Raw genomic sequence first — 72,089 nt, 5'->3', positions numbered from 1 at the left:
AAGGTTTAAAAAAAGCAAACAATGTCCAAATCAGCTAACAAAGAGCAATAAGGCAAATATGACTTTTTCTGATAAGTCTTTCCTTGTAGGCAAATTTAACAGATCAAATGCAAACCACTCCTCTCAAATGGCTGTGTTAGGATTTACAGAGTTGATAAAATTTACCACTCCCACTCCTCCAGTTTTATCCATAAATGGAAGGCAATCTCCAGTCAACTTTTAGCTTATAGCTGTTTTCTAGGAGTTATTTTTAGGACCTATGGCATGCTTTCAGTACTGCATTTAAAACTGCATTTCTCCAATGATTAATTATCTGCTTCTTCCAAATATTTGGCTTCAATTGCACAGAGGAGTACCTCCTTTCCCTATGAATATACTTGCAATAGGTTATCTCTGAGAGCTTGTACAAAATGCTTTTTATCATACTTCCACATATTACAACATCATTAAACATTTTAGTGATTTCATTCAGGAAGGGAACTGCTGTTTTCTCCGTTATGGTTTTATCTGTGGTGTTCATTTTACTCATAATTCTAATTCAAGTTTCAGATAATCAGATCACTTTGACTCTGATACCCATAGAGCAAAACACCAAGGTTAACAGCCTGTTGTAATATTTGTTTAAGCTTGATAATGAAAGCAAGCAAAGCGAAGGGGAGAAAAACTGAGGGACAACAGGCCTTGAGGTCATGCTTTTAAAATCCATGCACAGTCTTCCCAACACAGATCCCATGGGTTACCTTTGGAATACTGAACTGCAGTTGTGGTTCAGTGCATCTGGGAGAGGCTGCTTTATGATGAAGAATGGAGCTGCTTCTGTCTTCACATAAGCCGGGATGACGGCTGAAAGCTGCACAGTTGACTTGGCATGTGCTAAACATAACAGCAGATGGGACTAGATTTATTTTTATCTAGACTGAAAATGAACAGAGTAATGAATGAGAACAAACGCCTACAATATTTTGATACTCCAGACTGTAGTATTTGTGGGCTGGAAGGATTTGTCTCTAGCAGTGATGATGGGAAAAAGTCTAAATTTATAAACTGTTCCAAATGACCATCTCTTCCCATTGCAAGCAATGCTATAGAAATTCCTACAGGGGAGGATGGAAAGACTTTATATGCCTTTATATGCTTGCATCCTTTATATGCCTGACGATCTGCAAGATCTTTTTCTCATTATGGCGTGGAAATAATCCATAATCCATAGTGCAGTCGTATTTCAAGAAAGTTCTACAAAGTTAGTCAATACTGTTATTTGTGCAGCATAATGGCAATTTTGAGTTCAAGGACCAGAAAATTTAAATTCCCCCTCCCCATACACATATATAATGAAGAAAAGAAATTGTGCTTCCACAGAGTCATTGAAAATTCAGTGGGATATATGTATAATAAATCACTATTATTTATAACATGCAAAGACGTTCTTCTAATGACATAATAGAGGAATTTGAATTAGAATGTGATTGTGATGGAATGGAGATAATGCATTGCACAGGAGCAATAGACAATGCAGTTTAAGTGGTGCCTAGGTACTCATTGTTAGTTAGTTAGTTAGTTGGGAGGCATGATGAGTACCAAAAATGATGATTATTAAACAAAATTTTCCCATAAAGAATAATGTAAATAAATTTAATGCATACCCCAACCAAAGACAATGCACATTTTAAGGCAATATATAAAAAGATAGGGTTGTATATCATTACTTTACATGACAAATAAACCTAAAAATTAATAAATACTTAGATTTTTAAAAAGTTTACTTTATCGGTACTGATAAGAAAAAAATGCAAAAATAGACAGAAATACCACAGAAGCTAGGATAAGATGCAAGGGGATATAGACAGGGGAAGAGCTATTGTGTGACTGACATGTCACACTTTGTTTCAGCTGGAAAGAGTAGTCAGTCACGAGGCAACCAACACCAATAAGTTCTAGCTTGTGCATTGAGTACCAAACAAACAAACAATACTGGAACAAAATTTTCTAGTCAAAATGCACTGAGTACCATATTCGATGAGTTTCAAAGCAGTTGAATACCAAGGTACCACTGTAGATAGTTTGTGGGAGAAAAAGAGGGTGAAGAAAGTGCCTTCCTAATAGCTTTCAGAGTATATATTTTATTTATAAGTAGGCTACTTCAGATTGGCAAGATCTCTGCCTAGCAATAAGGAATAATAAAGAAATTTGCTTAGAAGAATTGCAAAATATCTTTTTAAATTTTTGGAGCCTAATACTATTAATATACTACTATACTACTATTTCCATCTAGTTACACTGAACAAGAAACAATAAATTGAGGGAAAGGATATATTATCATGCGTCATCATCACAACTATCTCATTTATCTTTATCTTTTTTAACTTCATGTACTGTGCTAGGTTTATTGGCTCACATCCAAAATAAATCAAGGGTTTTATTAATATAAAAACTGTATATTACTTCTGATCTTTGAATGCAACATACTACAGAATTTGAAATTTATATTTTCTCAAAATAGATTTTAGGGTTTTTTTTAATTTTAAGCCTCACTTTTATTATTTTTGTAAATAGCTCAAGGCCAGTAACATATCTAATACTCCCTCTTCTTGCTGTTTTTCCCACAACAGACCTATGATGTGGGTTGGGCTGAGGGAGAACATCCAAAGTCACCCAGCTGCCTTTCATGCCTAAAGTAGGACTGGAACTCACAGTCTCCTGATTTCTAGCCTGGTATCTTAACCATCAGATCAAACTGGCTCTTATAAATAGAGACAAATATGGATTTCATGATTTACAAAAACTGTGGAAACAAATATTCCATAATTGTTTTTCTCAACAATTATAAAAATAAGTCTACATAATTCAATGCTTTTAATATGTAACTCTTCCATAGTACTGTTGATCTGTTGTCATAAATAAACCCAATTGAATTCAATATCACTTATTTAAGAATCATATATAGAGTTTGTCCTTCTGCTTGGTTGGTTTGTTTGCATTGGCAAAGGCACAGCTATACAATTTTGATGCCTGTGCAATATTGGATTGTGGTGTTAGAAAGCTCAGAGAGATCTATCAATAATTTAATATCATCAGATGTTGTTTGTCTAGAGTATTTAAAAGCAAGAAACATTTTGGAGAAAATGGGGTTATAATTTCCCTAACAAGAAAATGATATGAGTGCAGACAACATTATCTTTTTCTCAGGTATAGTTAGGAGGAAAGAATGTGGATCTCAGCATACATTTGCTGTATAAAAAACAATCTGGAACAACTTAAAACACAACATGGGGGAAATCAATTTATTTTTGAAAGCTAATATGTCTAAGCAATTGCAGAAAAGAGATACTGTACTATTTCATTGATACATTCTGAACATCACTCCAAGTACTGCTATAAAAATGAGATAAGATAAAATTCTGTTTGTATCACATAATTCTTTTAAAGGTTCTTCACCATGGGTTCCAGTACATCTTAACGTAATGCATTTGATAGATTTCTGAAATGAACTATTTAATCTGATTTATTTAATATCACAGTATGGTAAAGTTATTTATTGGGTTATAAACCATACTATGAACAGAAATTCAGAAATTCATTCTTCTGTCTGGAATTTTGTTGAAATAAAACAAAACCATTTCTTATTTCTTTCCCATAAATCTATTCTTCACTTCCCTCTTTTTGCCATATGAGAAGATCTAGATACTTATCTATTGTTTATTAATTAAATTTATATACCCTTCCAGTTCACATACATGACCGAGTAACTCATATAATCAAAACAATCACAACAAACAACAAACAAAATATGGATAACAAGAAAACAACAACCCCATTGAAACTGAATAAAAACTGCAAAACATAAGGACAGGTGTTGTGGCAGAAAAGTCTCCTCCAAATGGCCCTCCTTAACAGAAAGGACCTCTTACATGCCCTCTTCTGCCATCCTGAGGGACCAACTAGGGAAAACAGACCTCTTATTTCAACATCCAAGTAAATAAAATGGGATATGGTGTTTCCACTTAAATTTACTCTAATTTCTATGGGTGGTGTTGTTGTTGTTGTTAGTTGTGAAGTCGTGTCCGACCCATCACGACCCTATGGACAATGTTCCTCCAGGCCTTCCTGTCCTCTACCATCTTCTGGAGTCCATTTAAGCTCACGCCTACTGCTTCAGTGACTCCATCCAGCCACCTCATTCTCTGTCGTCCCCTTCTTCTCTTGCCCTCAGTCTTTCCCAGCATTAGGCTCTTCTCCAGTGAGTCCTTCCTTCTCATTAGGTGGCCAAAGTATTTGAGTTTCAACTTCAGGATCTGGCCTTCTAAAGAGCAGTCAGGCTTGATCTCCTCTAGGACTGACCGGTTTGATCGCCTTGCAGTTCAAGGGACTCGCAGGAGTCTTCTCCAGCACCATAGTTCAAAGGCTTCAATTCTTTGGCGCTCACAAAATGAATTTTAAGACTCTTGTATTGCCCAAATATTGAGTAGTATAATAGTGAAGGTGCCAACCTAGTTGAGAATTTCAAGTTCACTTTTAGTCACAATAAACTCATCAGAAATTATAGGTTATATATAAGAGTCTCATGAGGTATCTGTTAGCCTAAACAATTTCACCACTCTATTCTCTTATGACAGCTTTTTCTTTAAAAATGAAACCAACATTTTTCTTATGAGTGCTGATGGGAAGCAAGTTTGGGCTAAGATATGCAGTGAATTCCACATCAGCATTCATAAGAAAAATTCACATCACAATATTAGTGAATTTAGAACAGGCTTTTAATTTATTGCAGAAAATGTCAATAAGTACCTGAATACGTAAACTATAGGTAAAGGTTCCCCCACACGTGCATGCTAGTCGTTTCCGACTCTAGGGGCCGGTGCTCATCTCCGTTTCAAAGCCAAAGAGCCAGCGCTTGTCCGAGGACGTCTCCGTGGTCATGTGACCGGCATGACTAGACGGCAAAGGTGCATGGAACGCTGTTACCTTCCCACCGTAGTGGTCCCTATTTTTCTACTTGCATTTTTACGTGCTTTCGAACTGCTAGGTTGGCAGAAGCTGGGACGAGTAACAGGCGCTCACTCTGTTACGTGGCACTCGGGATTCGACCCGCCAAACTGCCAACCATTTGATCGACAAGCTCAGCGTCCTAACCCACTGAGCCACTGCGTCCCCAAACTATAGAGAGCAAATATCTTATTAAGGCAACAGGCTAGAAACCAGGACAATGTGAGTTCTAGTCCTGACTAAGACATAAAACCAACTGGATAATATTGAGCCAATCATTCTTTCTCAGTTCTAAGAAGTAGGCAATGGCAAAATATTTCAAAAATTTTGCCAAGAAAATTGCCAGGACTGGTTCAGGCAGTCACCAAGAATCAAGACTGGCTCAAACTCATCCCTTCAAAAAGTAAGTTACACATAAATAGAATGTGATGTTACATTCATGTGACACATAAGAGGAACAATCTCATGTTCCACATTGACTTTGCAGCATTGGTCAAAAACTGTCATTTGCTCTCCACAAACTACAACCTATAGGCCTTATGGAAAGATATCAGGATAACTAATTTTCAAAGTGAATAGCAGCTCTTGAAGAAAGTTTACATTACTTTGGGATGGAGATATTCAAATCAAGGCTAGCCAACATTTTTGTCCTAAGCAAATAGTATATGAAAGAGATTGGGGTCACAAGGAAGAAATGAAGTGAGAGAGGGAGGGAAGGAGGGCAGAACAAAAGAAGGAAGGAAGGAAGGAAGGAAGGAAGGAAGGAAGGAAGGAAGGAAGGAAGGAAGGAAGGAAGGAAGGAATGAATGAATCAAGGTAGAGAAGCCTGCTTAATAAGTTTGATCTCAGTGTATCTAAATGAATTTTAACTTGTGTTTATTTGGATGCAGCCTTTAACTTTCTACTTACTGTCTTTATCATTTCATTCTGTGTTGTTTTTAAAGTTTAAAATTCTTAACAGTGTAATTTTCTCAGTTATGTTACTAATTGTAAACAACCCTTAACAAACAAATTCTATCTATTCTCTAAATAGTCTAATGAGAAAAAGATGAAAAGGGACCATTGATTTTGTCCTCGTTTTTGCCATAAATAATTTCTAAATAATTGAAAACTCATTCATATTTGCCAATACAGTTCTTTTTCTTCCATAAACACCAACTTTTTAATGCCTTAAAATGAACTAATGGCTTGCTTGCTAATGTGTTTTCAGATATGATCTTGCAGCAACCACTATTCTTACAATGGAATCTATATCTTCTTGCTCCTTCATGATGTTTAAATTTTAGATTAAATCTCAATGCCAGAAATTGCCCTAGGAGATCAGTAGGAGTGTGCATAATAATTGTAAAAGCCATTATTTCTTGGGGGAAAAAACCCTGGCAGAGGAGTAGAGTGCATTAAGCATCACTCTGGTCCAAGTTATTTTTCAAATGTCTTTGAAAGGAAGGATGTTGGATAATTGGGCATCCAGACAGTGCAGCAAAGGTAAGTAATCAAGTGATGCATGAGGTACAATTACTACTTTCCTAATCTGTAGCATCTTAACAGTAGGAATTTTGAACTAATAGTACAGACAAATTTTGTTCAGATCTTTAAAAAAAGGGGAAGAGGCAAAAATTAATTACCAATGTTGATCCTTTCTTGTTCCGTTCTTTGAATTAAAAAAAAGAAAAGAAAATAGTTATTTTAAGGGTACCTCAAAGCAACAGCTGCTGCACTTAAGAAAATGTTATTAAGAGGATTATTAATATTACAATTGTGAAATTAAACTGAGCAAACAATGGGTCTGTCCAAGATATCAGCTGAGTTATGGATGAATCTGCTTCTTTTACATCAAAACAGAAAATTATGAATCAACTTAATTGCCTTTTTTAAACAACACATAATAAAAGAATATCTTTGCCCCAATTTTAAAATAAATGTATAGTTTCATCAAGTCATATTGCATGTAGTACAGCACACTTTAGACATAAAATTATATAAGTTGTTTGGTGGCTAAAATGATGGATTGTTTTCAGCATTGATAGCAATGCATTTTGCTCTTTTGAAATAGAACCCAAATTACATCCCTCCAGGGGCCAATGCTTTAAAAAAAAATCTTGCTACACAAATTGGTCATCAGTTTCTTTCTTTTTTTTTGTCCATTTCAAAATAGCCAACTAAATCCTCTTCTTGCTGCTCAGCAGGCCAAGCTATTTTTGTTTCTCAGCCTTGGTGGCTTTAAGATGTGTGGACTTCCAACTCCCAGAATTCCTCAGCTAGCAAATTCTAGGAGTAAGTCCATATTTCTTAAAGCCACCAAACTGAGGAATAGTATGTTAAACCATTTGTCAATACAGCATTCTGAGTGGCCAGATTATTGTATATTTTTGTGCCATCATTCAGAGCACAATTCAACTGCTTGAATTTAAGTCAGTTAAAATATTTAATTTTATCTTAATTGTTTGTTGGATGGTAGTTGCTACTTTGTCCTAGGGACACATCAAAATTAATTCAAGTGTTGTCTGAAAAATGTTAAACAATTGACCATAAATTATCTAAAAGCATACAAAGCTAACAATCTCAATTATCATCTTTGATAGTGGCCACTAAATTGCAAAAAAATTGGACTTCCGGTGGCTCCGCGGCGACGGAGACAGCCTTCCCGGGCTGCCCGCGGCTCAGCTGAGTTTTTTTTCGCCCGAAACAGCGCCGATCAGCTGTTCGGGCGAATTTGAAGCCCCCTCCTCGGGAGAAGAGGAGGGGGTGAGGCCCAGGTAGGGGTTGAGTTCTCCGGGGCCGCCTGAGCTTGCAGCTTGGGCGGCCGAAGGATCGAACTCCCCCGTAGCCTGGGTCGCTCCCAGCTGGCCAGCGCCTCTGCTCCTGACTTTATGGAGCAGAGCCAGGCGTCTGCGACCACCCCTGCCTGAAGGAAGGACTATGGAATAAAAAGAGCAGGCAGAGCGGTACAAGAGGAAAAGGTGAAGAGGACTATTTTATTCTACTCTCGAGCTTGATGGATTTTTTAAACTCTAAGTGAAAGTGCGTCACAATCGAAAGTAAAAGATGGCGGCTAAACCTCCCCCTAAAACTCTTAGGAGTGCTGGAACTTCCCCGGTGCAACAATCATCATTGCAGGCATTACATCCTCCTGATGTAGTGACATCGAAGGACTTACGAGATGCTCTGGATAAACTTTTGGAATCAATTAATCAATCAATGGATGATAAATTTGCAAAGATGGAGGAGAAATTGGAGAAATTGGAGGAGAGAATAGAAGAGAGGATGGAACAGAAGTTCAGCGTGATGAAGGTAGACATTTTGTCTTCAGTGTATAAAGTGGCTGAATGTGTGGAAGATTTGGATGAAAAAGTCAAAGATTTGACTCAAAAGAATGCTATATTAGAAGCAAAAGTATTGGAGAATGAAGATTTAAGAGACAAAATGGATAGAGAATTAAGTCTTGCTCAATATTTCCAGATGCAGTTTGCCATTAGAATTAGAGGTTTAAAGGAGAATATTAAGGAAGATTTAAAGCAGCTGGTTTCTGAGGCTCTCGAAGTGGTATTGAATCAGCCAGCATCTGAAATAAAAGGAGGCATGGATAAAGTGTATCGTGTGAACTCATGGATTGCTAGACAGAGAAAGCTGCCTAGAGATGTGGTGGTTTATTTTGCAAAAAGGGAAATTAGAGATGAAGTTATACAAGCTGCCTATGATACTAAAGTCGTGATTGCTGATCAAGAAGTTCTGGTTCTAAAAGAAATTCCTCCAAAGATTTTAAGGAGAAGGAAGGATTTTACATTTCTGGTGCAAGAGCTCAAGCAACGAGATATAAGGTTCAGATGGGAGATTCCAGCTGGGTTGATGGTGATGTATGAAGGTAAAAGGTACCGTTTGGTTACTGTGATGCAAGCGCGTGATTTTTACAATAATGTTTTAAAAGCAACCCCATTAACACTTCTGGAAGCTGCAAAGGGATCTGGAGAAGGAGAATATCAAGAGGCTGAAGATGGACAGATAGAGGAGAATGGTGCTGCAGGAGATCAAGTTATAACACTTTTGGATGATCCCAGAGAACAGAGGGTGACGCGTGCTGCTTTAAAACGATCAAAAATGATAAAAGAACAAGATCAGCAGAAGTCTATGGAACTTTCACAACGTACTTACAGCCAAGTAGTGGGAGGTGGGAAAAGATTTGGATGAGGAATGTAAAATTTATATAAGTTTGAAATCTAAGAGAGAATTTTTACAAAATGTTTTATAGATGGTATTTAGACTTTAAAAAGCTAAGCATGTATCTGAATTATTAGCCTAAATGTTGGAGGTGCGGTGATAAAGACGTAATATATTTTCATATTTTCATATATGGTAGACCTGCAAAAAGGTTAAGGCTTTTTGGATAAAAATTTGATGGAATATACTAAGTTGATGTTGAATTTAATTACGGCAGCAAGACTTTTGATAGGATAGTACTGGAAAGAGGAACTGCCGACCATAGAAGAGTGGATTTTAAAGGTTTCCGACTTGGTCGAAATGGTGAAGATTTCGGCCTATTTGAAAGATTACTCGCAGGAACGCTATATTATGGAAGGGAGAAAATGGCTTGAGTTTACTCAGAATAAGTATAGGGTTAAGAAGTTTTATATTTGAATAAGTCTTCTTTCTTCTTTCTTTATTTTTTTTTCTATATTGGGTTTTTTTTAATATATATTTATGTATATTTAATATTACTAAGGTTTGTTTTATCCTATATAAGCTAGAGAGTGATAGATTTTAGAGTTTATGGTTGTTAGTATATGGTTGTTTATGATTGTTTTTTTTATATATACCTTGTACTTAGCTCTGGGAAGTCGGGGGGGGAGGGGGGGAGGGGGGAGAGGAAGGGGGGGAGGGAGAAGGGGGGGAGGGGGGATTTTTTAAGGGAAAAATTGTATGTTAAAACTTTTTAATAAAAAAAAATTGCAAAAAAATTATCCTGCCCATAGAATTTTAAAGAAAAAAAAAATCAAAATCTCAACTCTCAAGGTGACATAAAAGGGTCAGTGTTAAAATAATGCAGAGATAACTAAACAAACATTTCTTCTGATGTCCTTTAAATATTCCCTTTGGAAGAAGCCAATCAATGTCAACTTAAAATGAATAACAGAATGAAATAGGTTCACTTCTGGTGGGCTAAGCATGAGCATACTGAAGAGACTTGAATAAGAAAAATAAACAGATTCTACATTTGTTTCATTGTGGTACAGGGCATAGTCGGAGCAGAAGAATTTTGTTCTGAACAGAATAACAGAATAATATTCCATATTATAAAATATATTCCAAAGGAATATATTTTCAATGGCACAATCCCTTCTGAGATTCTGGTCCACCAAAAGGTTAGTAATATTTAGCACATGGTTCAGCTCAGAAATACACAATAGAATGTCTGATGGAATTCATATGTGCAAGATCTCAATACTCTTGTCACATGCCATTCTCATCATTTAAAAGAACAATCTGACATCAACTTGTCCATATTTTTAGATTTTAGGAAAAAAAGCTTAAGTCATTTATCATTAGAGAAAGAATATTTAGGTTCTGCAAGATAGGAGCTCAGATTGAAATGTTCATTCCTTAGAAATGTAACTGGCACCCATTCTATTGGCTAAGACCCATCTGCTTTACAATTTATATGCAGCTAATATTTACTATAAAATGCTATGTGATCTGTATCTTTGTTTCTTTTGACTGATTTATGGTTCTATTGATATGTTCTTATTAACATTATTTCTACCATTTTTTATTGTTGTAAAGGGTGGTATTAATTGAGTAATAAAAGAAAGTGCATTAATGGAAAACATTCACAAGGATGGATAAACATTTAGGGTCATGATTATACAGTTTCAAAATAGAAAGTCAAAGAAAAACTCTTGACAAGACTGGAAGCTACAATTTGAAATGAATGTGCCTTGGAAAGAAACACAATGGGAAAAGTGATATTCATGATGCTGTAAAATGGAGTAAGGGAAGCTTACAATTACCTGTGAGACACCAATGTACAAAAAGGTGTTCTTAGACACCCTCAGAAGTAGGCAATATCTGATCCCCAAGATATTGTTGAATTCCAGCTTTCCATAAGCTTTTGTTAGCATGGCCACTAATGAGGGGTAATGGGAATTAAAGTGCAGTAATTTCTGAAGAGTCGTATAGAGCTAACTCTTGCTTTAGGAGTCCTCTGACTGCTCCAAGGTTTGATTGTCTCAGATTTCTGAAGGACGTTGGTTTTGCCTTGTAGACTTCCTCTATTTTATTTTTTTATTAATTAAAAATCTCAGCACATGGTGACCCTGAGTAGCTTACAACATTAAAATGAAATCATAAATATATGAATAAATATATAAAATTCCATTAAAATTACAATATTATAAAATTACAAGTTATAACAAGATGGGGAGGAAGGGAGAAGAATATGTGGGGATTAGGGGTGGTTGGGTGGGAGCTGCTATTAGTCAACCAACCACCTCCAGTGTGAAATTCCCCATCAAGGCCCCAAGCCAACTGACAGAGCCAAGTCTTCAGGCTTTTACAGATAGTCAGGAGGGTGGGAGCCAATCTCAGCTCAGGGGACAAGATATTCCAAAGGACCAGGGTCACAGCAGAGGAGGCTCTTCGTCTAGACCCTGCCATCCAGAATTCCTTGAGTGATTGGATTTGCAGTATGAGTCCTCTGCCAGCACAGGTGGAGGCCGTCCCATAGGGGTGAGACACTTCCTCAAGTAACCTGGAGCCATGCCACGCAGGTTTTTATAGGTAATAACCAACACTTTGAATTGCACCCAGAAGCAAACTATTAGCCAGGTCAGGTCTCTGAAAAGTAGTGAAACATGGGCCATTCTAGGGGTATGCTGTCCCACCCTCACACACACATGTAATATTCTCAAGCAATTCCCTTCACCAAAACCCCAGAACTGACCTGATCAAATCCAGCCATGAGCAAACCAAGGTTAGTTCACAGAGCAATAGTCCACAAGGCATTTGAAAGTTGCTCAAACAAAATATCTTCACTAGACAAACTTAAATCCATCAGGCAAAACTTAAATTCACACACAAGAGAGCTCATGGGGCAAAAAAGTTCAGAGTCTCCAAGGCACAATTCAATTCCAAACATGGTGTCAACCCAGAGCAAAACAAAAATCATGACAACGAAACACACAGCTAGAAAACAAACATGTTGTTCCCAGCAACGCCTCCATCTGCCTGCTGTGATAAATAGCCAGCTTCCAGTGCAGCCCATAAAGACGGGCAGCGCCCCTTCCTCTCAAGTAGTCTGGCTGACCTTCTCTGCTCCTGCCTTTTCTCTGCCCTATGTGTTCTCAGATCAGGTGCAGAAGACAGTTCCTCCTCCTCTTTGCTGGCCATCTGCCACTGCAAGGTTTCCCTAGCTGGAGCCTCAGCCAAATCCCTTCTGGCCAGCTATTCAGAGCCATCAATCAACTCAGTGCCTGATGTGCCAGGAATTGGCTCATCCTCCCCTGAGCTGACATCTGAGGAGATATCTGGGGAATAATTCAAGGGAGACATCACAAGGGGCTCCGGGGACTGCCTGCGCTACTATACTCTGCACCAGTTGAAGCTTTGAATGTTCTTCAAGAATAGCCTAATTGAAGTAATCTAAGAATGAGATGACCAGGGCTTGAATGACTGAGCACAAGGATTCCTGATCCAGGAGAGGCTGCAACTAGTCTACAACTCAGTTATTCAAAGGTTCTCCCAGCTGTGACTGCTATCTGCTCTTTGAGCAGGAGTTGCAAATCCAAGAAAATCCCTAAATTGCAGATTGGGTTTGTCTAGGCCTGCCCCTCTTCCAGAGCTAAAGGTGTCAGGGTCCTGAATCTTGAAGCTCTGTGTACCCAAAGCCATTCAGGCTTGCCAAGGTTCAGCCAAAGCCTGTTGTCGCCCACCTAGGCTCCAGACACTGTGAGAGGGCAGCAAAGGCAACACTTGGGTCATCAGGGATGGAGATATAAAGGGGAGTATAATTTGCATATTGATGATACCTCAACCCATTGTAATGGATGATCTCACCCATTGAATTCATGTAGATGTTAAAAAGGAGTGGAAGAGTATTGAGCCCTGTGGCTCACCATAGAAGAACAGCTTCTCTCACTCTCTATCAACATTGATTGGGATCAGACTTGGAGAAAGGAGCCAAACCAGTGCAAGGCTGTGCCATCCAGCCCCAGACCCTGTAGCTGGCCCAGTACCATGACTGATGGTATCAACGGCTGTTGAGAGAACAAGAAGGATGGTTGCTATATCAATTTCTATCTGCAATTTCCTCCTTTTTGCTTTCTTCCTTTCTGCTTTGTCTGTACTTTATTGACAAACTGGCCCTTGCAAGTAAACTAGAATCTCAGGTTTTGCACAACAGGAAGATCCAGAAAACATCTTTTAGGAATCCTTGAGTGACTGCTTCCTCTATTTTTGGTTGCATTTTTTTTCTGAAATTTATCCCATGGCATCATCATCATCTCCTTTAGCTTTTCTTGCTTTTATGGATTTTCTTTCAGTATCTGCAGCTTTGATGGTGAAAGCGCCTCATAAGTTCCTGAATAGCAAATAGAAATTTCTAACTTGGTAAATAATGAAGAATGACATCAGAGTAACAATATCTGAGAAAACTATATTAGAACCTTTTTCAATTCCCATGTTTTAGTAGAAAATATACTTTGTAAAAATTCTGCTAATTATCTCCAACAAAATTAAAGCTTAGGGACTTTTAATAGAAGATTGTGTATTTTCTAATTATATTAGAAGAAACTAAGCTGTGATATCATGAATATTTATCAAATATAATCTTCAAAATACCATTATTTTGATCACAACAGAAATAATAGTTTTAACCCTAGTGTGTTTTCCTTTTAAAGAAAAGCTTGCAAAACTATTTTCCTTCAAAATCTCTATATATAGATACAGTAACACTAAATTAAAAAACTGAGATTGCCCAGGATTGTCTGGCTTATCTGATCAATAGCAGTTAGTGACATCCTTATGTTCTTCTTATTTATTCATTTAATGAAATATTGATACATCATTAACTTTATTTTGTTCTCATCTGCTTCTCCCCTTTTAGCCCTGCTAGTTTTTCATGGCTGCACTCAATTAAAATAAAATAAAATAAACCAGAAAATTAATTAAAATAAAAATGTTGCTTTTATCTACCAACATAGGTAGCATTCTGGAACAATATTTTGGGAGCAAGATTACCTACTTTTTTCAAAGGTGCTTCATAGTGCATGTCGGAAAGAAGTTGGAGCCACTAATGTAGAGCTGAAAATACCATTGCACAAATAGCCCAGAGGTCTGCCAAGTAAAGTTCGTTTAAGTCCTGAAAGTTATGCTTTACAATAAAACTCTGGCAGTCATGCAAGCTAAGAACTCCAGAAAGGGAAGATATTGCTGATTCCCAAGCTTTCCTGATACCTAAGCTGTTGCTGTAGATAAGCTACAGCTGGCATGAATGGTATTGGCTGCTTAAACAACTATTCACAGAGGGCATGAACAAACTCATATAATACCTCCTGGAATCCAGAATAACACCAATCTGCAGTATGACCCTAAGCCTATTTATTCCAAAGTAAGTCCTGCTGAGTTCAGTGGGCTCCAGTTCATAAAAGCACGTTGACAGAATTGAATAGAAAAATAACTCTATCATTCATAACACCTTGCCAGCTGGAAGGAAAGGATCCATAGCAGGATTTGCTATATTTTTTTAAAAAAAGAAAGTCATTCAATTGTCAAAGAAATCAAACATTCTCAATCTATATTTTTATTTCTGTTGAAATTAAAAGGTTTTCAAAGATTAACAAATGGTATTCTGTAATATTTTTAAATTAGACAGCCTTTGTGTCTGGTACTATATTAAATCATAAATAATATAATGAACACAACTGTATGTATTTTTTTCTGACCTTTATATATTCACTGAAAAACTTGCTAATTGAAGATTTGATCAAAAAATACTAAAGAATTGCAAAATAGTTATTCTCCATCCTGAGATCTAGGAACAGTATATTAACCTAGAAATAGAGAAACTCTGGTTGACTAAATGGGATCTATTTAATTTCAAATATTTATGTAACATTCTTTATCAAAACTCCAAAATAGCCCATTTTAATATTACATAAATTATACATAAGCCTACAGAAAACATCACCCACCAACACTATAATGGATTACCTTTAAAACTTGAATCATTAAACCATTTTGTGCCAGACATCCAAAAGTGCAATCTTATATCTAATTCCTAAATTCTATTGAATAAAATGAATTATTTTAGGGTAATGTGATTGTGTACTGGTACAACCATTTGGAACCGCTTACCGGCTGAACTCCGGATGGTCCCCGACCTTCGCTCCTTCCGGCGTGATCTAAAAACTTATCTATTCGAACAAGCCGCCTGGCCTGATGGGCTTGGGTTTTAACATTATTTTAACTATCCTACAACATTGGGCACAACCATTTAACTTTAAATCTTGTATCCTGTATTCTTATTTTTATTGCCCTGTACACCGCCCTGAGTCCTTCAGGAGAAGGGCGGTATATAAATCAAATAAATCAAATAATAAATAAATAAATTTGTTTAGTGACCATTCAAAAAAAGAAAAAAGTGACTTATGACCATTTTTCACACTTATGACTGTTGCAGCATCCTCATGGTCACGTGATCAAAATTTGCATGATTTCAACTGCTTCATATTTATGACGGCTGCAGTGTCCTGGGATCATGTGATCCCCTTTTGTGACCTTCTGACAAGCAAAGTCAATGGGAAAGCCAGATTCATGTAATCATGTTACTAGCTTAACAATTACAATGGTTTACTTAACAACTGTGGCAAGAAATGTCATAAAATGGGACAAAATTCAACTATTGTCTCACTTAGCAACAGAAATTTCAGGCTCAAGTACGTGGAGGACTATCTGTATTAAAGAAAGTAAGATGTATTCCCAATACTGTATACACAGAATTGGGGGATTAATGAAAGAAAGAGAAGGAATATCTCTGTATGAGGAAATATTTTAAAAATGTATGGTTTTTTTCCCTATGGGTTCAGTATGTTTAAACCCCACATGAATAGAGTTACACTTACAGTAGGGTGAGTTGAAAACCAGCGAAAAAAAGAGACTGCAATCAAAATATTAATATTATTAAAACATTTTTTCCTCAATTCCTAGGATTCAGATGTAACTTGGTAGCCTAGTTCCACTGAAGCTAATGAACATGATGTTTTGAACTGTTGATGACCCTCCCAAACAAGAACCATAAGGGATTAGACTTATTTATCCCTTTTCAATTTATGGTAAAGCAGATGCTTCTAAGAAACCCATAAGCAGCATTTGAAGGTCAGTCTTTCTCCCATCAGTTTCCCAATAAACCAGTACTCTGAAATTGAACCTGATTTGTAACTATCGCTAGAAATCCTCTGTATGGATTTTTGATGTTATCTAGAGTTTGGGTAATGAAACATCTGCAAGAAAACAACCAAGCTCAGAGAGCAGTGAGGACTCCTTTCAACCCTGAGCTACAAATATTCTCCTTTAGTGATACATTTTTCAATGTGAAGCTATCTTTTGGTGATGATTTCTACAAGCTCTCTACAAACTCTGCCAAGTATACCTTTTTGATGGATGTTTGACTCTTCCTACACATCTGTCTCATTGGATATCCTTGGGTTCTATTAGTAATATCCTCACCAACAAAAAAGCTAATAGGGACTAACAAAGGACATTAAATCTACTTGGGGAAAAATTACTTAAAAACAACTGCTTAAAAATCACTGAATTTTAATCAGTGCTAATTTGCATTTAATGGCAAATAGTAATCTGTTCTTTTATCTGGATCTATGCCAGAAGCCAAAGGAGAAGCAGCAAGCATGATCTTCCAGCAGAAACCTCCAGTCATTAGTTCACTTACAAGGATGAAATAAACCCAAGTACTATACAACAAATCTGTGGTTTTTTTTAATTCTAAAATGGAACATGAAACTACGTTTCCAGTCTTACAATATAATTCCCAAATGGAATAGCGTATTGATATTTTTTGTTACCGGGATACCTTACTTTAATGGAAAAATAATCTGCTTTGTCTTTGAAGGACTGGGTTTTTCAATGTCTTTGCTCCCTCTTCTGGCTTTACTGAGCAATTTCATTATTTGAACAGGAAAAATATATAAGTGCCTATTATCCTGCATTTACAGAAAGCAATGTAGGGGTGAGTTTTGTTCTATTTTTTTTTGTCAAGACAATGCTATGCCAATCTTGTCAACAGAGATGTGTCTCTATAAAGGATCAAAAAGAGCCAAAGGGCAATTTGTATTGTATGAATTTAGTACGCACTTTCTTTCAAAACTGTAATCCATAACCCAGGAAAAAATATTTTAAGAAAAAATAAGTTTTGAAAAATTTTTTGCAGTTACATTCAGAAATGGGCCTATTTTGATCATTGTTATCAAGAGTTTTAAAGAACATTACTCCTATGAATTTTGGGACTCAGATATTTTTTATTTTCCTTTAAACAATATTTATTTATATAATAGAGGTAATCCTCAACTTACAACTGTTCATTTAGTGACTGTTTGACGTTACAACGACAATGACAAAAGTGACTTATGAGCATTTTTCAAACTTACAACCATTGCAAAATCTCCATGGTCATGTGATCAAAATCAAATACTTGCCAATTGACTTAAATTTGGCAAGTTGCTGTGTCCTGGGTTGTGTGGTCACCTTTTGCTATCTTCTGATAGAGTTAATGGGGAAACCAGATTCACTTACAACTGTATTACTTACTTAACGACTGCAGTGATTACTTAATAATAATGGCAAGGTCATAAAATGGGGCAAAACTCCCTTAACAACTGTCTTTCCTAGCAACAGAAATTTTGGGCTCAGTTGTGGTTATAAGTTGAGGACTAGTAAAGGTAAAGGTTCCCCCGCACATGCGTGGTAGTCGTTTCCGACTCTAGGGGCCGGTGCTCATCTCCGTTTCAAAGCCGAAGAGCCAGCGCTTGTCCAAGGACGTCTCCGTGGTCATGTGGCCAGCATGACTAGACGCCAAAGGCGCACGGAACGCTGTTACCTTCCCACCGGAGTGGTCCCTATTTTTCTACTTGCATTTTTACGTGCTTTCGAACTGCTAGGTTGGCAGAAGCTGGGACGAGTAACAGGCGCTCACTGTTACGCGGCACTTGGGATTCGACCCACCAAACTGCCGACCTTCTGATCGACAAGCTCAGCGTCCTAACCCACTAAGCCACCGCGTCCCCTCTAAGTTGAGGACTACTTGTATATATTTCCCAACTTCCAAAGATTCAAGACTCACACAGACTAAGCATTACAATAACCCAGGTCTGTCTGTGATCGGCACCCAATGCTATTTGGAATAAGCACAGAATGGGAACTCCCTCTAGTTTAGAAGGCAAGATGTTGCACAGTATGGAGGCACCTACTGCTTTCACTTTCCATGGGATAAGAATCCTTTCTGAGATAAATCCGAAGGTAATTGTTGTCAAGAAAGATAACCCTCAAGGTACAGGACTAAAGAAGAATTAGTAAGTAGATTGCATTTTGGACTAATTGTAAACTTCTAAGTTATTTTACAGGGTAACTCATGGAAAACACGTTGCAATAGCCTAACTATAGATGTTAAGTCACTTTTGTAAGAGACTTTCCTTCCAAGAAGAGTTGCAACTCACCATCTGAAACTGAGCGAAGCCCTCCTGGACACAATCTCCATCTGTTGCTCCATTGCAATTCTCTTTCTTTACTTTTAATTCATGAGATCTAATGTTCCATAGTGGTTAGTAGGTTTATGGAGAACTAATTGATTTGGAATGGAATGTTCTGCAGAATTTCAAAATGTTTTATTCTCCTCACAGACAATGCTGAACCTCCTCCATTCCATGCTATTCTGAAATTAGTTTGGCAATTTCCAGCAGAAAAACTACTGAACTACAAAGCGTCTATTATGTCTTGGTGGTCCTTCACCCCAAAACAAGTGTTTCATCAGCAACTCCATGTCAAAGACACTAGGGACACTTCTGAATTAGATGATTAAATTTCAGAAACCACCAACCAGACTGGAATGATATGATTTTGGGGAGACCTGACATAATCCAAAGAGTGAACAGAGAATATTGGGATGCTTCACATGTTCCATTCCAAATTGTTGGGTTCTGTACAATTCCAGTAATCAAATGTCAGACTAATTCTGGCCAGTGAGGTTGGAGAGTCAGGGTTCAAGGCTTTGGCAAGAGGGCCCAATTCAGACCCTTTCTATATTAACAAAAATAGCAGAACTGAACTTGAGACAGTTTTTGTTAAAAGTGAGAATATCACTTAAGTTGTCCAATTTTTTTCATGCAAATGGTTCTGAGGCAGAATTGGTTATTTCATCAAAATGCAATTATATCCTGGAAAATAGGAGGAAGGAATGTTAGGCATGTTTGCCACCTTATTCATAAAAATAATAAAGGTGAGATATAAATAAATAACAATCAAAAACAAATTTACTTCACATCAAACTTTTGGTCCAGTCAAATGGGGTCATTGATGGGATTAGACTGAAGATGTGTTGGATATTATAGGCTCAGCATTTTCCATATGCGGGACCCTGGCATAAGTGGCTCCTGCTTCGTGCCAAAGAGCTGAGTGTGACTCATATGGCAGGTAAAATCAATGCAGTGGGAAAAGGCTGACTTCATGACTGTAGATTATGTGCCCTATTGGATAGCAGATAGTTTTGTACAATAGAAAGTAGGTGTGGAGAGAACCACTATTATAAATAAATTTCTAACAAACCATGGGGTTGTCAGTTGTAGAAAAGAAGTTTTATTTAGGAAGTAACACAGTGACAGGAAAGCCTAAGTTACTCAAATTTGTCTATAGTTAAGGCTGCAATGCGCTGTCCTCCTTTATAGAGCAGATTGGTTACATGGGTCACCTGAATTGCACAGGGCAGAGTGTTTTCACTAAGAAAGTTATCGCCTTGGGAGTATCAATCTGGCCAATAGGAAACATGCTATGCAGAGATATGGAAAGACTTTGATAAGAAAATAAATTAAAATACAAAGTCCCTCTACTACAGTGCTTCTCCGAAAATACCCAACTGGAAAATAAGCCCTAGTCTAATTTTTAGCATGCTCCTAATATAAGCCTACCCCCAAAATAAGCCCCAGTTAAGATTGTCATCAGCCCTGGGGGTGGGGTGGACATGGCTAGCACAGGAGGCGGTGAGCACGCAGCAGCCATAGCCCATGTAACGCAGGTGCGTCCTAGCGCTGTGACAACTGGGCCAGCAGCGGAGGCAGGCAATCCTGACGTGCCGCACGGCTGCCTGCCCTATCACAGCTGCGGGCAAGCCAAAAGATGGAGTGGGCGACCGGCCACAGGTGGCTCCTCGTGCAGCAGCCCCATCAACGGGCAGAGGCATGGGGAGAGGCAGGCGCAGTCATTCCCTGCCTTCCCCCATGCCTCTGCTTCTACCTGCTGCTAAAACAGGTAATCAACTCACCTGCATTGCATGAGCTATATAGCCCGAGTGTGCTGGCCAAGGGGCCGATGGGCTGGGGCTGCTGCCAGACACCACTGGCCCCTGCATGCTTGCCACCTCTTATGTGCGCATCAGGGGGTGAGGCACCCGGCTGGGCTGATCAGCTTGATACCGTGTTTCCCCCAAAATAAGCCCTAATGTGTCTTTTGGAGCCAATTTTTTTTTAAGACCAAGTCTTATTTTTGGGGAAACATGGTATCTCTACATCTACTACTCCTAGTTGTCAATAGATGAATAGATGTCAAAGATGATGCATAAAAAGCAGAATTCTAACCAGTTCAACATGCATTATTTATTGGCATGGACTACACTATTCAGATTGAAATCTAATTGAATGGAATAGTTTTGGTTTGAAGGGGGCCAGCACTAGGATCATGTCAGCACACAATGGAAGTTGTGCTCTTAATTGACAAGTGCTAATTCTGACTCAATTGCAACAGAAAGGGAGGGGTGTAGATTCGTCTCAAGTTGAGTACCTTCTCCCGACACCTAATTTCTCAGAACGTTGCTACCCCATAGAACTCTTCTTGCCTCTAAGACAGCAATTCACACAAGTGAATGTGGCAATGCTTCATTTCTAGGAGCAGAAACTCATGGCTGAAATAGTTCTGCACTTGCATTTTTTGAATAAAATATGGGCAGTCATGCTGAGCTGCCTTTGTTGTTGGTTGAACTCCAAAGAGAAACTGAGCTCTGAGAATTAATCTTGGTGGCTTGATTTCACACTTGAATCATTCAACACTTACGCACTTGGGTCCTAACTGAGCATTTGTCAGTCCTATGATCAAAGATAAAGGGAACAATTTCCCACACTGACAATTGCCTCCAGTAGAGAAAACTCCTGATTGCAGAAGTCCAGGTGGAGATTAGGATAATAGTTGCTCAGCAACATCACTTGCCCACTAACTCACTTGACCATGGACAGATGATGTAATACAACAACATCATTCACACTTGGATGGTAACTTGGTGGTGCCTTGAAGATGAATCTTCCCTTGCCAGATAACCTGCCACTTAAGGAAGAATGAGGAAGTTTCTTCCACTTTCCAAACTTCTGGTAGCAGCAGGTGAGGACACCAAATCATCTGATCACAGAAAGCCAATCATTTAGTGGGAGGAAGCCATAGTGGTAAGAATCACAAAAGGCACCTTTAATGAAACTCACTTGGCTCATCTGGTGGTCCTTCAGTGAGCACTTGCACTGGATGCAAGTCCTTGTAATTCATGTTGGCTGTCCCTTTTGTCTCTGAATAAAGAATGGATGAAACTCACACTAGAAGAAAATTCCAAATGGGATGACCTAGATTTTGCATATCTGAGTTGCAGGGGGATTTATTCACCATCCCACCCCTGGCTCCCTACGTTTCCTCAGTTCCACTGAAATAGTCCACTTACCTTCACACTGGACAGTAAGGATATTTAGGGGTCCTAATTCCTGATCTATCAAGATTAAATAAGGTGCACAGATGTAAAGCCACATATAAAAATTCAAAGTATGCATACACAGCATGTATAATATGATGGTAATATTCTGTCCGACATATGATTTAGCCAAGACAAAAGAAAAAAAAGATCTTTCTTTTCCATTCAGCAGGCTATTACCCAACTGCCTAAAAGATAAGTCACTATTTATTTTTTTCCTAAAAGATTCCTGTAGAAAAACTACATGTTAAGGTGGGGTGACATCTGAGATAAAATTTGGGAAGTTATACCAAAGACGTGTATGTGTACATGAACATGCACTTCTGTTTAGGTTTCCATAAAAATGACTGAAATGCAAAAAATGATATATGCTAGATTAGTTGGTCCACTGCTTAGAGGGATCTGGGTATTCTGCAGTTGCTTTTAGTTTCTGCAAATGATGATACATCTTTGTCTATATAAGCCCTGCTTTTGTGAGCAGTTCTGCTTTGACACTGAAGTGTATTGTTTCGTAGAAGTCACCTCACTTGAGACTCAGTGACAACATGATTCGCATCTTGGTAACACTTAACATTGCTTTGAATCTCCCGTTCCCCTTCTCCCCTATGGCCAGAAGCACACACAGAAACTCTTCTAGTTACTAGACATGTTATTAGAGAAGACCTCAGAAGCCAGGTGAATATTTTACTTTGCTTTTTAGACTGTGGAGGCACCAATGCTTCACAAATCAATGTTAAAGGGTGTTTAAAGCATTACTGAAGATAAGTATTCCTTCAAAGCCCTTTTTTTCCTTCAAAAATAGTAAAACTCATTTATAAAAAAACCAAAAACAAAACAATGACATCGATAGGATTTTAATTACATGATTCAGGTTGCAATGTAGTTGTCCTGACAATATTCTTTGAAGCCTGATTGCACAATTCTATAACTTATGATAACAAATACATAGTTTTACAACCATCCATGATCAAAGTTCTCTGGTTGATGAGTAATATTTTAAGTGTTAGATACAATGCATGTAAAAATAGAAAGTTTAAGGTCTAATCTCATCCCAGAGAATGTTTCTGTTTGATAAAATAAATAAGGCAATAGACAGCCATTATTTAGCAGTGGCTTCCTTAAGATATGCTATCAAATCTGCCCTCTCTTTCTTACTCTTAAGGCCAGTAAAGACCATCTTAGTTCCTGGAATATATTTCTTCGGGTTTTCCAGATACTCCATCAATGTATCGTCTCCCCAGATTATACCTATGAGAGAACATTATTACAACAACATTGTAGAATTAAATTCAAAATAATTTATATCGTGTATCAGAATCTCTGTACTACTCTTTTCTAAGGTGTCCATATTTTAATTTTTTACAGCTGAATAAAAATAATTCAACAGTATGATATAATGGTTAAGGTGCTGAACTAAAGCTCAGAAGATCTGGAATATTCTATACCTCAAAACTGGCTGGGAGACACTGACCAGTCACATTCTTTTAGTTCAACTCCCTCATAGGGTTGCTTTGAGGAAAATAGGACACATTACATATTGTGCCTACAAAATAAACTGAAGATATGAATCCAATAAAAACCAAGAATGCTATATTAAAAGTTATACATAATAATGATTAAAATAAAGAAAAAAAGAAAAGGAACAAAAAGATCCATGTAATTCAAACTGAATCTAGCTCAATTATTAGCAAGTTATTAGGTGGGCTGTCTTGTACTGCCCAAATATCTTACCTTAAAATCTATAGATGGAGACAGAACACTAGAGTAGTTTAAAGAGATAAAAAGGAGCACAGAACTGTTTGCTTCCCACAAATTTAATTCCTTGCAAAATATACTACAGTTAGAAACAGATTTAAGAATTAGAAGAAAATTAAGAATGTTTTAGTATTATTTTAGAAGACTGACAGATATGCTGAAATGTTAGACCAATCATTGGTTATTGTTACAGTAGTTCAAGTGAATGTAATAAGGAAGTCCAAACATACTTAAAACTCTGAAGAAATGTTTTTTGAACCATCTATCAATGTAGATATAATATACTGGTTCACATATAGTTCACATTGTGCCAAAGCAAGCCAAATCAAGGAAGAAAAAATAAACTGTCCCACAGTAACCAATTATAGTTAGAACTAATAATTTAAGAACCCTGGTTAGAATTTGCTTTTAAAAAAAATTCTTATTCCAATCCCTTTTCTTTGCGTTTTGTGTCATTTTGAAGATGAGAATAATTTAGAATACTTTATCATTCTGAGTGAAACTAAAGGTTCTAAAACTTTGCAATGGGACTTTAGTATAATTCTGTTAAAATTTATTCTCCTAGTAAAATTCTACCAGCTATCTACATCAGTGATATTCCTGCACTAAAATTACCTTACTTAATAAGCAGGTTTTTGCTATCCACCTCCTTGTATCAATGCATAAAGTCAGGAAATACATTGATCTGGATTGCATCATGAACTAACAGAAGTCTAAATCTCCAATTTAGAAGGATCAGATTATGCAATTGTTACTAAAGAGGACTGCTCACTGGCTAAGGAAATATGGGAAGTGGGGCCCCTAAGGGGCAAGAATTAGGATTCATTACATTCCAAAAAGTGTATTAAATCTGAAGGGGATATCTAACGTATACTAAAATACCCCTAACGTATATTAAAATACTGTTATCCATTGGAGTGAGAATCCATTTTGTTTGAATGGATGTTTTTAAACATACAACAATCCTCTGGTAATATGTCCTCCCCTTCCCATTGTCATTGCATTTGCTTTGCAAGGTGAGTGTAACACTTCCATTTTACCTTTGTTTTTGTTGGCTGCTGTGTAAGAGTAGCCAACAGCTTGACCAGTCTTTCGACCAAACAGACCATGTAGATTGGGACCAGTCTTGTGTTTGCCTCCTTCCTCTACAGTATGGCAGGTTCCACATTTCATAGAAAAGATCTTCTTGCCCTTTTCAACATCTCCCATTGTAAATGCTGAAGAAAAGACATACACATGTCCGCTGGGTTCATTAAAAACGTATGCAAAAATGGATAGAAATGCAAAGCAGAAGGCATTCTGAAACATTAGTTCATGCACAAATATTAAAAATAGAAGTGAACTGCCAAAATGTATACTTTCCTAATGAATGATATGCTTTAGTACAATAAATTTCATACTTCATGTTGCCAATTGCATGACAGTGGCATGAAAATTGTAATGTTTACAAAAAAAATCACTATATGCCGAGTTCCAATTCCCATTTCCTGGTCCCAGACCCCTGTTCTAAATATAGCCTTTGGATAACAACCTAGCAGCATACTGTCATTCACCCTCAAAATAACATAATTGGAATCAATTTAATGATCAATAACTCTAATGCTGAAATTGTGCTTCTAGAAAAAAATGTATGATGCATTAATATGCACTTTCACTGAAAATTATTTTCAAGTAAACACATGCACTTAGGATATTCTGCAGAAGTGTGCCAAATATATAGTATCAATGCATACATTATTATGGAAAATACTAAGTTGATTACTACAAGTGAGCAGAATTAAGCACATTGATTTAACAACAAAACGAGGTCCTTATGCAGTACCATCTGCCAAAAGTCCTCATTCAATTTAATAAATTATTCAATGACCCTGACTATGACCTCTGATCGACACAGAAACCATTACTTCCGCAGGAAGCAGCGAAGGTTAAATCTGCTTATTCCGTCCTTCGTTGTGAATGGGTCTTATTTCCAAGGGAATCGAGCTTCCAAGGGAAACAACCCCAAAGAGGCGCTTCCTCTCTCCTTTAACCAAGTCCAAAATACGGGGCAACGGTTAAAAGACGGCAGAGATACCTTAGGACTCCCTCTGCCTAAAGTGTATCCATTGGGGACGTGTTAAAGCGGCGCTCTTTTTAAAATTTTAATCAGATTTAAAGTCACGTTGAGCCGCCGCCCTGACATCCTTCCTTCGTCCCATATAAGGTCAGATGGCGCAGCAGGCAGCGCCTGCTTCGTCTCTTTCGGGAAGAAGGACTGGCTCCTTCAGTAGTCCCAGCGGGGAGGGGGCCGCTTGAGATGGACCCGGCTTCCTCCATGGGTCACTTTCCTGATGTATTGTACTACAATTCCCATTATCCAGAACCGGGGTGATGGGATTGGTAATCCAACACGTCCACGGAGCGACCGATCGGAGAACAAGGCAGTTCCTCACGTCCAAGCGACGCAGGAAAGATCCAAAGGGGGGGGGGGAGAAGTTTCATTCCATAGCCACGTGGAGCCGCGAGCGGTCTCTTGAGGTTCTGCGCAAGCGTCGCCCGCGAGCCTGCTGCTCTGACCTCGCGAGCCCTCTTGTCCCCGACCCGCCAATCCGCATCAGCTCAGAGGCGTCTCCGGCTTTTCCCACCAAGTCTTTTTTTCCCAATTTCGGAAAGCTCCGCGCAATCTTAGGATGGGTTCTCTTTAATTACCAGGCTAAGTCGAGGATCACGTGTAAGAAATCTGCGGTACCGCGCTCGAGCCGATCTTCCTCTCTCAGCCGCACCTTCTCTACCCAAGGACACCCGGCTCGCAAGATTTTGTAACCGGTGCCTCTGCAACCAAACTCCCTGCTCGTCTATTGTACATCGACCAATCAGACGCTAGGTAGAAGCAAACTATTGGGCAACCTTGGTGCCTATCATCATCTAGCAAAGTAGATTGAGTTTCGAGGCACGTCTGATAAGCCGGTCTGGTTTTGCGCAATGGGAAAGGACGTAGGAAGGGGGGGGGAGCTACGCATGCGTATTGGGTCGTTGTAGCAAGGTCAAGACTACTAGAAGCCGCTGTGCCTTTCACGATTTTTTTTTCCCTCAAGGGTCATGTGAGTGAACTATCGCCGGCAAAGAATGACGTAAACGAGGATTCCACGTGTAAGGAGAGAAACTGGGTGTTCTTTTGGCGGCAAATAGGTGATAGTGCAGTGGGTGGGTGAGCGGATAATGATGCAGTTATCTAGCTCAGAAGGGACGCGGTGGCTCAGTGGGTTAGGACACTGAGCTTGTCGATCAGAAGGTCGGCAGTTTGGTGGGTTGAATCCCGAGTGCCACGTAACAGAGTGAGCGCCTGTTACTCGTCCCAGCTTCTGCCAACCTAGCAGTTCGAAAGCACGTAAAAATGCAAGTAGAAAAATAGGGACCACTACGGTGGGAAGGTAACAGCGTTCCGTGCGCCTTTGGCGTCTAGTCATGCTGTCCACATGACCACGGAGACGTCCTCGGACAAGTGCTGGCTCTTCGGCTTTGAAACGGACATGAACACCGGCCCCTAGAGTCAGAAACGACTAGCACGCATGTGCAGGGGAACCTTTACCTTTATCTAGCTCAGACATGTCAAACACAAGGCCCGGGGGCTGGATGTGGCCCGCGAAGTGGTTTCATGTGGCCCGCGAAGCCATCCTGCAGACAGTGAGGGAATGGCCCCCGCTGTCTTGGCCCTGGCCCAGGCTGGCCAGGAGCCAATGTACAATTTCGTGGTGGTCATCTATGCTGAAATACATTCAGTCTTTGCTCCACAAGGCCATCTGGAAACAGTGAGGGACCGGCCCGTGCCATGTCGGCACTGCCCCCTTGGTGCATGCTGGGGAGGTATCACCCTTTGTGAGGAATGAAGAAATGCACCATCACTTGGAAGTGGCTAGCACATGGCCCTGCCTACTTTGGGCAGGCTAGGGGTTGGGCAGCATTGTGCTTCTCTTCAGATTCATGCCACCTGGCTCAGCCTCTTGGCACTGTGAGTAGAGCACCCCACTACCTGCCAAAACCGGGCAGGCTAGGGACTGGGCAGCATTGTGCAGGTAACATCGACTCTCACGCTGCTCATGGCATCCCTTCCCATACAGCCCACCAAGCCGGATATGTGAAATAGGCGAGGGCCATGTGCTGGCCATTTCCAGGCGATGGTGCATTTCTTCATTCCTCACAAAGGATGACACTTCCCCAGCAGCGTTTCTTGCCTGTTTTTCTCCCTCCCTCATCTCAAATATTTTCCCACCACTCTGTTCTTTGGAAGGAAGGAAGGAGAGGGAGGGTCTGAGGGAAGTCCTACCTTAGTCCTGCCCTGCTGCCCTTTCACCATCCCCTTGCCCCCTCCTCCTGGCCTATCCTGAGGGGTCTCCCTATTGCTAAGGAAGCTTTGGATACAAAGCCAGGTCTCCTCACATGGAGAGGGAATGGGCCTCCCTCTTGATTTTACCCTCATACCCGTCATGAGCAATCTGGCTAAGGAGAGCAGGCACAGCAGCAGCAGCCTTGAGGAGGTGGTGAATGCAGCTGGGCACCCCCTTGGGGAAGTGGGGCTGGGCTTAGTGCTGTGGGTGCTTGAGGGCTGGGCTAGGCATTTGACCTCCGCGCCACCACCCAGCCCTCCTCCCCCGCATGGCCTGAGAGGAACAGTGAGGCTCCTCTGGTAGACCATGCCTTGGCACTTCCCTGGTCCCATCTCCTTCTGCCAGAGACCCTCAGATCTGTCCCACTCCTGCCCAGGCCCCCATAGGCACCCTTGACACAAATGATGTAGAGCTGGCCATGCCCACCGAGTAGGCCATATGCACTCCAGCCACGCCCACTCAGTAGGCCACGCCCACCCTGGCCACACCCAGCCGGCCCCCCAAGGGCAACCGCAATGCTGATGCGGCCCTCAATGAAATTGAGTTTGACACCCCTGCTACTGAGATAGAAAGCTTCTCTTGCACATTCAGAGTCAGTTATTAAGTTCGGTTTATTGGAAATACACATCTGGTTTGTAACAGTAGATTGTGGATAGTGTTTATATTTTTGTGTCCAAATTGCTGACAGACCTCAGAAGACCTTGGATGACTTCTAAAGCTAAGCAAAATTGAATATGTTTGTATTTGAATAGGAGACCATCAGGCGTACAAAGCAAAACAGACAGGAAAACATCTTGGTAGAAAGCAGTGACGAACCAAGAAAAGAATGTGGATGTTGTTATATACCATGACTACAAAAATTGAGCTTGACTCAGAGCAGACTTTCTCTTACTTTACATTTGGAGAGCCCATATTCATCCCCATGCCCCAGAGATCATCAGTCCTCCTGCCAAATAAAAAATGGGCACTGGGAAAGTTTCCAATCTTGAAGGGACAGGACACATCTAAAGTAGCCAATAAGAGTGGACAATCCTAGCCCTAGTATGTCACCACCACTACAGTCACTGTGAAACAACCACAAACAACCTTCAGATAGTACTTGCTTAATGATCACTTCTTCAAAAACTGTTCAAACTTACAATAGGGCTAAGTGAGTACTAGTTACAATCAACTCTCATATTTACATCAGTCACAGAGTTCCTGTAGTCATGTTGCAAGGCAGATACATGGTGCTGGGTTCACAATTATGATTTTACAGCAACCTGCTGTCATGTGATTGTCATTTGCGATCTTTGCTGGATTCCTACAAGCAAAGTCAATGGGGAAGCCAGCAGGAGGTTACAAATGATGTACAAATGACATCTTAATTATCTGCAGTGATTCATTTAACAATGGCAAAATGTGGAACAGCCTTTATTTAAACATTTATTGAAACCAATGTATTTTCTACTTAACTAGAAAAGCTTAATACAGCAGACCTAGTGCTTCCTCTTCATTATTTTTAATCTAATTTCACACACGCACACACGTGTGTGCACATGCACACACACACACACACACACACAGAGTGTAAGGGAGGCAAATACATAATTCTGCCTCCTGTGAGGTGAGCTATCCTTACAAGAACAACTCTGTGAGGGAGGTTAGACTAAAAAGAGAGAGAGCAACGCCCAAAGTCACCTGCGAGTTTGCATGGGTGAAGGTAGAATAGATTCTTGATTTCCCAACTCCTACTTTAATACCTTAATTCCAACACCACACTTGATCTCAGTTCTGATATTGTTTCTATTTCCTGCAATTTTGCCTTTCTGTAAAGTGAATATTTGTAAGATTCTCAGTAGGAAAAACATTCATATTCTGTGATAAACTGCCTTGTGAATACAATAAGTCATTCCCTTGGATTAAGTATATATAAAATTACTTTATTTGACATCATATTGCAAATAGTGAAGATAGGATGGTAATTATGAATACCACACTATCAGTGAGTTATAAAATCTAACCCATTGCCTTGTAATCATCATCATCATCATCATCTTTGTCATTTTTTGCTGTGGGCACACTGGCACATATTAAAAATGAAATTCTGTTGCCTGTTCTCAAAAGTGTACGCATACATAACACACATATAAACATGCTATATACAACATGTATATACCTACACCCTTACATGTAAGTACATATAAATATTAATCACTGTCCATCTTGAATACATAGCAGAAAGAGGAAGCTGACTCTGGATGTTCTGCTTCGGATACCACGAAGCCTCCTCCCAGAAGGTAACAGGGAAAACAGGTCGTGAAGAGGATGTGTATCATCCCAGACAATCCTGTGGACCCTGCTCAAGCATTGCTTATATGCTATGTCCTGTATAGAAGGGAGTGAACTGCCAATAATCTTTTCTGCCATCCTCACCACCTTCTGCACCACTAAAATCACTAAAAATCCATTTTAGAATACTCTGCAGAAAAAAGAATGTTTTCAGTTAAATGAGGAAGGGAGAGGACTACCCACAGTCTGCTGTGGAACGGTGTACCCTTTTGGGATTTCATCTAAAACACGGATTCTCCAATCTGATGACTGTCAGCTGTTTGAACTATACACAATAGCATTCCATATTGCAGTCCTCTGGCACATATGGCGTTTGCCAGATGCAATCTAATTCATTAGCAGTTTATGAACAAACCCGAAAGATTTTTTCTGGGGCTTTCAAATCAGAAGATGGACAATTAACAGTTTTAAAATCTTCTAATACCGGAGTGCTGTCAGTTCTGTAACTAAAATCCTTTATGCTAACCATACCAGCAAATTGATGTGACTTTAATGCAGAAAGTGGAAAATTTCTCTCCAAAGAGAGAACATACAGTTTATATTTGAAGCGGCCTGTTACTTTGAACTGGCAATTTCCTGTTCATGGATATGGTATCTCAAATTAAGTTTGCCACCTGCTGACAATGTGCAACTAGGGCAGGGATAGTTTAAAATGCTCACAATTGCAAGTCTTGACTAGTGTGTCATGTGATCAGGTGAGAGGGTTCCATTTCATATGGGTGTTGGAACAATCGTGTGTCTGGAAAATAAATTATATACTGTATTTGTCCATGTATTAGATGCTATTTTTCCCCTGCAAACACCCTGTTCAAAAATCAGGTGTATCTTATACAAGTGCAGCAACTTATACACGAAAAAATAATGGTAACCTCTGCAGCCCAGGGCATGCCTGTGTGGGTTCTTTTCGTGCCGATGCCATGCTGCCTGGTTCAGGTGTCAAGATCGTCAGATGGTGGCATCTGGAGGCAGTGGATGGGACCAGCAGCATGGATGGCAGCTGTTATGTATTAAGCTTTATTGCGACACCTAAAGCTGTGTATAAGAGTCACCACCAGGAGGCGTTGAACTGTAACTATTTTGGCAGGAAGCATTTCGGCAGGAAACAGAGGTTCAAACCGATTGGTTGGTGGAGTACCTGGCCAGGTGATGGCCAGGTATATGAAGAGCACAGGTAGCCCCTATTCCCCCAGTACAGTCCCTCCCACCTAATAAAGAGCTGCTATGCTGTACTCATCATCTCGGTGTCCTTCCTGCTCTCCAGAACCCACTACACAACAGCAGCGACAGCCCTTTCCCTCCCTCGTACCTGTATGCTGGCGGGGGACCCTGTGGAACGCAGCTGCAAGGCCATCCTGCTTGATAATAGCGGCCGGCCAAACTTCTGGATTTGCCGGCTCAGCTGTTCAGCTCTCCACCGAACAGCTGATCAGTGTGGAGAAACAGGGAGTTTAAAACCTGCCTTCACTTCCTTTGCCTTGCTGTCACGCTGGTGCTCATGCCAGTTTGTTTACCAGGGTCAGGAGGCTGCTGCTGTGAACTGACTATGCATGCTCATCATGCCGGATGCTGGTGGGATGGGGTGGGGCTGGGGGGAGGCATCTATTTAGAGTGCTGGGAGCAACAACTTCGTTTGTTGTAAACTTGGAACTCGCATGCCAGAGTGTCTTTTACAAGGGTCTTTTACAAACGCACATGGAAAAATACGGTACGGTTTATATTACAGAACAAAGATTCTGATGCAATATTTGAAAAGTAGATAGCATGGTTAAAAACAGCTAAGTGATATTCTATTTTACAGAATAGGAGCACTGAGGGTAAAAGACACAAACAGTTAAGCACAGCAATTTCTTTACTTGTAGTTTATAAAGTATCGGGAATATGCAATTTTGGCAGACTACTGCACATCACAGAGGCCTGCTAGTATATTCTTAACCATGCCTACATTAGAAGATATTGAAACAATTCCATAATAATAAATAATTAAACTAACAGAGAAAAATACCAAAAAATAAAAAGACCAATTCAGTAGTGGAGTCTGTGGTTGAGGTGTTTATAAGTTCTGCTGTTTGAGGAGTTATTACAAAAAGAAAGCATGAATGCCCTGGAATTTATGCTTTCTGCCGTGCCTGTCATGATCCCTCAGGTCTTTTAATCCCCGCTTTGTAAGATCATTTACATACTTGATGGCTTCTCCCTTTGTAAAAGAATCCTGGATATCAAGTAATTTTGTCTGAGGTCGAACCATCCCACAATTAGGAATCCAGTCTGTGGATGGATTGCAGCTTGTTACAACCTCTCCAACATTAGAAGTACATTCGGAATTTGGTTTAATAGCACACCTTTCACACTTCAGTTGTGTTGAAGATGGCTTACTAAGAATGGCAGGATTGTGCCACACAATGTATCTGTTTAAACGGGAGGGTTGCAAATCTTCATAGTAAATGGATTCTGCAGGTTTTAGAAGAGGCTCTGGTTCAGGTGGCACTGCAAGTTGCCTGCAGTACAATTGATCTGTTTTCCAGGTATCTGTAATTTTCCGAAATCTGTTTGAGAGCGGTTTCTTATCTTGACTGTTTTCTTCCTGGCAAGCTGCTTCAGGCTGAATCCAATCGCAGAACAGATATTTGTCCCTTTGACTTACTTTGTTTTGTGTATCCTGTTGAAGGGGAGTCAGGGATGCGTTCCCACTATTCTGCATTCCCTCTGAGTGCCATTTTACGCTGCAATGGTCTCTCAAATGAAGTGGTGACTCGTAGTTCTCTGTAGCATGCTGACGTTGATGATGTGAGATCCTGCCTTGAAGGGCACGGGCAATGCGTCCTTCCAAGGGCCTTACTTGAGACATTGCTGAATGAAAGGATTCTCTCTGAAGAACAGATGGAATAGAATTGATGCTCAGGACTTATATGTACAATGCTGTACATCTAAATATTAGATTTTCTAGAACCAAATAGATCTATATATTTATTTCATATGAGCAAACATCCCAGTTTAGTGATTCCTGGTGATTAGCAATACATAAAATATAAAGTAACACAATATAAAACAAATCAATAATACAATGCAACTGAGAGTTGTAATAAGTTATAGATCACTGAAATAAGACTAAGCTCACATCTTGGCACCAGTGCCTGAGGAAAAAACCAGATCTTCAAGGACTTCTGCAGATTAATAGGGTCACAGTCATCCAAACTTGGGTGATGCTGTTCCAAAGTTCAGATGCCGCAATAAAGAAGACAGGCCTCTTGAATCCCCACTATATGACAGTGTTTAACAGAAAGACCCAGAGCATGTTCATTTTGCCATGAACGGGTGATTTGGTAATGGAAGTGATTATTGCTGTCAGCCATGATATGCCCATGTAACATCACTGCCATCAAAGAAACTAGCCCTAATAGATTTCATCTTGAATTGCATGTGGAAATCTGTTGGGAGCTAATTCCTTTGATGGCAAAGTAGTGATGTTATATGGGGATATCATGGTGTGCTTAAAACAAGACATTGTTTCATGGTGGACCAGTTGCCATTACGGAATGCTCTTCAAGACTAGCTCCATATAGAGCATATTGCAACCGTCCAACCAAATAGCAACCAAACATGACTGATTCAGGAAAGAGCACAAAGGACAAAAAAGATGGATTTATGCAAAGGCCCTCCTAGCCACTCACATCAAGCACCAACTAAGCCCTCCTTGCAATAGAGCTTCAAAAACAAGCCCACATTCCCTCTGAAATCCAACCAGTCCATTAGGTCCTTGTGGTGGACCGTTCAAGTAAGTCCTTCCACCCTGCAAAGAGGAGTGGCTGCAGGAAGTTCCAAAGCTAACATGTGATTTTGCCATGACAAGAGATTAATGGTAACGTCTGCCACATCCAGATGCGTGATACCATTTTCCATACTTACCAGATCCACATTTTCGCCCAGTTCTCCTGTTGCTCTGCCAATTAATTTGGCATTATAGTCATCCAGCTGCAGTGGGTTCATAGGCCCTCTACCTAAAAAGAAGGAACTAAAATATTATTTTTTCTTCTTCTTTTTAAACAAGTATTATCTCGTTTGTCTACATTTTCTTTTTTTATCCCCTGTAGCTTTTTTAGGAAGATATAGAGCACCAGATGATTATCTGAAAGTGTTTGTGATTTGACTGCTAACTTGAATTATAATACTTTAGTTTGCTCAAAATGCATACCTGTGTAGTCTCGCTCGTATGTAGATAGCCAAAGAGCCTTCTTTACGTTTTCTAGTATATTGGCAGCTCGAGGTGAAAGATCAGGTTCTGGAAGCTGGAATGTTGATTTAGGAGTTTCATCTTGGTGACCAATTCCTTCAATAACCTGAGATTTGGCATAAAAATATAAATAAAACATGTAACTTGAAGCCATATTGGGAATGCATACTGCTTCCTCATTAGTTTGGGAAATAACAGTTTTTAAAATTAAAAATTAAAAATTAAATTTAGAACATTTCAAAACCTAACAGGATGCTGCATCTCAAATGTACCTCTCTTCCTTTTTATTCCAAAATAAGTTCAGTATAATTGAGATGTAATGTTTAATGAAAAATGTATTCATCCCCCCCCCCCCCGGCTGTTGTTTAGAATAAATAGGACTTACAAGTGTTAACATTTTAGAAAATGTCAGTTCCATACATACAGAAACTGATTTGGATTGAGACTACAGACCTAACCAAAGGTTAAAACATTCTGGCTTTCCTTCTAGTTCCTGATCCAATTCAAATCAGGAAATGAAAAGTGAAAGTGAAAGGGGGAAAAAAGGGAACTGTTCTAATAATGATATTGAAGGGTTCTGGAACAAAGGGAAATTGTTTAGTCTAACTGTTGCTTTCTTGCTTTTTGTAATCAGCTTTTGCACCAGAGAAATTTCATGCAAGAGTGGGAAACATGTACATTGATGGGATATATTGAGGGAGGGAATAAGAGAGTGTACAGGAATGATTGATGTCTTTCTTATGATGTAATGCCTCTGTTGTCTGATTTTCATTGGCTAACAAAGTTGATAAAGCAGTGCTACCAATTTTTTTAATGCGTGCCACTTCTGGATGTAGCTCTGCCAGCATTCCAGATTGTTGGCCACCCAGCTGTTTAATTTGATCAAATAAAATTGCTGCTTGATCAAGAAGTCTCCGCTTGGGTTATCTGATTAGATTGATATGGTATCTCAAGTTCAAGTAAGGGGCTGGGATCTTACAATATGAAAAGTTTGTTTACTGTAGAGTGAAATACCCATTAGATCAAAGGTAAATAACTTAGGGTTCTCCATGTCCTTTGGGCCACAACTTCTATAATTCCTTGTCACTACACTAGGTTGGCTGGGATTAATAGGAATTGGAGTACTCAATGCCTGTAATGTGCCAAGTTGAATGCTAGAAATGTATGCAGTGGGGGAAGTGCAGTTTAATGCTGAGCTTTGCATGGCAAGGGCCAGTGCTTTTTTTGTAAAAGAAAAAGGTGCCGGAACTCACACATGTCATACAACCCGCCTTGCCTACCCTACAAGGTTCCATCCAAAAAAGGTGCCGGAACTCCGTTCTGAGCGTTCTATGAGAAAAAAAGCCCTGGCAAGGGCAATATGTTCTGCCTCCCGCTCAAGTTTCTCCCATCAAGGCTGGCTTGAAATCAGTTAAACAGGCACAAAAACTTCTGATACTTTCTGTAAAAACGTTCTGTAGAAGAACTAAAAAGTCCCTACAAAAAGGATGGTTGTATATCAAAAGCGAGCCCTATTTACATTTAAATAAATATTCATATTTTTGCACCTCTTTCTTCTAACTGGACAAACTTCACTTCCCTGTCCCTATCTTTCTTTGATCACGAACAACACATTTAATATTAGACTGTTTTCCTCTGACTAACTCTCACATCTAAAAGTAATAACACCAGGCTAATTTCCTGGGAATCTTGTCCCAAAGGAATTGCCATCCATGAGTATTTAAATGCATAGAAGACATTTTTCCAGATGAAATGTGGCCACTGTTTACTGGACACCATAGCGTTTCCTGCACCGAATTTCAGTAGTGCTTTTCTTACATCTTTTTTCAGCCAAGTGTTCTTTAAAGCTCCTATTGACTATCTCTGGAGTGGCTTAAGATTTGGTCACTGCCATTGGTAATATTCCAAATGTTATAGAAATTAGGAGCTGGTGGTTGATTTTATTATGATTCATTGCATAGTCATCTAGATGTTCAGACTGTATTTGGCATTTTTATCCACCTACCGAGTCCTTCCCAAGGGATAGGCAGATATTGATATTTGATGGTGTTAGAAGTATCGTTGCAGGGTGTAAGTTGTTCTAACTAAAACTGAATTTTGCAGTTGACTGATGGTGAATTTGTCAATGCTAAGTGGTGCTCCAGTTGTTTTGGGATTGCACCCAAGGCATCTATTACTATTGGTATTACCTTTGCTATCTTCTGCTACAGTTCTATTTCTATTTGCAGCTATTTGTATTTTGTTATCTTCTCTAGTTCCTTCTGTTCCAATTTGCTGTCTCCAGTACTACTGAGTCCACTATTCAGATTTTTTTTCTTATCAACAATTGATAAGTCTGGCATGTTATGCGTTATGTGCCTGTCTGTTTGAATTCTAAACTCAGAGCATTTTAGCTTCTTCAGTTTCTATGATGTTCTCTATTTTATTGTCCTGCCAGTGGTAAATGGTTGCAGATTTTCTAATGCTCCATTGTTGTTTCTTTGTCATGCTATTGTTTGTAATTGATTTGTGCAATCTTTTTGCAGAGTTAGCCAGGTGATCCACCGTTTCTTCAGCTTCTTTGCAGAGATGGCACTTACCACCTGTTGCTGTCTTCTCAATTTATTTATTTTTATTTATTTTATTTTAATTCCATTTATATCCCGCCCTTCTCCGAAGACTCAGGGCGGCTTACAAGCTTAGCAGTAGCCTTCATTCTATGTATATGCCTGCTTATTAGTGCTTTCACACACACCCCCAAGCGGCATTATTACAAAGTCAGCTTATTGCCCCCAACAATCTGGGTCCTCATTTTACCTACCTCGGAAGGATGGAAGGCTGAGTCAACCTTGAGCCTGGTGGGATGCGAACCTGCACTAATTGCAGGCAGCTGGTGTTACTTAAGGAGGCATTAGCCCACTGCTCCACCAAGGCTCTTTCAATTCCGGTTTTGTATGCATTTGTTCTTAAACTCTGATATTGTGAAGCCGGAAATAGCCCCCACTTCTTTCTTCTTCAACTTTCCTGCTCTTAGCCATTGCTGGGTTTTGTTATTATCTGCTTTACCTGTTATTATTTTTTTTAATGTACTGAATTATTGTTGATCATCACACAGCCAGATGTTCAGATTGGGTTTGGCATTTTTGTCTACCTATCAAGTCCTTACCAAGGACCTGAGATAGGCAGATGATGATGATTGTTGTTGTTGTTATTTTGGTGTCTTTGGGTCAGTCCTGGTGACTGCATTAACAAGCCCATGCAATTTTCCTGGCAATATTTCAGAGGTGATTTTCTATTAATCTCTTTCCAGGACTAAGAAGGAGAAAAAGAGATTGCCCCAAATTACTCCGAGGACTTCTATGACTCCCAGAGATAGTAGCTTTTTGAGATTTCAGGTTAGGCTTACTGGGAGAACCAGATACGGAACCTGAGATCTGAAACATGCATGCCATAGGTTCTGTCACCAAGTTAATGCTATTTTTCAACTACTCGTAATAATTACTTACATGATTTGAACATGTCACAGCTTCTGTATAGATGGATTGATTGGCATCTGCTTTTTTATTGGGGCCAACTGCAATGTCAGATGAAAACATTGCATTATAATGTGAAATTCATTAAATTTATCTTAGAATCCCTATTAGTTCTACGCAGATTAACATAGAATTGACATTGCTTGTGATATTCTTCCATTGTATGTAGTTTTTAAAAGTACTATGAAAATTAAAACAAAGGCAGTTTTGTTTCTCTGGCTTTGCAGATAAAGATCTAGATCTCTGAATCTGATTCTATAGGACTATTAAAACAATTCCTTTTGCTGCAGACACAAGGAGGGAAGATACTGGAGTTGTGTTTGCATGCTGACATTGAAATACTGTTGTGAGTAGGAAAAGTAAGGGAATAACTACTATTAGGATATTCAATGAATGAAAAGTAGTCTCTACCACCATCCATTTAAAAGGAAAAAGTCTTTACATTTTAAACAATATAGCAATAGAGGTAGATTAGTTTTCTATCTAGTCTTCTTTTGGGGAGCAGGATACGGTAACTTAACTTTCAATAAAACAGGACATTTTGCTATAAACTAAATACAGGAAATGGTTCATGGCACCTTTTCTGGTCGGTGACCCTTGTACACAATTAGTTTTAGACTTTCCAGCATTATTAATAACAGTTAATTAACATGGATTGTAACAGTTACCAAACTAGTCTAATATTGATTTGCCTCTATAATACTCTTTTAAGCTACAATCAAAATATGGGAGAGGAGGTCTATGTTACAGCAAAATCAATGAACACTAAGTGTATAGGTTATTCAAAAGCATTTTGTAGGAAGAAATCCTCAAAGGCTAACCTGTAAATAGTGTTTTCTCTTAAGACATCATACACAGCCCTCAAAGCTTTGTTTTAAGTGAAATATGTTCACATTTCATGGATAGTAAAGATAACTGAAGTCAATGTGCCTTGAAGAATAATATATATTATTGTTGTTTACTTAGGGCTGTGCAAAGCATTTAAAAGAGCCACTTCTCCAAGTACATGGCTTAAACAAAGTATTTATTTATTTATTTTTATTTTATTGAATTTATATACCACCCTTTCCCGAAGGACTCAGGGCGGTTTACAGGGTACTTAAAAACATCAATACAAAAGTTAAAAACAATTTAAAAAGATTAAATTAAATCCCTGAAAAGTATAAAAACCCAATTAATACTCTCAGTCCAGGCCGGAAAGCTCGAAGAGACAGGTCTTCAGGTCCCGGCGAAATGAGCGAAGGTCGGGGGCAGTCCTAAGCTCCATGGGCAGCTGGTTCCAAAGGGCAGGCGCACCCACAGAGAAGGCCCTCCCCCTGGGTGTTATCCGCTGGCAATCTTTTACCGGTGGCACCGTGAGAAGGCCCTTCCTGTGGGAGCGCACAGGACGAAGGGAACTTGATGCTGGCAGCAGGTGTTCCCTCAGATATCCCGGACCCAAGCCATTTATAGGTCATCACCAGCACCTATCCCTCCATAAAGTACCAAAGCAATGATGCTTTCAGGAACATTTGCATAGCTGCTTTGAAAAAATTCCCCATTATCTATGCATGTGCATGAATGGATCTTCTACTGGAATTTCCATTGGAGCACTTTGCTTGTTCTCTACTGAATGTTGTTGTTGTTAGCTGCGAAGTCGTGTCCGACCCATCGCGACCCTATGGACAACATTCCTCCAGGCCTTCCTGTCCTCTACCATCTTCTGGAGTCCATCTAAGCTCATGCCTACTGCTTCAGTGACTACATCCAGCCACCTCATTCTCTGTCGTCCCCTTCTTCTATTGCCCTCGATCTTTCCCAGCATTAGGCTCTTCTCCAGTGAGTCCTTCTTTCTCATTAGGTGGCCAAAGTATTTGAGTTTTAGCTTCAGGATCTGGCCTTCTAAAGAGCAGTCAGGAGTGATCTCCTCTAGGACTGACTGGTTTGATCGCCTTGCACTCCAAGGGACTCGCAGGAGTCTTCTCCAGCACCATAGTTCAAAGGCCTCAATTCTTTGGCGCTCAGCCTTTCTTATGGTCCAACTTTCACTGCCATACATTGCAACTGGGAAGACCATAGCCTTGACTATACGCACTTTTGTTGACAGGGTGATGTCTCTGCTTTTTAGTGTGCTGTCTAGATTTGCCATGGCTTTCCTCCCGAGGAGCAAGCGTCTTTTAATTTCTTGGCTACAGTCCCCATCTGCAGTGATCTTGGATCCCAGGAAAATAAAATCTGTCACTACCTCCATTTCTTCCCCATCTATTTGCCAGGAATTGAGAGGGCCAGATGCCATGATCTTGGTTTTCTTAATGTTAAGTTTCAACCCAAGATTTGCACTCTCCTTCTTCACCCGCAACAAGAGGCTCTTTAGTTCTTCTTCACTTTCTGCCATTAGAGTGGTATCATCTGCATATCTAAAGTTGTTGATATTTCTTCCGGCAATCTTAATTCCAACTTTTGATTCATCTAGCCCTGCCTTTCTCATGATGTGCTCTGCATATAAGTTAAATAGGCAGGGCGACAGTATGCAGCTTTTCCGGACTCCTTTCCCAATTTTGAACCAATCAGTGGTTCCATGCCCAGTTCTCACTGTTGCTTCTTGACCCGCATATAGGTTTCTCAAGAGACAAATAAGATGGTCTGGTACTCCCATCTCTTTAAGAACTTGCCACAGTTTGTTATGATCCACACAATCAAAGGCTTTAGCATAGTCAATGAAGCAGAAGTAGATGTTTTTCTGGAACTCCCTAGCTTTCTCCATGATGCAGCGTATGTTGGCAATTTGATCTCTAGTTCCTCTGCCTCTTTGAAATCCTGCCTGTACTTCTGGTAGTTCTCGATCCACATACTGCTGAAGTCTAGCTTGTAGAATTTTAAGCATGACTTTACTAGCATGAGAAATGAGTGCAATGGTGCGATAGTTTGAACATTCTTTGGCACTGCCTTTCTTTGGGTGGAATATAAACTGATCTTTTCCAATCCTGTGGCCACTGTTGAGTTTTCCAAATTTGCTGGCAAAATGAGTGTAGCACTTTTACTGCATTGTCTTTTAAGATTTTGAATAGCTCAGCTGGAATACTGTCACCTCCACTAGCTTTGTTGTTGCTCAGCTTTTCTAAGGCCCACTTCACTTCACATTCTAGGATGTCTGGCTCGAGGTCAGTGACCACCTCATTGTGATTATCAGGGACATTAAGCTCATTCTTGTATAGTTCTTCTGTGTAATTTTGCCACCTCTTCTTAATCTCTTCTGCCTCTGTTAGGTCCCTGCCATTTTGGTCCTTTATCATGCCCATTTTTGCATGAAACGTTCCCTTCATCTCTCCAATTTTCTTGAAAAGATCTCTGGTCCTCCCTATTCTATTGTTTTCTTCTATTTCTTTGCACTGTTCATTTAAGAAGGCATTCTTATCTCTTCTAGCTATTCTCTGGAATTCTGCATTCAATTGGGCGTATCTTTCTTTTTCTCCCTTGCCTTTCGCTTCCCTCCTTTCCTCAGCTATTTGCAAAGCTTCCTCAGACAGCCATTTTACTTTCTTGCATTTCTTTTTCTTTGGGATGGTTTTGGTTGCTACCTGTTGTACAATGTCGCGAACCTCTGTCCATAGTTCTTCAGGCACTCTGTCTATCAGATCTAATTCCTTAAATCTATTTGTCACCTCTACTGTATATTCAACAGGGATATGATATAATTCATACCTCAGTGGCCTAGTGCTTTTCCCTACTTTCTTCAGTTTAAGCCTAAACTTTGCAAGGAGAAGCTCATGGTCTGAGCCACAGTCAGCTCCTGGTCTTGTTTTTACTGACTGTATAGAGCTTTTCCATCTTTGGCTGCAGAGTATATAGTCAATCTGATTTCTGTGTTGACCATCTGGTGATGTCCATGTGTAGAGCCGTCTCTTGGGTTGTTGGAAAAGAGTGTTTGCTATGACCATCGTATTCTCTTGACAGAATTCTATCAGCCTGTGCCCTGCTTCATTTTGCACTCCAAGGCCAAACCTACCTGTTATTCCGGTTATCTTTTGGCTTACTACTTTAGCATTCCAATCCCCCATGATGATAAGAACATCATTTTTTGGTGTTAGTTCTATAAGGTGCTGTAGGGCTTCATAGAACCGGTCAATTTCATCCTCTTGAGCACCGGTGGTTGGGGCATAGACTTGGACTACTGTGATATTGAATGGTTTGCCTTGGATTCGAACTGAGATCATTCTGTCATTTTGAGGATTGTATCCCAGTATTGCTTTTCCTACTCTTTTATTGACTATGAAGGCTACTCCATTTCTTCTGAGGGATTCTTGCCCGCAGTAGTATACCTGATGGTCATCTGAATTAAATTCACCCATTCCTGTCCATTTTAGTTCGCTGATACCTAAGATGTCGATGTTCAGTCGTGTCATCTCTTGTTTGACCACGTCTAGCTTTCCTTGATTCATGGATCTTACATTCCAGTTTCCTATGGAGAAAAAATCTTTACAGCATCGGACTTTCCTTTCACCACCAGACACATCCACAGCTGAGCGTCCTTTCGGCTTTGGCCCAGTCGCTTCATTCTTTCTGGCGCTACTAGTACTAGCCCTCTGCTCTTCCCCAGTAGCATATTGGACGCCTTCTGACCTGAGGGGCTCATCTTCCAGCGTCATATCGTTTTGCCTTTTGGTACTGTCCATAGGGTTTTCATGGCAAAGATACTGGAGTGGTTTGCCATTTCCTTCTCCAGTGGATCACGTTTTGTCAGAACTCTCGGCTATGACCTTTCCGTCTTGGGTGGCCCTGCACGGCATAGCTCATAGCTTCATTGAATTACGCAAGCCCCTTCGCCACGACAAGGCAGTAATCCATGAAGGGGCTCTACTGAATATTTAAATACTGAATATTGAAAACACTATCCTAGAAAAAGAGAAGCATGCTTTACCTTGGATGTCAGTGTTGCTATGGATATAAGGATGAAAAGGACGAAATCGTCCCTCTATGAGTAGAGCCCCTGGTGTCTTATATTTTAGATGCCTTGCACACCTAAAAAATAAAGCAAATTTTATAAATATTTGGCACGAAAATAAAACACATAATGTTACATAACAGCATATCTTATTAGTTTCTGTAAGTCTTGCGTGGATTCTCCTCCTCCTCCTCCTCCTCCTCCTCCTCCTCCTCCTCCTCCTCCTCCTCCTTTGTCTTTGTCATCCTAAATCCGTGTGATCAGCCTTGTTATTGACTATGAGTAGCAAAGAATATACACCTTTTTATAACATGTTTTTGCATCCTTCATAGGTCAATATATATACTTCCTATATAGTAGGCATTTGTACTGGTTTCTGCAAACCAGAAAAGTAATAACTCATATCTGGAAATACAGAGAATGCTAAACTCCTTCTTATGGCCTCTCCCTTGTTTACCCATTGTACAGTAAGCTTATTACTCATAGTACATAAACTAAGAATCAAGAATGGACAAGCAGGAATTTTGGTGTCTATTATGCTATGGATTATGAATCTGGTATTAAGTTCACATAGCAATAGCTGTATAAGTCTCCTCCTATTTGTTTTTACATAGCTGTGCCTGTCCTATGCCTATATTTCACCATATAACTTATATTATTATTGAGAGTTGAAGTCCAACTATAAATACATTGCTTTTTATTTTTTTTAAAAAATCAGATCTGACACATTCTGTTCACACAGATTCAGTTTTTAAGCAATACCCACAGGTATTGTATGCCTTTAAAGCAGGGAGGAGGAGGATGTCAATCTCCAGATGTTGCTGATCTATTACAGGTTCATCACTGGCCATGATGAAGGTAGCTGTTGGAAGGTAGAGTTTGATGGTTATAGATTCCTGTTGCTCATATGAAGGGATTAGTTTTCTGTGCAGCTTATATTTAAAGTGGATGTGAAGGGCTGAAACCAGTTCAGAAAGCCCAGATTACTGTTCCACCTGCCAGTACTCAGGTGGTACCAAGGAATATAATTTAAGAGAATGATCTACATGGGCAGAAAAAAATAGAAGATATATGCTTACTTGTTTGAACTGGAATTTTCTGGTAACTCAGGTAGTCTGTAATTAGAATAAAAAAAGTCTGCTTTTATTTATTTATGAATCTAATTTATAAAGCTGCTCATACACTGACACAATTCTAGGCACCACACAATAAAACAAACAATTTAATCTTATGTTATTAAGTTATATTAAAAACAATTAATATAAAACATAAATAGGATCACAGGAGAATGCATCAAAATTTCACCCAGAATTTACTTCTTATTTATTTGTACTCCACCTTTGTTATTTTAAAAATAGCTCAAGTTGTCAAACATATCCAACATAGTTTCCTCCTCCTTTTCCCCCCATAACAACAGCTGTGTGAGGTGGGTGATTGGCCCAAAGTCACTCAGCTGACTTTCATGACTAAGGCAGGACTTGAACTCAAGTCTCTCCCTTTTTTGCCTGGTGCCTACTTGCAATAGTCCTAACACTGAAATCTAGCACAAAATCAATATAAATGAATAGTACAGATAAGAAGGAATATGCTTTCTCTTGCTTTTTAGACTGGTGCCTGCTGCCTTAACCACTAGATCAAAATCTCACAAGCTTCCTATTATCATGGGGTTATCATATTTTAAGAGAGGACAATGCTTTATCAGACTATACAACCAGATGCATTCCAAATATTTTGGAAAAAACACCTTTCATTAAACAGAACCGTGTATAGCTAAATGATATATGTATTTACAGTTCATTGATCAAATAACAATTTGTTTGCATTAACTGCTACCGTTTTGAAACAGATGTGTTACAAAAATAATTGCATACATATATACTTTATATAGGTCTACATCTATCTCAATATCTCTATCACTATATCTAATATGTATCTATTAATATCTAATTTTACTCATTTCTCATTTTTTCTATATTTTCTGTTTCTGTTTAATAAAAACAGCCCCTCACCAGTTTGTGTTTGTGTGCACGTGTGCACATGTGCATGTCTGTTTACAGAAAATTAGAATTTGAATTGTCCACTAGGTCGCATAAAAGAATCTCTCTTTTTCTTGCTGTTCTATTTATCTGAGTTTTTAAAAATTCCATCTTTATTATTTTTATAAATAAGTTGGTGGTGAACATCATAATATTCCTTCCTATTTTTCCCCGCACCTAACACCCTGTGATGTGGTTGGGCTGAGAGAGAGGGACTGGGCCAAAGTCATTCAGGCAATTTTTCATGTGTATGGTAGGACAAGAAGTCACAATCTCCAGGTTTCTAGGCTGACACTTGAACACTACATCAAATTGTATCCCTACAATGGCAATTGCCATTTTTATAGCCCAAGATTTTGTATTTTATTAGACTTTTGGTAGCATGTGATTTTAGCCTGATACTTTAATCTACACCAAACTGGCTGTGTTTAATAGACTGCCCACTTTAAAGTTCATGCAATAGAATATATTCATGGCAATAATAATCAGATTAATAAAATATAGTAGGGAGAGCATTTGTATTTTAAAATAAGCAACCTACAAAATCTAACACTGAAGAAAGAACTGATGGTTTTGTTTTTATAAATATCACATCAACAATATTTCATGTTACTTTGAAGACTTTTAATTTGAACAAATAAAAAGTTGTTTTGATGCTATCAGGTGGTTAAATTCTAGAACACACTTTTAATCTTGCATTTTTTATAATAAACCATTCTCTCTCTCTCTCTCTCTCTGTATGTATGTATATGTATATGTATATGTATATGTGTATATGTATATGTATATGTATATGTATATGTATATGTATATGTATATGTATATGTATATGTATATGTATATGTATATGTATATGTATATGCAGTGCTTTTTTTGTAAAAGAAAAAGGTGCCGGAACTCACACATGTCATACCAACTGCCTTGCCTACCCTACAAGGTTCCATCCAAAAAAGGTGCCAGAACTCCGTTCTGAGCGTTCTATGAGAAAAAAAGCCCTGGGTATATGTATGTGTATGTGTATGTGTATGTGTATGTGTATATGTATATGTATATGTATATGTATATGTATATGTATATGTATATGTATATGTATATGTAAAGAGGGCAAAGAGTGGGAACCAGGTCCTATTATTTTTCTCTTAAATTTCCTTATTGTAGAAGTATGAAGCTGGTGGTGGGGTGAGGGAGTTGAAACTCCTTAAAATCACCTGCTACCTGGCATGTAGGTTTGAAATAAAGGGTAATAATAATAATAATATAAAGTTGGAAGGGACCTTGGAGGTCATCTAGTCCAACCCCCTGCTCAGGCAGGAAACCCTATACCATTTCAGGCAAATGGCTGTCCAGTCTCTTCTTAAAAACCTCCAGTGTTGGAGCATTCACCACCTCTGGAGGCAGGTTGTTCCACTGGTTAATTGTTCTAACTGTCAGGAAGTTTCTCCTTAGTTCTAGGTTGCTTCTCTCCTTGACTAGTTTCCATCCGTTGCTTCTTGTCATGCTTTCAGGTGCTTTGGAGAATAGCTTGACTCCCTCTTCTTTGTGGTAGCCCCTGAGATATTGGAACACTGCTATCATGTCACCCCTCACCCTTCTATTCATTAAACTACACATGCCCAATTCCCGCAACCGTTCCCTATATGTTTTAGCCTCCAGCCCCCTAATCATCTTGGTTGCTCTTCTCTGTACCCTTTCTAGAGTCTCAACATATGTATATGTTTATATGTATATGTTTATATAAAGAGGGCAAAGAGTGGGAACCAGGGCCTATTATTTTTCTCTTAAATTTCCTCATTGTAGAAGTATGAAGCTGGTGGGGTGAGGGAGTTAAAACTCCTTAAAATCACCTGCTACCTGGCATGTAGGTTTGAAATAAAGTGTAACAGAAGCCCAGAGCAGGCAGACAAAATCCTTCCTCTTCCCAAGGTTGGCAGGACATGATGCTAGAGTTAAAGGTTCCTTGATAAGATAAGCAGCTGAGAAATTTGGTATAATGGTTAAGGTGTGTTGGCTTAGAAAGAAGAAGATTGTAGTTCTAGTCTCACTTTAAGCATGAAAGCTAGTTGAGTGACTTTGATTCAGTGGCTCTTTCATAATCCAACTCACCTCACAGAGTTGTTGTTCTGGAGAAAATAGGAAAAATGATTATTAAGTATGTTCACAATCTTGATTTATTTGTAAAGTAAGAAAGGTGGGATAAAATCTAATAAATAAAAATAAATAAATTAGCTTCAATCAGGAATAGGAGGAAGGCTAAAGCAGATGATGCCGAAGAAAGAATCTTTAAAAAGAGTCAATCAAAAACCGAATGGAGTTCAACAACCTTAATGGAACGTTTTTGGTGTCCTCATCATAGCAGGGTGCATGAGTAAACTTGTAAGGTGGCTCATAAATTCTGTGAGATTCAGGTAGTATAGGCTCACTTCCTCTAGGTTCTTGATTTCCTCTTAAGATTGATTTGCATAGCTGAAATGTTTTCCTTAGCTCCTCATATCTAGAATGAGATCAAAGATTATGAAAAAACAACTCCAGTTATAACATACAAAGCCTGGTTGATAGCTTATGGTGATCCAAAATTGCTGAATTACACCCCAATTTTTATCACTAATTCTTGTAACAGATAGGATCTGAAGGTTGTGTTCACACATATCAAGCTATGGCTTGCTTAACCAGGGTTTATTGAATAAACCACAATTGGCAGGGTTTATACAACATACAGTTAGCCTGATACAACATACAAGTAGACTGATAAAACATACAAATAGCCTTCAGTTAACTTAACTCCACTGTAATTGACCTAGAAGGGTCAATGACAATTTCCCATGGCCAACTTGCCACGGCCAACTCATCATGGCTAATTTGCCACGACCAACTTGCTGCTGCCAACTCGCTGCAGAACAGGAGTTACATTAATATCAAAGAAATAGTGGAATAGAATCATTAAAGGATGCAAAATGAGGGGCAGAATGAAATGTGAATGGCAAAAATTAAAATAATTTTCTATTTATTATAAATAATTAAATAGAATTGTTAAACTGTCTTGCAGTGAGTTGTCCCACACCAAGTTGGCCACGGTGAGTTGTCCCGCAGTGAACTGGCTGTGGTGAGTTATCTAAACTCACTGCGGGACAACTTGCATGACCAACTTGCCATGTGACAACTCACTGCAAGACAGTTTAACAATTCTATTTAATTATTTACAATAATTTTCACAAAGAAATAATGCAGTCCGTATAAAGCTAAATATTTTTCCCCAATACAGGGAATTAAACAATAATTATCCCAAAGAAGCAAAACTAAGCCCTGATCTTAGCAATTGTGCAGATGCATCCCATTGTATAACAGTTATTTGAAAATCTAGATTGAAGCTATGGATGATAGAAATGAAAGCAGTTAAAAGGTGATTTTTTACCTTTCTGGAAATATAGGTGGGCCTGGAGGGATATGCAGTGGAGTAAAGTGATCAGTGGATTCCAAAGTTTTTGTTATTACAGCTGTTCCATCTTGTACATCATTGTAATAGGACATTCTTGGGTGTACCTCCATTTTTATCTGCTATGGAGAGGACCTGAAAACAGATAATTTCAATAGTCTTGTTCTGAAACCAACCAAACAAATACATTTGAATACATTTTCAAATTGTATTGGAACACTAAATATGTTTGAATGAATAAAATGGATAAGAACTTTTAGTATTTAACATAAATAAGAAGGGAGGGAACATTTCTAAAATAGAGGCACAGTGATTTTGCATTTTTAGTAGATCAAGGTTTCTAATTAAAACAAGAATTTGATTTGTCAGAAGTCACATAAATAATCAGAAAAAATGAATTTGGTGTAATGGTGGTTTCTTTTACTAGTCTGTTGGATTGAATAAAATATGCATATTATGACTTTAAATATAGAGATATAACATGAGGAATAAAAGATATTTTGATTCCCCTTAGTTCATGACAGAAAGGCACAATATATTCACACTTGTAAACTCTGTTTGTTCAAATGATCAAATGTGCAATTGTTAAATAATATATTTTGTAATTATAATTTCAGCTTAGATGTTCTTCAAATGTATTAAACATCAATTCCCATGATAATCAGCTACCATAGAAAAGAGAGATACTCTCTATAAATTATGTGAGTAGTTTGAATACAGTGAGAAGGTGTTCAATTGAGAAAACGTCTTTGAACTCTAGGGATAGTTAAATCTATAGTCTTCAACTACGACTAAATTAAATTCTCTTTGGCTACTGTTATGTATGCAGGCACCTGCATAGCAACAGCCACCAGGGGGCGTTGGCCTGGACGGTTTCGGCAGGAAACCCAGTTTCGGCGGGAAACCTAGGGCCAACCCCATTGGCTGTTAGCTTACCTGGCCAGGTATATAAGGAGGCCAGGTAGCCCTCATTCCCCAGTTCACTACCCCCTTCAATAAAGAGCTGAACTCACACACCGGCTGGCGTCTCTTCCTTGCGTCGGACCCACTACACAATAGCTACATTGGGAGGTATGATTCGGTTTATCATTTACTGTTCTCTTGCAGCCTCAAATCTACCTACCTTTCCATTTAAGTGTTGCACAGGATACTGAATTACTTTCTTAGCTAGACCCCCAAGTTTTTATCTGACATCACAATGACTTGGTCATCAGCTCCTTGTGAAATAGAGGAGACTATCCTCACTCTTGTTTCTATCCTAGAGTAAAAAGAAATGACTGAATTTTCACAATGTTTTTTAATCAAATGAGTCTGAAGAGTGAAACATATTTCTGATACTGTAGGGCAAAAATATCAGTGACTGATTTACTTAGGCAGGATTGAAAGTTAAGCTGATTAAGAGACAGAGAAACCTTCTGCAGACAAACTATAATCTTGTTGGAAATAATAAATTAGAAGGGTGGTTATCTTTTGGTAAAACTAGATTTTGATTCCATTCCTACACAAGAGAAAATAATCTGCTTTATCTAGCATTTTAAATATCAATTTTAAGCTTCAGTGGACAGCTTCTGCACTCTAGTGGCCACAGGATAATTCTGAAAAGATCCAACTTTAGTTTTTCAAATTCACTCATAACTTTGAAATTATTCAATATTAGAAAAGGAATAAAGAAACACACTTCTTTTGTTAATACATCTACTTTTTCATGTTGACAAGCTGAAAGTGTGACTTAGCTATAGTTATAAAGTCTTTGAGGCCATAAAATGATGGCAATATGTTGACTGTTTATAGCTCAGCTAAACTTGTCTGTTTGCTTAATTTCTGATAGGAGACTATGAGAAACAATTTTCACCAATCAAGTGAGCATTGAGAATTCTGCAGCATATAGGCTGCATGTGATTCTAACATTCCCAGATTTTACCATTAAAATTCAGAATTAAAACAGTCACATTTCAGAGGCACAGTTTCAGACTATTTGATGGGAAATCTGGGGTAAATAGGTCCTAAGGGTAGAATGGGTTCTCAGAACTGCTCTTTTCCTAGTGTAGCCTCCAAAAGAGAAAAGGGCCAATGCCTTTGGCCCTGCTTTCTCAGTGACATCATAGCATTAGAAGAAAGTACCTGTGCTTATCCAGAAGGTTGAGAGTTGGATTGCTGCTCTGAACCCACACACATTATTATTTATTATTTATTATTTTAATTCCATTTATATCCCGCCCTTCTCCGAAGACTCAGGGCGGCTTACAAGCTTAGCAGTAGCCTTCATTCTATGTATATGCCTGCTTATTAGGGCTTTCACACACACCCCAAGCGCCATTATTACAAAGTCAGCTTAATTGCCCCCAACAATCTCTGTCCTCATTTTACCTACCTCGGAAAGATGGAAGGCTGAGTCAACCTTGAGCCTGGTGGGATGCGAACCTGCACTAATTGCAGGCAGCTGGTGTTACTTAAGGAGGCATTAGCCCACTGCTCCACCAAGGCTGTCCATGCTTTAAATTAAAATATACCATGTCACCATAGCGAAAAGAGCTATCTGAATGTTATTTATGGATGATGAATCATTTCTATATACGGAGGGGACAATATGGCATAGCCCATTATGCATTAAACCACAATGTTGATTGTTTGGTTTGGTTCGGTTCTGAAGGCTGAACCCAGCTATTGTAGATTGAAAATGATGGTTTATGAATTAATGCTATATTGGAACCATGCTAGTTATTTGTTTACTTGTTTGTATCCTTCATTTTTTTTTACAATAACTCAAGGCAGCGACCATATCTGATAAACTTTCTTTCTCTAATTTTCCACACAACAACCCTGTGAGTGAATTGAGCTGAGAAGGAGTAATTGGCCCAAAGTCACCTAGTTGGCTTTCATGGCTAAGGTGGGCTGAAACTCACAATCTCCTGTTTCCTAGCCTGATATCTTAACCACTAGACCAAATTGGCTCTCTATTATACTATTATAATTACTATTACTATTATATTACTATAATGGTTTGTCAAGGCAGGGTTAAAATAAGCATGATTGCAATGAGAAACATTCAATCTTTAGCAGAGACTGGAAATCTGGACATATGAAGGCCAAATATGAAAGTACTGCATTGGAAAGCTGGATTGCGGTCCTTAACAACCCTGTGCCTGAGGTGCTTATCTATTCTATCTTTCATTTCAGAATTTTAGCATTAGACCCTGAAAAGGACACAAAATATTATCTTCTCCCATGCCTGGGCAGAAGCACCTTTGGAAGTACTTCTCATTCCTTGCTTGAATGAGGAAGGATCTGCTTCCTTTCATCTGGCCAGAGAAAACTTTTAACAGCAGAGATCCAGCTGAATCTATTCTTTAAGCCTTCTTTTTTTCCTTCTCCTTCTTGGGGGTGAAGCATTTTCCATAATTTCATATGTTCCCCTTGTCCCCTCTTTGCTTCTCCAGATGCTTCTGGGCGAACAAAAGCTTGCCAAGTTCTACCAGTCACTTGCAGCTTGTGGGTTAGTTGCTGTTGCTGCTTAACAACTGAATCTTGAAAACTGCACTGTCTGTACAACATAAGCAAAACTGGACGTGAGAAGGCAAATATGCTGCAGCAAAGTCTTGGCCTGCACAAAACGTTCCCTAAATTTTCAGTTCTCCCAAGGGGAGAACAAGTGGCAGAATTGTGCTAATCATAATATTTTCATTATTTTTGCATTGAAAATTTTTTGCATTGAGGTTGATATGAACAGGCTGTTTCTGGTAATATTTAATGTGTCTGCTCCAGTTGTGTATTGTATCTGCTGTTCAAAACAAGTTATTTGCGTGATCTCATCTCATCCTGTAGAGTATTTCGTACTAAACTTCCTGCTTTGTCAACCTCAGGTAGTGTTTCTGAGTTTACTTATTCGAAATATATTAGGAGGACTATAGTGGCAAAAAATCCCAGAAGCATTAGTTTATTAAATATTTGTTAGTCAGAAGATGTGCTGGAAAGACTCAAAATAACAGTTGCATCATCTCCTGCTCTTCAAAAATAATTAAAAAAATTAATAGCAATTCTTACCAGAGAGAGGGACTGCAATTTGTGGGAAAGACAGATATAGCTTCTTCTTCTTCCCTTCAGTACTTATGGCTCAAATGAAAAAAAAAACCTTTTTCTTTCTGAGTTGTATTGAGCAATTAGCATATCTATGTGTTTGCATGATTTTCATTTGGGCTGTGGCTGATTTAAAAATATATGTAGTCCTCAAGCTATGACCACAATTTCCATTGCTAAGCAAAACAGTTGTTAAGTGAGTTGAGCCCATTTTACAACCTTTTTGCCACAGTTGTTAAGTGAATCACTACAGCTGTTAAGTGAATCATAAGATTGTTAAGTGAATTTGGATTCCCCCATTGATTTTGCTTTTAGATCCAGCTATGGCCTCTGGACGGGGCAACTGGAAAAATACATGCCAGTTTCAAGCACCCAAATTTTGATCACATGACCATGGGGATGCTGCAATAAGAGTGAAAACTGGTCATAAGTCATTTTTTTCAGTGCCATTGTATCTTTGAGTGGTTGAAAGTCAAGAGCTACCGGTATTAGCTATTCCCCTTACCCTGTGCTGAACCCTGAATTTTACATAGAAAAATGCCATGAGATATTTTGCAAACGTTTTGACTCTCCACAAGCTTAGAGAACGAACTTTCACCTTCATCCTACACTCAAGTTGCGGATATTTGCCGCTATTGTTTTGACTCTCCTAACTATCCCTAGCAAGGAGTTGGCTCAGTCTAATTTCAGTGTACATTTTTTACATTTCAGTTCACAAACACTATTTTGGATTAAGAAGCAAAACAGAAACTCTTGAATATCATGATTATTATTTAGTTCCTACCTAATTCTGCCTTTTCCCAGCTCAATATATGTGCTCACATAATAAATTGCCAAATCTTCTTTGTCCATTCCATTTGGATTATCACATTTTTTACACATATTAGACAATTACACTATTATGATGAAAAGGAAAAAAAACACCACTCGTCTCCCTATGCAAAGCATCGTATCATTTCAACAAGTGGAATAAAGGGCCAGTCATATTTATTTGGGAGGCAAACAGAAAGAGCCACCTGTAAACATGTGTGGGACGGTCAGGATTCTGGCTGTGATTGTGTGATTGAAGCCCCACCCTCTTTGTGTTACCTCCCAAAGGAAAGAGAAGAGTTTCAATCCACCAGTTACAAATGCCATATTGACTTTTTCTGATCCCTCCCCCCTTGCCCACACCCCTACTTTTGGACTCTATATATGAGATAATCACCAAGTAGTTATTCATATTTATTTTGCTTATACAGACAATATTTTTCAAGTGACTGGATACTGGTTATATCAAGTACAGAATAATTAGTATTGACAGCATAGCTATGGGAATAAACTATTACTGAAGTTATCATTATAACTTATATATGTTTAGCTAAGGATAAATGCTCTGGATTGAATCATAATTTGACAGCAGACACTTTTCTTTTTCCATTTTTCTTTCTACCACCTTAGCATTTCAGAAAGAAAACCGATCCTGCATATTCTGATGGCTTGTCTCTTCATTTCCAGAATTCTTTTTCAAAAGTTTGCTCAAATGGCCAAGTCTGAAAGAAAGAAAAAAGAAGGAAGGAAGGAGAGAGAGAAAGAAAGAAAGAAAGAAAGAAAGAAAGAAAGAAAGAAAGAAAGAAAGAAAGAAAGAAAGAAAGAAAGAAAGTGACTATTAATGTTATTTTAGTCATTAACTAGTCTTCACTGTTTAATTCGCTATATAAATCACTTGGGCTTTTCAGTGTTCTAAACACAATCTAAAAATACCTCAGAAGTTTTTGTCCAACAGCTTGAACATTTAAGCTCAATTAATATTTAAATTACTGATGCATTTCCTACCCTTTGCTAATTTCCTCTTCCTCAGTAGCTTTCAGAGCCCCTCTAAATTTAGCCACTTATTTGTATTTTTTAATATGACAGGAGGGAAAAATTGATTAAATATGAGGGAATGATTATATGATAGCTAAAGCTAGCTTTACATTTAGCTGACGAATTTAGAAGTATATCTGTTGTGCCAATAATTGTAAAGTCATTCTTGCTGTTGGGCATTTGAATAACATTTAAAACCTGCAGCTACTGACTGAGGTGACAATTTCATCAAGCATGCTTTAACTATTCACCTATTTTTGATTTGGTCACAATCCTGGGTGCCTTGAATCAAACTGAAAAGAATGGATCTCCCAAATTTCTCTGGTAGGTTGGCTAGCGAATGCAAGAAACTTTGAACTGAAGGAGCATTTTCATAACTGTCTGAGAAATATCTAAAAGCCCTTCCAAACCTGAGGGGCAGATTGGCTGCAGGTTTGATATTTCTTCTTTCCAGGAAGTTCCGGCCAAATCTCAGTGGCAAATTAACCATTGAACTTGGCACTACCTTCCCAGCAGTTCCACTCATCTTAACTATGTTCTTCGGTTCCCAGTCTTTCAATTCTTCAAGATTGACACTTCTCTGTTTTTCTTCTATAAGGTCTTCACTAGACTGGAAGGGGAAAAAAATAACATGATTTAATGTTATTAAAAATATAGCAAAGAAACCAGACTAACACAAGTGGCATGGGAAGGCGCACCTAACTCCCTGAAGAGTTGCAAATGATCTTTGGCACCAATGCTTTCAGGAGATATGTGGAAGAAGAAAGGATTTGTGCTGTTTGATAAAATCTAATGCAAAAGCAAGTAAAATAGTTTCTCTACACTGTAGTTAATGCTGTACTGTTGCAATGTGAAAGGGTGACTTTCATGTGATTTTGATTAGACCTTGGGTGAAATCTTGTACAATTAGTTGCACAAGAAAAAGAATTCCTCTAAATTTTGGGAGAAAGGATAAGGAAGATAACTTTGTAGAGTTTAAAGTGAACCTATCCAAGTTGTATTTTCCCAATCAATATGTAAAATGAAATGCAGTTTACCGTAATCATTGCTTTTCTAAACAACAAAACATTCCTACAGTAATGTGCATAGAACAGAAAAGCAGACAATAGAAGGGAGCACCAAGAGTTATTATTACTATTACTTTGGGCAGGCAAGGGGATAAATATAACAAATAGATCTAATAGAGGTAGAAAACCTGTGGGAGAAACAAAAACCAGATCTATTTAGAAATGATTCCTGCTTGCCAAAAATGGCATGTAATGAAAAGTTCATTTTATTTTTTTATTGTTATTATTTACAAAAAATATATATTTGACTAAAATCAACATGGATGGCAGTAAAATTCTAGTCCTTCACTCTCAAATGAATTTGCCACAGGATATATGTAAAGTCCTTTAATTTCTTTGGTCAGTCTTTTCTTAATAGATGGAGTGTCCTTGACACAATATTTCTGTTACATCATAAAGGATCTCCTCCTAAAGCCTATACATTTTAGGGTTGATCCAAGCAACTTTGGATCCCCTATTCCATGAAGCAATGTAGAGCTTTGCTTCTGAGGGAGAAACAAGCACATTGTTTCACTTTGCTGTGATCTGGATGCCCTCTTGGCTACTTCCACAGATCTCATGCTATGAGACAAGCTGAGGAGACTTCTTCAATGAGCCTTGTACCAACAGCCGGGAGGAATCTTCTCTTTTGGACAATGGCGTTTGGCTTATGCTAAAGGTTGTCCAAGCTAGGTACCTGCCGCTCACATTGTGAACAATCCTGAAATACCACAGCACTTTGGCCAGCATTGTGAGAGAAGGCTGAAAGTGATTTGATGCCTCTCAAATTGTTTTTTGAAACCCTCTTCTCTTCAGCCCCCAAACCCTCCAATCTTATTGCTTCCATGGCCAACAATGTTTCACTGAGGTGAATTTTGTTGCTTTTCATGAACTAGAGGAATTTCAAAAGCAGTTAGAGGGGCTGCAGAGTGGATCAAGAGAACCAAAACCAGCAGCCTGTGGCATTGCAGAGGAATAACAAGGCTAAAACAGGAGGAAAACCAAAGTCCCCATTTCATGAGAAAGAAAACTTCCAGCAAATTAGGAACAGATTTCATACATTAATCATAATAATGATAATTCAACCTTCATGGGAAAAATAATGCTAGTTAAGATCTTACCTCAAAAGAGTTTTTCTCACTGTTTTCTTCTTTACTCCGCAAACTGGTCATTAATGATTCATTGTGGCAAATGGTTTTTGATGCTAAAAGCAGACATGTAGCTAAAGTAACTATGATCGCTCTGTTCATTTCTCTTAAATTGAACTTACATAAGAGATAAACATCTCAACACATAAGAAGTAGCATCTTTATACCAAGAGACAACAACAGAATCCTTTATCATGACGTCAATATCACATACCTTAATTTTAATATCAAAAGAAAGTGTTAATTATATATGGCAATAATGCAGAGAATTTGTTTTGATAACTTCTGTAAACAAAAGAGCTTATTTAAAAATGCAGATGACTTTCCAAAAATTTTCTTGCCTGTTAATTAGGGTTACTAATATTGACCAATTAGGTTTAATTACATTTTAAACAAAAGTCTCTTATTATATTGTTTGTATCAGGCTTAGTCATTAGTACCTAGAAACAAAATGTCAGTGTCTAGGTCATAACTAAATTCTGAAGTGTAACACTGCCCAAAATGTCAATGTATTTTCAGCATAAATATGTAATTATAGAAATTAACTGCCAAGGAATAGTTCCAGGTGACCATAGGGACAAATGCTTACCGTCATAGTTCTTCTGACATTTCTGAAATCTCTTCATCATCATTTAAGCAGTACTCATAATCTCTTACAGAACCTTTACTTTCCAGAGCCCTGTCAAATTTCTTTCTTTCTTTAATCCTTTCTTTTCTTTAATCCCATTTATATCCCGCCCTTCTCCAAAGACTGAGGGCGGCTTACAATCTAAGAAGCACAAATCAATGTGCTTAGCAATATAATTTCAACAGATGAGAATATAGTAATAGAAGAGAACATAATATTTATCTTAGTGTCCATCCTTCATTGACATCGCTTGCCTAAAATATGTGAGTTTCAACTTGCTGATCAAGTGAGCAATCAGTTTTCATCTGATTCAAGAATGATTGATATGTTTATTTGACTGTGTATAGTATTCTTAACAGCATAACCAAATCCAAAATCTGAAGATGACAAAAGAATTCTTTCTCAAAGTCAAGCCTCCATAGCAACATGTTATTGCTGGATACACTAGTGAGAAAATATAGAAAAATTATGAACAACTCACTCCTACCAGTGCATGCTGACCTTCTTCATTTATCAGCATGAAGATTCAAATCCAGGAAATCTGCTATTGACATTTACATAACATCTGCCCAACAACTTTAATATCAATTCCCATTGGAAAGCCAAATGGGTTGCTGAATGCCCAGTCATTGGAAAACATATAAGTGACCTCAAAAAAGGCCCCCAGGCTTTGCACTACCACATTAGCAATGGACCATCCTGAATAGGATTCGCACCTCATGGCTTCTGCCAGAATTCTCTGTATAAATGGGGTGTAGTATCCTCCCCTCAGTGTAACTGAGGGATCCCATGTCAAACTTTAGATCACATTGTGACCAGCTGTAAGCTGAGGGCATATACTGGTCCAGTATCAGATTTTTTTTAATATAAACAAAATTGGGCTTCAATGGTTAGATGGCTTAGACTTTGGTACTTGAACATAGATCTTTTTAATGTTTACATTTTATTGTGTTCTACTAATCTAGATGAAATGTTAATATATATTGATGATCCATGTATGATATGCTATACATTAAATGAATAAATAAATTATTGCTGGGAATATCCTTAATTAACTATTCTGATCTTTGTTGTTAATTTATTTTGAGTTAATTTACTAATGAACTCTTCTATGTCTTCTTTTAGTTTCAGCTAGTAAAAGAACATAATTTCAAGCAGAACTTGAAATTTTACTATTTTGACTGCCACTTCTAGTTTCAGCTTTATTAGAGGCTATATATAAAACACTATTTTATTCAAAGTACAATATATGTAAAATGTTGCTATAGTGGTAGAAAACTTTGTTTAATGTCAACCCTGTCACAGTACAAGGTCCAATGCAAATTCAATTGGAATGATCAGGTTCACACAGGCATCAGACAAGTTGCAGTAGTCTTGGATTTTTGCAGACAGCTGCTTTGATATTGGATGGTATGGAAATAGGATCAGGAGTAATGAAAAGAGCACCTTCATCTCCTAAGTGAATCAGCTGGTGGACTGTAAATCATTTGGTACCGGTAGAAGCAGAAGTTTTAATACTTTCTGTTGCATTTCCTATAATAAATATAATGATAAATCCTTATTTATTATTAACAACACATCATTCAAAAAAAATGCATTCTATGACTCATGTCACTGATAAGTATCAAAAGATTTCCATACAGATGAATAATTCATGGCATATTCATTTTGCCCAGCATATAATAACCTATTTTATGGCTCATTTTGAAATAGCATGATTTAAAAATGCATACATGTTTTTAGTTGAGAAATTGCCCAGTGATTTTTTAAAAAACATTCTGTGAATTATACGGCATTCTAGCTGAACTCTGTGATAGTTTAAAAATGTTATATATAAAATGGCCTTGGGTTTTTCCAGATCTACAACTCCCAGAATTTCTAGTGAGTTTAGCAAATCTAGTTTTTACTGATAATAAAAACTAGATTCGCAAGTCTGTGTTAACAATTCATGTAGTGTGTAATCTGTTTGTTTTCCTTCCAGTGAATGTCAACCTCATAGAGCATAGTATCAACCTGAAAGGAGACTTTTGCTAGAGAAGCTTAGTAATTATATTCACATTATCAGGGTTCATGCAAATCCCCTACTATCAGAATTTGTAGTTGAGGGTTATTATTATTATGTACACAATAATATGAAATCACAACTGCCATGTCTTTAGATGGTCTTTGCCTTCATTTACCAAGAGCTCTTCCCAAAAAATTAGGATGTTGTATTACCCAAACAATGTGGCCTTTTGCAATTGATAAATGGAAATTTTGTCAATATGCAGATTTTCTAAGTGCTGTCCAAGATATTTTGCTATTACTGATAACCACTGGGGCCACCAATTTATGCCATAATCTTTCAAATTTGATTTTCAGATTTTGATATTTTGTAATCTTCTCCAATTCTTTGTCTTCTATTTGACTATGTCCTGCTATTGCCATATCATAATCCACACTTTTTTCTTTTCAACTACAGATAAGTCTGATACGTTAGGAGCCAAGACCTCAAGTTCAAAATTTCCCAGCCAGCAAGAAGTCCATACATTTTAAACTTGCAAAGGTTGCAAAAACTGAATAATGTTCTAGAGGATTGGAGCTGATGCACCATAGTTAGAATATATAAAAAGGTAGGTCAGAGGGGGGGTCTTGAGGATAATTTTTATACTTGCTTTCTGGTTTTGATTTGATCCCCAGTCTTTGGCCATGACAGACAATTTCTTTCACTGATCATCAACAACTCCTTTTGTTGCTTAGGAAATTGTACAAAAATAATTAAGCGCAGATCTACTGACAGTGCTTTTTCAATATTCCTGTGTACCAATGATGCAGCTGTCTGTTATATAAGTGGAGCTTCTAAGCCTTTGGTGCCTGTTGTAGAAAGAAAAGATCAATCATCCACAACTAAAATGGTCCTTTCCCTCAAAAGGCATGTCATTTATTGTTATTCAAACTGAATTCTAATTCTTCCTTAGGTATGAAAGCTGAGTGGATGACTAAAATCTATAAAAACTGTTTAACATATATATAAGGGCAGAGTCAGACTAACATAAATTCTCTAAATAAGCTAAGAACTATTTTTTTGACATCTTTGACTAGTAGTAAAATTGTTGAGGAAAATATAAATGTTCTCTGACATTTTAGTTGTTTCAGTATTAGTTTTCATTGAATTTTTGGAGTTTCTGAAAAAAGTATAGTTTAAAAAAATATTTGCAAATTAAAAGTATTCAAAAATTTTCTTGAGTGAGTATGTTGGATGGATAACCTAGGCTATATAACAGCAGGTCTGTGATCTAATTTTATAGTCATTCCTTTTTGGATTACTGCACTTATCAATTTTCCCTATTAATTTTGCCCTGACCTGTGAGACTCATTGGATTGTTTTACAGCCTTGTCTTGTTTTGAATTATATATTAAGGCTTTGAAACTTGATAGTATGACGATATAAATCTATACTGCATGTTTTTTTATTGCAAACAAATTAATACAAAGATTATAGAACATGCATTCACAGATGGGCCATGTCTTTCTTCAGCAGGCATTTCATTGCCAGCAGACCTGACTTAGAGAAGTGATTAAAAATTTAGACTTTATAGGTAGTCCTCCGCTTAGGGCCACAATTTTCTGTTGCTAAGCGAGACAGTTGTTAAGAGGTTTGGCCCATTGTATGATCCTTCTTGCTACAGTTGTTAATCATTGCAGTTGTGAAGCTAGTAACATAGTTGTTCAGTGAATCTGGCCTCCCCAATGACTTTGCTTGTCAGGAGATTGTAAAAGGGGATCGCACAGTCCTGCGACATTGCAACTGCCATAAACGTGAGTCAATTGTTAAGCATCTGAATTTTGATCATGTAATCATGAGGATGCTGCAGTGGTTGTAAGTATGAAAAAGACTCATGTCATTTTTTTCAGTGCCGTTGTAACTTTGAATGGTCACTAAATGAACTTGTTGTACGTCAAGGACTACAGGTATTAATATATATGTTGCATTTCCAGTTTTCCCAATTATTAGGCAAACTGACTTAATTATAAAACATAAAATTTTACCAGAAAGAATTTGTGAAGTTTTGTTTTTCCTGTTTTGTCTTTCTTTTTATATAAAATAGCAAACCAAGTAAATAGTGTAGACAGAACTTAAACATTATAATGCTGTATATGATTATTTGTATTGCTATTATGTGGTAACTTCTGTTAAGTTTGGGAAAATTGATTTATGCAAAGAAGAATGCAAGAATGAATTTAGAGCATTGTGTCATTTGTAAGAATCTATCAATCTTTAATTTTTCCTTTAATGAAGTAAATATTTCAAATTATATATAAGAGTATTAAGTTCTTAAAGAGATGGGAGTACCAGAACATCTTATTTGTCTCTTGAGAAACCTATATGCGGGTCAAGAAGCAACAGTGAGAACTGGACATGGAACCACTGATTGGTTCCAAATTGGGAAAGGTGTCCGGCAAGGCTGTATACTGTCGCCTTGCCTATTTAACTTATATGCAGAGCACATCATGAGAAAGGCAGGGCTAGAGGAGTCAAAAGTTGGAATTAAGATTGCTGGAAGAAATATCAACAACCTAAGATATGCAGATGATACCACTCTAATGGCAGAAAGTGAAGAGGAAGTGAAGAGTCTCTTGTTGCGAGTGAAGAAGGAGAGTGCAAAAGTTGGGTTGAAACTAAACATTAAGAAAACCAAGATCATGGCATCCGGCCCTCTCAATTCCTGGCAAATAGATGGGGAAGAAATGGAGGTAGTGACAGATTTTATTTTCCTGGGCTCCAAGATCACTGCAGATGGGGACTGTAGTCAAGAAATTAAAAGACGCTTGCTCCTCGGGAGGAAAGCCATGGCAAATCTAGACAGCACACTAAAAAGCAGAGACATCACCCTGTCAACAAAAGTGCATATAGTCAAGGCTATGGTCTTCCCAGTTGCAATGTATGGCAGTGAAAGTTGGACCATAAGAAAGGCTGAGCGCCAAAGAATTGTGGCCTTTGAACTCTGGTGCTGGAGAAGACTCCTGCGAGTCCCTTGGACTGCAAGGCAATCAAACCGGTCAGTCCTAGAGGAGATCAACCCTGACTGCTCTTTAGAAGGCCAGATCCTGAAGCTAAAACTCAAATACTTTGGCCACCTAATGAGGAGGAAGGACTCACTGGAGAAGAGCCTAATGCTGGGAAAGATTGAGGGCAATAGAAGAAGGGGACGACAGAGAATGAGGTGGCTGGATGGAGTCACTGAAGCAGTAGGTGTGAGCTTAAATGGACTCCAGAAGATGGTAGAGGACAGGAAAGCCTGGAGGAACATTGTCCATAGGGTCGTGATGGGTCGGACACGACTTCGCAACTAACAACAACAACAACATAAGAGTATTGTTTATTAAGTCATTTTTCCCCTGCGGGTGAACATTGTAGAAGCAATACAGAAATCAGAAAACCATCAGGGGTTGGCAATATTACAGCAAGAGATCAAAGACAATTATATGTTCTTTTTAAGAAGAAATTAATAATTTTAAATTAGACATGTTCTTCAATTATGCATTTGATTTTTGGCAATAAAATAACAATGCCTGGTTTATAAATACAAACAAATGTTTTTACTAAATGTTCTGAAAAGAAATGTTCTTTTAGAAATGTACTAAAGCATGGCCTGTCTCGAAATTATTATTTTTCTATTAATAATTACAAATTATTAAAAAGGTTTGAATTGGCTACAAATCTACAGCCTTCATAACAACTAATAAGATCAAGGGAGAGTAAAATCTACATTCAGAGATAATAGTAATGAAGGACATGAAATAAAAAAATCTTCTATTAATTTATCTTTATAAAGACTTTCTAGAATGTTAAAAGAATATTAAACATTAATAAAAAAATCTTTCAGTGTAAATGCCCTTTTTAAAAAGGTTTTCTATTTAGGTTAGTAGAGATATTAATTTTTTGTTTTCTCTTTTTTATGATTTTTAATGTCTATTTTTATTGTAATTTTAATAATATAGACTAGTGTTTCTCAACCTTGGCAACTTTAAGATATGTGGACTTCAACTCCCAGAATTCCCCAGCCAGCTACAAACAGATAGTCCTCGATTTACAACAGTTCATTTAATGGAGCTGAAAAAAAGGACTTATAACTGTTTTTCACATGTAGGACCATTACAGCATTCCCATGGTTGCGTGATCAAAATTCAGATGCTTGGCAACTGACTCATATTTATGACTGTTCCAGTGTCCTGGGGTCATGCGATCCCTTTTGCGACTTTCTGACAAGCAAACTCAATGGGGAAGCCAGATTCAGTTAACAACCGTGTTACTTAATAACTTCTGTGATTCACTTAACAAATGTGGCAAGAAAGGTCATACAATGGGGCAAAATTCACTTAACAAATGTCTTACTTAGCAACAGAAATGTATGGCTCAATTGTGATTGCAAGTCGAGGACTACCTGTATTGAACTGTGTAATGGTGCATCTGCTTACTAGAGCTTTCCTGACAAATGCTTTAAAAATGAAATATATAAGTTTCCTTGTACCACTCTAGTAATTCTCTAAAATAATTCGTATTGTGCCCAACATCAAGAATACCAAAGGCTAAGGACACTTCCACATTGCCATCATTTTTCTCCCCAAATGCATTAATGCACTTTGAAGACAATCAGTGCTGATCTTTCCCTTTGTTGTCTTGAAATGCTAAGAATAAGAAAATGCACCTACAAAACCACAAAAAGAAAAAAAGGGGGGAATCCATACATTTGCTTCTTTCCATGCTGACTTGTGAAGTGCACAAACCAACAACTTTTGTGTTGGCTTCAGCAAAAAATTTTTAGACAAAGTATTATTCCTTGACTATATAGTAAATCTGAATTTTAGGACCAAGAAAAGGGGTAAGTTGCCTGAGACTCCTGTGGACTAGAGTTGAATTGTAGCTGGTTCCTCATCAATTCTAGGTCCTTATAGATTCCCAAAAGTGAGGGCAAGCATCTGAATAGCATCACCTGCCTAGCCTTGAATGGAGTTGTATAACTGAATATCAAGCTCATATTGATAATACAGAGGCATAAACCACCACTTAGACTCAACCAGAAACTACCTCCTGAAAGGTCTTAAGTAACCAGAAATGTAAGGGTCTAGAATGCAGGCAATCACTTCCTCAGCATTGATTAGCTAAAACTCATCCTGGATAATGAAGCTAAAACATGCCTCAATCACTTCCATAGTATCTTCTCAGCCAGACTATAATTCAAATTTGAGCACTTGTCTGGTGGATGCCTAACAGTGCTTATGTCAGCTTTGCAGCAGCTTCCCCAGCAAGGATTTGGGTACTTAAAACAGGGCTGCTATACACAGATGCAGTAAGAACACAAATTTCTATACACTTTTCCATTCTTATCACCAAAAGCTAACTCCTTAAAAGACCCTTACTCAGGCCTTGTCTGCTTTGTTCATTGTCTTTTCCTAGTGGTGCTCTACATGTCTTCTTTGTAGAGATGGCATTTGATGTCTATTGCTGTCTTCTCAAGTCTGGCTTTGTATGCATATGTTTTTAAGGCTTGGTCTTACAGTAGTGGTCAAAATTGTGGAAACCTTTTGGGAAAAGTATACAGTAGAAATGCCACCTTTGGTTAAGTTTCCACCAATTATTCTTCTAATTTCTTTATAACCGTAGCCTTATTCACTTAATAATACTATTTTACATCACTTTCTGGGCAACCAGTCAACTCTTTGCACCATTACTTTAATTTTATTACATTTTACAAGCTCACTAAATGAAAGAACACAAAAAAAACCCCAACCAACTTGATAGCGATCACATAACACATTGACAAATGTCCTCCTCTCAGCTTCAAAACATGAGATCAATTACTGAAACCTACTGTGATCTGAGTGGCTCATTGCCAAAACAAGATGACACCTGATTGGCTCTCTAAACACTCATGCTCATTGGCTACAATCAGATGAAGGAAAGCTACCTGATATCAACCTAAGCAAGTTGTGCTTCCTTTTTCTGGTTATTTGGCTATAACTTTTCATGGAATACAGTACAGATAATTGAGGAAACTTTGTTGCATTACATTCTTGATTAAATTAACTTTCCATTGATATATAATTTTATGGTACTACTCCAAAAAAAGTGGTGTTACTAGCCATCAAACCTCAAAAATACACTTTTCCCAAAAGGTTTCCACAATTTTGGCCACTACTGTGTGTAGTCAGAATTAGCTCCTCTGTCTCTTTTTTCAACTTTCCTGCTCTTAGTCATTGCCAGGTCTTTTTATTATCTGTTTTCCCTGCTATTTTTAATTATCTACTTTGCCTGCTATTACTGGCCATGGTGTCTGTTTTCTCTTCTCTACTTGGTCTTTCTTGTAGGCCAGTTTGGTCTTTCCATTACTCAGTAAGCTTTACTACCTTTAGTGCACCTTCTTCACTGTCCTTTAGATATTTTTCTAATGTCCATTTTCTTCTTTAACCATTTGATATATTTACAACATTTTATGCTCACCTATTTTCCTTGATAAGTAGACTGTCAATGTCTTTGCAAGTATGAAGGACATGATTCACTGTCATTATTTTTCTGGTCTTCCTACCAACTGCATTTAATTTTACTTGAGTCCAGTCTACTATTCCAGCTGTGTATCTAATGACTGGAACTGCCCAGTTGTTGATTGCCTTGGTGGTTTGGACTTTAAGATCTTTTACACTCTCTTGATGTATTCACTTCAAATCTTTTTTCTTCACTTCAGTGTACTTGTTGTTGTCAACTTGGATAGCTAGATATTTGTAGTGAACATTTTCATCCAGACTTTTGATGTTATTTACATAGGGCATCTTCAGCTGCTGGCCCCAGTTGCTCAAGTATCAGTCCTGGATCGTATAACCAGCAATCTCCAATCTTTCTGGCTCTGTGGAATGGCAGCATCAGTGGCAGCAATGGCGGCAGGGTTTAGGGGATGGTTTTACATGCGCACTGACCAGCTGCACAGCCTAGTTCCCAACAGGTTGCAGACCCATACCAGTCCATGGACTGGGGGTTGGGGACCTCTGTTGTAGCCATTTTAGGAACTTCAATACCTAGCATAGTCCATACTCGCTCAAGAGATAACTGAGCTGGTATATGTTTCATGTTGTAGTTTACCTTTTTATTGTTTCTTTATGGGAGAAATACTTATTATTGGCAGCAGCAAGCCCACAGTGTTACTGTAATGGTAGTTGAGACAATATTTAGGAAAAAATCTGCATAAATTATAATTACAGTATACATGCTCCAAATATTATTAATATGCAGATCTGAAATAACTGTATATATGTTAGTACAGATGAGGTTTTGATGTTGAACATCTAAGTTAGAAATTTATAACACATTATGATAATCAAGCGATTCATTGAGGCAGGTCATGCCTTACATATAAAAACTAGGGTTTGCACACAAAAATTGGGCAAAGCTTTGATTATACCATCACAGCCACTTTTACCACATTGTGCAGCAAGTGTGAGCATATTGCCATCTGATATTAAAAAATTATAAGGTTAGGATCTTTTACCACTCATTTGTTTGGGAGGAAAAGAAAGGACATCCATTGGACATTTTTCTTCACATGTGTCTATCTTATCACACAAACAGCTGCTTTGTTTGGGCAAAGGGACCATTAATTCCATTGGGATTCTTGACAGCCATCTGCCAGCTAACTGTTTATTTGGCAGGCAAGGAACTTTGTTTCTAAATCCAAATCATTTTCATTGATATGTGGCTCACAGCCTGTCTGTTTCATGATGAACATTAGTCACACATTTCATGGAAAACTGGCAATTATACTTGAATGTTGGGAAAATAGGATAATGCTCCTTCTTTCCTGGAAAAAAAAATAAGATTGAATCGATAGATGGCTGCAAACCGTATTTCCAGCTTGTATGGTTTTGCTGGAAGCCTTTCTACCATGATATTCATGCTTGTTCATTTGATGTTTTCCTTTCTTCTCCAAAGGACTTCAAAGATATTGTAGTTTTTAGGGGTTTCTGAGAGTAAAATGGCAGGCTTCAGCTGGCTAGGGCATCACAAAGCATGACTTTCTTCTCAATTCTCTCCTCAGGGACATCTTTGACCTGCTGTCTCTCTTTTCCCCCTCTTTTCTGACATGTGCAAATGGAGATATGTCTTGAATTAGCATCTCCATATAACTGTTAGCCTTCCAAGCTTTCTAAATACGAAGGTCATAAAGGAAGTAGGATTACAAAACCATGCTTCAATCTTTCAGTACTTTTATGCCATAAGTAGATGCATTGAAGTTGAATTGGATTTTAGTTCTTTATATAAATAAATGTATAGCATTTTTATAGTTAAATTCTTTTGCATGAAGCAAGAATTTAGTCATAATTAAAATATTTCATGTCTGTCTTGCCTGGTTATGTTGCCTCTTTTATAATCATCTTAACATTGACATGGTTTTCAGCCATCTCCTACAACATCATAGGTAGTCCTCAACTTACAACTATACATATAGTGAAGGTTCATTCTCCAAGCATGTGGGTTAGTTTCCAAACATTTCATTACCAGGCTAGGTAACATCTTCAGTGGAGTGTAGAGGATGTCAGTGTTCCTCTGTTTATAAGGGCTTTAGGTGTGAGGGTGCCAAGTGAGGGTCTTGTGATGGGTCTTGTGATGGGTCACGTGAGAGTCATCGGTGAGAGGCTTGTGATGGGGCTTGTGATGGGGAGGTTACATCAGGTCAGGGTCATTTGGAGATGAAATGCTGGTGGGGGCTTGTGTGGGTTGGTCGATAGTCGGTGCTATCTCGGGTTAGTTTTGTGGCTGATTTGGATTCTGAGGGGTTCATAGGCTGGTTGATGGAATTGCTTGTGGAACGCCAGGTTTTGATGAACTTACAAGCATGGCACGTGGAACCATTGTTGATGATTTTCGTGTTGTTTACAGTGACACCAAATCACCAGTTTGATTGGAGCAACACAAAAATCATTGGCCAGACTACCACCCACCATGCTCATGAGTTCATCGAAGCCTGGCACTCCACAAGCAATTCCATCAATGGACACATTGACCTACAACAAGCCTATGAATCCCTCAGAATCCAAATCAACTACACAGCCAAACAGAGACAACACTGACCCTCAGCCAACCAACACAAGCCCCCTCACCAGCAGTTCACCTCTCAATGAACCTGACCTGATGTAACCTCTCCATTACAAGACCCTTCACAAGACTCTCACTGATGACTCACACCTGACCCTCACTTGACACCCATACCTGAAGCCCTTATAAACAGAAGAACACTGACACTGACATCCCCTACTCTCTGCTGAAGATGTTACCTAGCCTGGTAATGAAACATTTGGAAACCATCTACAAGCTCAGAGAAGGAACCTTCACCCTCATCCTATACCCGAGCCACAGATATTCGCCACTATACATAGAGTGTAATTTTGAAGTTATAATGATGTTGAGAAAAGGTATTTGCACTTGAGACTGTTGCAGCATCCTTAAGGTCACATGATCAAAATTCAGGTACTTGGCAACCAAGATGTATTTATAACTGTATATTATTATCCTATCCTACCCTACCCTACCCTACCCTACCCTACACTGTCCTGCCCTACCCTGCCCTGCCCTGCCCTAGCCAAGCCTAGCCTAGCCTAGCCAGGCTTAGCCAAGCTAGGCCAAGACAAGCCAGGCCAGGCCAGGCCAGGCCAGGTCTAGCCTAGCCTAGCCTAGCCTATCAATCCCATCCCAATTTCTGTTGCTGCCCAATTCAACCAAGTGACTCTGGGTGATTAACAATTCTAAAATTATAAAACAGTTAAAACAATTTTAAAAACCTTAATGACAATAAAAAGTAAAAAGTACAAGCAGCAGCTATGATGATTAATCAGCTATTAGTAAACCCAACTAAAAGAGCCTTAACACATTCTGAACCGCAGGCCCAGGAACATAGCCAAGTTTTAAACTTTGCAAAAATCCAACAGGGTTGGGGGGCATTCTAATCACTGAGGGTGCAATATTCCATAAGGCAGGGGCTTCAGGAGAAGAAGCTCATATTCAAGTTCCCACCCATCAATGCTCTTTGGCTGATAGGATCTGAAGCATGCCCAATCAATTGGATCGGATTGAATGGTAGAAATTCTTGGAAAAAGACGGTCCTTCAAGTACCCTATCCCAACCATGTAGGGTTTTAAAGAGGACAACCAGCACCTTGTATTGCATGCAGAAGTACACTGAAAGTTAATGTAATTCACAGACTAGTGATATTATATGTACTGTATAACTGGTACTATTTCTATGCAGCATTCCTAGGTCATATGATGCCATTTGTGATGTTCCCAGACAGTTCTGAAAAGCAGACAATGAGGGAGTCTGGATTCACTTAATAGCCATGTGATTCACTTAATAACTACAATGATTTGCTTAACAACCATGGTTAAAAAAAGTAATAAAATCAGGGATAACTCACTTAATAATCACTTTGCTCAGCAATGGAAATTCTGGTCCCAACTGTGGTTGTAAGTCAAGGATTACATATAGTTCAGAAATGTGTGACTTTATACTTCTGGCTTATATAACTTGTTTCTTGCCTCCACATTCAGCATATTATCCATGCTATTTTGGGGTACTGTCCTGCTAATTGGCTGCCTGGATGATCTGGACCACTTTGCTCCAAAATTCTGTCACAATAGTTCCATTGTTTCCTGCAGGGATTATTAGGACAGCATCATTGGGAGCCAAGTTACCTGCACCCAAATTTGAAAACCTTCCAAAGTCCAGGGAATAGCAGAGATTTCTTATGTCATAAATATTTTGTCATGTCAGAGATAGGTGCATTGAAATATGTAATTATTTTAAATAATATTTTTGGGAATCATATTGATAAATAAGATTGGTGTCATTTGGATGAAAAGATACTTTTTGAATAATAAAATTTGCATTTTTTTCCTTTTCCATTATAAATGGGATTCTGGCAATGTTTAATGGGCTGAGGTCCAGATGTGAAGTTTAATATAAAAAAATTCCATTCTATGAACTCATCCTTACAGGCTAAATTGCACCTTAATTAATCATCCAGTAGGTTTGTTACAAAAGAAAAAAAAATTATAACCCAAAACTGATACGATATCTGCAGGTATCCCTGAAGCCCATGCTGTTCATGCAAATATATCCCAAATAGATGCCAGCTGTATATAAAAAAAATCCTACTACACAAAACTTCTTCTGCTATCCTAATTTTTATCATTGGCTTGCTTGCTTCTATATCAGCCACTATTAAGAAACAAGCCTCCCTTTTATGGAGCTAAGTCAGTTTATTTCTGAACCAGTCTGGTGAAAGTCATGTAGTCTTCTTTTTATCTCTAGCAATTGCATGAATATAATTCAGCAAATGTAACAAGTACTTTTTTGATGCTTAATAAAGTATAATCAATGTTTTCCTTTTCAAAAGCAATTATTAATGAAAATGGTCCATTTCCTTTCCACAGAAGCATCTTTTAGTCACCTTTGCTTAGTTTTTTAAAAACAGCTATATAAAATTTGCCAGGCAACTTAAAAAGGATATTTTTGGCATCTTTTCAGTTTAACCACAAGGGGGCACAATATGTTTGCATAAGAACAATTTTATTTGCTCAGAAGAATCAAGATTGTTGGCCTTTACTGTGAATTAAATGCTTGGTTACCACCTAATGCTTACTAATTTGTCTACAAATAATGCATAACTAAAAGCTATTGCAAAATGAGCTTTACATGAAATAAATCTAAATTCATTTACAAATCACAGGTTTGTTTGGGAGAGCAGTTACAAAAAAAATCCTGCTTAATCCATCTGCTTTCTAAATACCAGAATGTACTTGTAATACGGTATCCCAAAGGATCTTAAATATTAAAAATACATTCTTGAATGTATTTAACCTGTGCAGTTTCATCTACATTTTAGGTTAAACCAATATAAATTTGACTTATAGATACATTATTTAATTGAACCACTGTTATAAACATTCCAATGTGGAAAAATACCTTTATGCATGCAATGTAATTGGATTAGAATAATTTTAGCTATGCTTTCAGAGCTGATGATGTTTATAGAATGCTGTTCCTTGCATTTTATCCTCTAATTAAAAGGATGGCAGGCAGTCAGGGAGGCCTGCACAGACAGGCATGTCCTTAAAAGAGCTTCCAATGGAATTTGAATTTCATTTCATATTCCTTTGTGGTTTATGTAAAGTAAAATGCTTGTTCCGAGATTCATTCTTACAGAAGAAACATGAAGCCTATTTATCTCCTTATGTGGATAAGATAGTTTGCTTTGCTTCATCTCTAAATTTGTCCATTTATTTTACTAGTTGACTTTAATAGTTTAATTTTTTTTACAGATATTCAGTCTGGGTAATAAAATACAAACTGTCCTCTTTAAGAATAGCTATAGAAAAGTATTTGTGGGAAGTCAGCCCCCTCCAGAGAAAGAAATATTCTGGAGAATATTAAAAAGGCAGAATATTATATTGCCCCAAAGGATCTTAAAGGCAGAAAAGCAGGCCCAGTTTTTTTAATAGCCCCAAGCAGAATCTAGGCAGAGGCCAGCTCTGTAGAAATGCAGATTTGATCATCCTTTCAGAAAGACTGGAGTCATGAAGCTTGGAACTGATGGGATCAGAAAGACAAAGATCCCTAGAACCAGAACCCCTCACCCAAAAAATCCAACATAGGACATAGCCATCATTTCCAGCCTAAGGGAAACAGGATATGACCTTTAGGACATAATAGGATTAACCCACCACCACCATCATAATACAAAAAGGGCATACTCAAACTCAGGTTAAAG

The 72,089-nt window shown here is 38.3% G+C and overlaps 3 protein-coding genes across 3 annotated transcripts; all 3 read right to left on the bottom strand.

Annotated features, from left to right (window-relative positions):
- Positions 1-22,796: 22,796 nt before the first annotated feature.
- On the bottom strand, positions 22,797-26,634 carry CYCS (cytochrome c, somatic). The gene is made up of 3 exons (XM_081343566.1): positions 26,420-26,634; positions 24,772-24,948; positions 22,797-23,224 (listed from the first exon to the last, which is right to left on the bottom strand). Exons 2-3 carry the CDS (start codon positions 24,938-24,940, stop codon positions 23,076-23,078), a joined length of 318 nt encoding a protein of 105 aa, XP_081199692.1. The 5' UTR covers positions 24,941-24,948; positions 26,420-26,634; the 3' UTR covers positions 22,797-23,075.
- Positions 26,635-32,503: 5,869 nt separating this feature from the next.
- On the bottom strand, positions 32,504-48,666 carry SPMIP4 (sperm microtubule inner protein 4; the record flags this gene model as incomplete). The annotated part of the gene is made up of 7 exons (XM_081344498.1): positions 32,504-33,292; positions 34,330-34,421; positions 34,616-34,760; positions 38,140-38,207; positions 43,064-43,164; positions 47,444-47,614; positions 48,533-48,666. The coding sequence occupies 7 exons, from the start codon at positions 48,664-48,666 to the stop codon at positions 32,504-32,506; spliced, it is 1,500 nt and encodes a 499-aa protein (XP_081200624.1).
- A 5,232-nt stretch (positions 48,667-53,898) lies between these two features.
- NPVF (neuropeptide VF precursor) lies at positions 53,899-56,768 on the bottom strand (the record flags this gene model as incomplete). Its single annotated transcript, XM_081343257.1, has 3 exons — positions 53,899-54,159; positions 54,724-55,082; positions 56,640-56,768. 3 exons carry the CDS (start codon positions 56,766-56,768, stop codon positions 54,072-54,074), a joined length of 576 nt encoding a protein of 191 aa, XP_081199383.1. The 3' UTR covers positions 53,899-54,071.
- Between the last annotated feature and the right edge of the window lie 15,321 nt (positions 56,769-72,089).

Source organism: Vipera berus (genome assembly GCF_964194415.1).
Source record: "Vipera berus genome assembly, chromosome: Z".
Classification (NCBI taxonomy): Eukaryota; Metazoa; Chordata; class Lepidosauria; order Squamata; family Viperidae; genus Vipera; species Vipera berus.
This window is presented reverse-complemented; position numbering and strand designations above follow the sequence as displayed.

What these genes read in the sequence shown, in the direction of transcription:
- CYCS (XM_081343566.1), bottom strand. Translation starts at nt 24,940, where the DNA reads ATGGGAGATGTTGAAAAGGGCAAGAAGATCTTTTCTATGAAATGTGGA. An exon ending in AGCAGCCAACAAAAACAAAG is followed by an intron (nt 23,225 to 24,771) that starts GTAAAATGGAAG and finishes GTTCTCTCATAG; the next exon opens with GTATAATCTGGGGAGACGAT.